The sequence below is a fragment of the Oncorhynchus tshawytscha genome, linkage group LG13 (genome assembly GCF_018296145.1).
Source record: "Oncorhynchus tshawytscha isolate Ot180627B linkage group LG13, Otsh_v2.0, whole genome shotgun sequence".
Classification (NCBI taxonomy): domain Eukaryota; kingdom Metazoa; phylum Chordata; class Actinopteri; order Salmoniformes; family Salmonidae; genus Oncorhynchus; species Oncorhynchus tshawytscha.
In genome coordinates this window covers 33,342,186-33,414,274 of record NC_056441.1, presented here as the reverse complement: position 1 = coordinate 33,414,274, position 72,089 = coordinate 33,342,186, and the positions used below count along the sequence as shown (strand labels likewise).

The following is a 72,089-nucleotide window of genomic DNA, read 5'->3' as shown; positions in this document are numbered from 1 at the left end:
TCACTACAGACCCTGGTTCGATTCCAGGCTGTATCACAACCGACCGTGATTGGGAGTCCCATAGTGCGACACACAATTGGCCCAGCGTCATCCAGGTTAGGGTTTAGCCGTCATTGTAAACAAGAATATGTTATTAACTGACTTGCCTAGTTAAATAAGAAAATGCTGAAACAGGAAAGGGCCTTCCCCAAAATATTGCCACAAAGTTAGAAGCACAGAATCGTCTAGAATGTCATTGTATGCTGTAGCTTCAATATTTTCTTTCACTGGAACTAAGGGGCCTAGCCCGAACCATGAAAAACAGCCCCAGACCATTATTCCTCCTCAACCAAACTTTACAGTTGGCACTATGCATCCACCAAACCCAGATTTGTCCGTCGGACTGCCAGATAGTGAAGCGTGATTCATCACTCCAGAGAACTGGTTTCGACTGCTCCAGAGTCCATTGACAGCGAGCTTTACACCACTGTAGCCGACGCTTGGCATTGAGCATGGTGATCTTAGGCTTGTGTGTGGCTGCTCGGCCATAGAAACCCATTTCATGAAGCTGAAGTTGCTTCGAGAAGCAGATTGGAACTCGGTAGTGAATGTTGCAACCAAGGACAGACGATTGCTACGCGCTTCAGCACTCGGAGGTCCCGTTCTGTGAGCTTGTGTGGCCTACCACTTCGCGGCTCAGCCGTTGTTGCTCCTAGACTTTTCTGCTTCACAATAAGAGCACTTACAGTTGACCAGGGCAGCTGTAGCAGGGCATAAATTTGACAGACTGACTTGATGGAAAGGTGGCATACTATGGCGGTGCCACGTTGAAAGTCACTAAGCTCTTTAGTAAGGCCATTCTACTGCCAATGTTTGTCTATGGAGATTCCATGGCGGTGTGCTCGATTTTATACACCTGTCATCCATGGCTTTGGCTGAAATAGCAGAATCCACTAATTTGAAGGGGTTTCCACATACTTTTGTATATATAGTGTACCATTCCAGAGCACTCACCAAGGGCAGACATAGGTTTGGTTGTGATGCTACTGCCATCGCTGAGGGGTATCACTGAAGTGTCATCGGGAGGTGCTGGTACTGGGAAGGCGATTTAAAAAACCATGAACTGACGATAGAATATGACAATACAGACTCACCATTTACAGTTGTCTGTTGTGAAACTGTTGCATGTGAGAATTGAGTCTCAGAACATACAAAATGACATGACCCAGGGAAGCAGGTTACATTGAGTCTGCAAACCGCACACTCACCTTTACTTGGGCATTTGCTTGTTTCTTCCATTTCCTCTTCTGGTTGCTGTTGCCATGGCGTCAGATCCTCCTCCACACACTCCATGTGGAGCTCGGAGTCAGTCACATTGACCTCAGAGTCTGTCATGTTGACGTCTGAGTCCGCCATGCTCATAACTGTAGATTAGTTGATGTAATAAGGGCGTTATGATGATAATCTATGATCAAGTTGTAGGATATTGGCACATGATGTGGACAAGACATCATGTGTATGTGTTGTCCAGTTTTAAATGGACAGCCATTGTGGTTGTAGTTAGAGAGGAAGGGGAAGAAAAAAAACGTAATTTTTATTGTCTTAACCAAATTGTATGCATGAACAGTGTATAAATGTCATTAATATAATTAAAATATATTAAAGCTACAAATATACTAATAATAACAAATATTGAGGCATTCCAGTGAATGAATATATATATATATATATTTTAAACGTGCCAATTAAATAATGCACGACCTAATAGAATAATGTTAAACAAAATGTACAGTATATTCTTTGTAATGCATCATTTAATATTATCAAAACGTCATCTCATTAGCCACCATGTTCTCTGTAGAGGGCAAACAGCAAAGTTTTGATACTCCATGCTTGAATTATTCATAAGCAACGATCAAGTTTCAGTTATTAGCTACTAGCCGGCTACAGTCGTTGGAAATAAAGCATAGCTACATTCTAAGTTAGCAACGTTAAGCTAGCTACCAGTAACTCAGGGTGCGATGAGAAAATGATGCTCATGCACGCTGGTCCAAGATCAGCTTCCTGTCTTCTAATCTTCACTTTCCTTACAACAAGTAGTACAAACTAACTTGTCCTGGATCAGTAGCTAGTGACGTTCGGATATGTACAGTGCGCGTGTGCATTGAATCCTGCAGCACACTCTGCAACATGGCTCCATGCAAACAGCAAGACGTGAGCTTGAGCTAACACCACTGCTAGCTAACTAGTTAGCAAGCAAGCTAACTGAGTTCAACAACTAGCAACATCTAAATCTATACACGAAGCATGCCATGACTCTGACCTTGTTCACTCTTTTGCCAAAGTTAAATAAAAAGGATGAAGTACAATAAAACGTGGATATACGTTACGTACCTCACCAATGAAGTGAAAAACAGATCTGTAGAAGAATGGTGGCTGCTACCGTTTTTCCCTTTTCGGCTCGCTTAGGACAGCGCAAGCAATTCCCTACGCCACTTCCCGTTTTTGATGTCGACGCTCTGATTCGCTACAATCCTAAAAACGGGCGTGGTGCCCATCTCCATCCTGAAAAGCACACGATTATGTTGACGTCTTCCAAAAATCTAATTTGCAACTCCTAATACACCCGCAGATATAATTTTGGTGTAAATTGTATGACTATTTCCACATTATGCATATTCCAATTCGATGCGTTTCTTAGTACAAGTTGTCAGATACATTGGCTGCAACATTGTAACAAACTAAAAGTCTCACCACTTTCGCTTTCAAAAAATCGTAGAAACTGCAATTACCAGAATCAATAGTAGCATGCTAATCTAACGTTACCTCCTAACTAATGTTAATATAGTTAATCTTCCATTTCAACATGTTTTGAAGAATGATCTGCAAATGAAAAAAGTTACTTGCACGACCATCTTAACCAGCACTGCTCTCAAACGCCAACCCGCGATAAAGTTATGGCCCCACAACCAAACTAACATTTAGCTAGTTTATACTTCTGAATGTCTTTCTTAAAATGTTGGGGGATTTGTGTGTATTGTTAGGTATTGCTGCACCGTTGCAGTAATAAATATAAGCATTTCACTGCACCTGAGATAACATCTGCAAAATATGTTTAAAAATAACATTTGATTTGAGCTTGGCCAAACCAGAGACTGGCGGAACAATTCAAAACGTAGCTAGCACGTGCTTGTGTTCATTGAAATAAATAGACGAGGACGTAGGTGTTGGCTAGCTAACTAATTTAGCCTGCTAACAATCTGTATGTAGCTGTTACGGAGTCTAGTTGATAGGTAATCGACTAGCCGGACTGTTCCCCGGACTCCAGTAGTGGCCATTCGTACAATGCACAAACAAGGCTATTGAACCTGACATTGGTGTCTGTCGTTATTCCTTTATTTAACATATCATACTGAAACATGGTATCAGAAGTGGCTCGGAAAACACACGTTTGTTATTTTTGTAGCTAAGTACAGTATAGGCGCAGTTACGTTCCATATGTGAACACACGCCGTTTCCTACTCACAACACTGATCAACTCGTTGTTAGCTGCCTAGCTAGCATCACTACCTACGTCGATGACTGAAGGCAAAGAAATCTCATATTCCATTGCTATGGCAGCGAACATTCCGCCACCAAATCCCATGGTTCTCACAGGGGACTGGAATACTAATTGGGACAACTTCAGGGATGAATTCGAGGACTATGCGCTGGCGACCGGTCTACATGAGAAACCCAACGAGGTACAAGCGGCAACTCTGAGGAGTTTAATGGGCAGCGAATGCAGGCATATCTACCGGCACAATCTCACCCTCACAGCACGTCAATAGTGTGATGCAAAGGCTATATTGGATGCATTGGAGAATTACTTCAAACCCGCCAGAAACGTAATTTATGAGCGGTTCGTTTTCGGAAGCTGTAAACAGGAAGAGGGTGAGTCAGTACACAACTTTGTAACCCGTTTGAGAGAGAAATCCGCCACTTGTGAATACGGGGGATTGAAAGATGAATTGATTCGTGACAAAATAGTGCTGGGAATTGCAAATGAGGATACACGCCGGCGTCTACTGAGAGAGAGAGACTTAACATTCGTAACTGCCATTGAAATGTGCCGCACTGCTGAAGTCACTGACATGAGAATGAGAGCAATGGAAATCGAAACCCCACGCTCCGACGTTGATACCGTTCACGCTGTTGCTAGGCAGACATTCAGACTAAACCAATCGAGGCAGAGCAATTCACCACGAACGGTGAACACAGAGAGCCCCGTAGCATGTAAATACTGTGGGAATACACAGCACTGCCCTGCCTACGGAAAACCATGCAGAGCTTGTGGAACTAATAATCATTTTGCAAAAGTGTGTCTCGAAAGCAAAAGAAGGGTGAGTGAGGGCAAGATTCACTGTGTTGATGATGTCATTCAATGTTCAGAGCTGAAAAGTGACATTTACATGCATGAATCCATTGGGGCTGTACACTCAAGAGGGAAGAAATGGTTTGTGACACTACGATTACACAACAAGCAACAACAATGTCAACTGGATTCTGGTGCTACATGCAACGTAATGAGCTACAAAGACAAAATCAATCTGGCACCTGACACACATCTATTGCCCAGCGATACTAGACTAAAGCTCTACTCAGGAGAGCTAATGAGCTCTATGGGCACCTTTGAGACCGAATGTGTTATTCGGGGACGCAAACACAAGCTGGAGTTTGAGATCGTAAAAACCAGTCAACATCCTCTCCTCTCAGGCTCTACATGCGAACGCCTGGGACTGATGCGGTTCACTGTACCAAATGACCTGCACATCGTGGATCATGTCCAGCATGGACCCCTGTCCAAAGAACAACTACTTAGCAGATATGACGATGTATTCAACATGCCCGTTGAATCTGTGCCTGGGGAGGTACACTTTGAAGTGGATGAGAGCATCACTCCAGTCCAGTGTGCTCCTCGCAATGTGCCCATTGCAATGAAAGTGGCTGTGAAGGCCCAGCTGGACAAGTATGAGGCTGATGGCCACATGACATCTGTGACTGAACCAACTGACTGGATCAGCAATATGGTCATAGTGAAAAAACCAGAGAAGCTGAGGGTCTGCATCGACCCAAAGCATCTGAACCAAGCACTGAAACGATCCCACTACATCATGCCGACACTAGAGGATGTCCTCTATAAGCTTCCCAAGGCCAGGATTTTCACCTTGGTGGATGCCCGAGATGCATTCCTTCAATGCAAGCTGGATGAAGAAAGCAGCCTCATGACTACCTTCTGGACCCCTGGGGTCGGAAACGCTGGCTCAAGCTCCCGTTTGGTGTCTCGGTGGCGCCTGAGATATACCAACGTAAGCAGCACGAGTTACTGGCTGGGCTCAAGGGCATTGAACCCATCGCAGATGATGTCCTGATCGTAGGCTGTGGTGACACAGACGAAGAAGCAGTACGTGACCACGATGTGAAGCTCCTGGCACTGATGGAGCGCTGCCGATCAGTTAAGCTTCGCCTTGGCCTGAAGAAGCTGCAGTTCAAGGTGAAAGACGTCCACTTCCATGGCCACATTCTCTCGGCAAAAGGCCTGAAGCCGGACCCAGACAAGGTCAGAGCGATCCTCGACATGCCAAACCCGTCTGATGCAAAAGGAGTACAGCGTCTCATCGGCTTTGCAAACTATCTTGCAAAGTTCATGCCACACCTATCAGCAGTCTGTGAGCCTCTGCGCCGGTTGCTGGACAAAGACACACCATGGCACTGGCTACCCAAGCACGAGGCCGCAGTGCAGGAGATGAAATCTCTGGCTTCATCCATGCCAGTGTTGCGCTACTACGACGTCATGAAGCCTGTCACAATCCAGAGCGACTCCAGCCAAAGGGGACTTGGATGCTGCCTTATGCAGGAAGGCCAGCCCGTTGCGTTTGCCTCGAGAGCGCTCACCCCCACCGAACAAAACTATGCACAAATTGAGAAAGAGTGCCTCAGCATCGTCTTCTCCTGCCAGCGATTCCATCACTACTTATATGGGCGAGACCTGGTCATCGCTGAAACTGACCACAAACCACTCATTGCCATATTCAGTAAACCTCTCCTCAACGCGCCCAAGAGGCTTCAAAGCATGCTCCTGACTCTGCAAAACTACAGCCTGAAGGTCATTTACAAGCCAGGACCAGAGATGTACATCAGCGACACACTGAGCAGGGCAACAACACAATGTACAGGCAGAGGCACTGTCTATCAGCGGCAGGCCATCTGTTCGCTACAGCAGGAACAACAAGATGTTCAACAGATCAATCAGGCAGACTACTTAAACGTCACAGATCACCGCCTAGCCCAGATAAGGCAACACACTGACAAGGACGAACGCCTACAGTCACTGAAGTCCATGGCTCTCGCAGGTTGGCCATACCTGAAAGAGGAGACACCTTTCACAGTGAGAGAATACTGGACCTTTCGAGATGAGATCAGCGTGCAAAATGGCGTCTTGTTCAGAGGTCAGAAGGTCATTATTCCCAAATCACTACGTCCAGAGATGCTTACCCGCATACACTCCAGTCACGTTGGAGGTGATGCATGCTACCGCCAGGCTCGTGAAACATTATACTGGCCAAACATGCAAGCAGAAATTAAAGACTTTGTCAGCAACTGTACCACATGCAACGAGTACGCTCATGAACAGCAAAAGGAAACCATGATGTCACACGAACTGCCCACAAGGGCCTGGCAAATCGTCAGCATGGACTTATTCAGCCACAGACAAAAGGACTATCTTCTCATCGTTGATCACTACTCTGACTTTTGGGAAATTGAACTGCTCCCTGACTTGTCTGCAGAGATGGTCATAAAGCGCTGCAAGGCGCAGTTTGCAAGGCAAGGTCAGCCTGACAAGGTAATCACGGACAATGGCCCACAATTCACTGCACAGTTCAAGCGTTTCGCCTCAGAATGGGAGTTTGACCACGTGACCTCCTCTCCAAGACACCCAAAAGCAAATGGCAAGGCAGAATCAGCTGTCAAGATTGCAAAAAACCTGTTAAGCAGGGCCTTGCGCGACAGCAACGACCCATGGAAAGCGATCTTACAGTGGAGGAACACACCCACTGAAAACATGGACAGCAGCCCAGCACAACGCCTTCTGTCCAGACGTCTGAAGACTACCATCCCCGTAGCTAACAAGCTACTTGAGCCCTGCGTCATGGTTGGCGTCACGGACAAACTGCGTCACAGAAAGCAGCTCGCTAAGTGCTTCTACGACCGGACAGCTCGGGACCTACCAGAGCTGGAGGTGGGTGAAACGATAAGGATGAAACCGCTGCCGGGAGACCACACAGGACTTTGGAGGCTGGGCACATGCCTGCAGAGAGTTGCACCACGTTCTTACCTGGTGGATGTTGGTGGCTCCCTCTGTCGTCGCAATCGGGTGGATCTGCGCGTAGCAGAGCAGACAAACCAGAACACGCCATACACTCACCTAGATGAGCTGGATCACAGTCCAGGCCTAAGGGTAAGGGGTGCAGAATTGAGACATGGGCCAACTGAAGGTGAGGCTTCTACCCCACCAAGCTCTCCAGCTCGTGCCCCTAATCCTACCCCTGTCAGAGCCAATACTTACTCACGGGTGGGTCAGCTGTGCAAGCCACCGGACAGGCTTACTCTGTAAGCAAGGGACTGTTAACTTGCCCTCGGTTAATTAAAATCTATATTTGTTCTTAAATAATTAAATTGAAATTTTAAAAAGGAAGATGACAACTGAAGTAAAAAAGAAATGGAATGCTTTTTCTATTGTTATGACCTGACTGTTAAGAATTTAATGTTATGCCTTTATGTTTGCACTTTCTATTGAAAAGGATGATGTTACGGAGTCTAGTTGATAGGTAATCGACTAGCCGGACTGTTCCCCGGACTCCAGTTGTGGCCATTCGTACAATGCACAAACAAGGCTATTGAACCTGACATTGGTGTCTGTCGTTATTCCTTTATATAACATATCATACTGAAACAGTAGCCTCGAACACCAGTCCAGCTGCCCGATATAAAACCAGGGTCGGGTGACAACTGGAGGTATTAGCAGTGGCTGACTAACGAAGCTAGTTCACTAACAAACCGACAAAATTGGTTGCTAGCTGCTAGCTAGCTAACATTATTGCTAGCTAGCTAATAATTCACGTATCGAACTGGCTGGATAACGACGGTATAACTAAAGTTAGCTAGCTGAGTTATCTATCTAATATTGTTCTGTATGTGAACATGAACTATAGCTAGCGAAATGGGCAACCGCCTAAAACAAATATAGCTTTACCTGCCTAGGCAAAGCGAAAGCTAGCTAGTAGCTAGGTACCGGTAAACGTAATTTTACGCGGTGGCGCCGGTATACGTACAGGAGCGCCCCCCTCTGGTAGACGATGGGTTTAGCTCAGCTATCTAGTTATATAACCTACATTACAAAATTCACGCGACCAACCATCAACCCCAGTAATTCAGTCAAACAATGTTTACGCATATTTCCTCAATGTTGCAGTTGATTAGATTATTTCCAAATGCACTACTAACTCAATATCTATATCAGTGTAGCTTGCCAACAGTATGATTACCAGATTTTTACTTATAATAAAATAACTTACATGAATTATGAGTAATTAGCCAATGCAAAATCTAGCTATAGCTTTTTGTCCTATTTGCCTTGACAATTAGCCCTACAATAGGTGGTACACTAGGTCCTACCCATACCTCAGTGGGTCCTACCCATAGACTTGGTCCTTCCATGTGTCATCATAGCAAAAGTTGAAGTATTAGTAGTACACTCAACCACAGGGACTATGCCACTTCTGCTAATGTCGAAATTGAGGGGGAGCACTATTAAATGGAATACTAACTGAAATATGGAAACTGACTGTAGACCTAAACTCTGCAAAAAAAGAAACGTCCCTTTTTCAGGACCCTGTCTTTCAAAGATAATTCATAAAAATCTAAATAACTTCCTATGCTTGTTCAATGAACCATGAACAATTAATGAACATGCACCTGTGGAACGGTCATTAACTTCTTCAGAATTGGTGTCCCTTCCACAGGACAGTTGAACAAACACAGGCTAATTCGATTAGCATGAGGTTTTATTTATTTTACGAGGCAAATCATTTAAGAACAAATTCTTATTTTCAATGACAGCCTAGGAACAGTGGGTTAACTGCCTTGTTCAGGGGCAGAACAACAGATTCTTACCTTGTCAGCTCGGGGATTCGATCTTGCAACCTTTCGGTTATAAGTCTCTAGCCACTGCCGCCCCAGGTAGCCACATTTCCCAGGACATAGACATATCTAACATTATATTATTGTTAATCTAACTGCACTGTCCAATTTACAGTAGCTATTACAGTGAAATAATACCATGCTATTGTTTGAGGAGAGTGCACAATTTGAACATGAAAAGTTATTAATAAACAAATTGGGCACATTTGGGCAGGCTTGATACAAAAGTTTGAACAGAAATGCAATGTTTCATTGGATCAGTCTAACACTTTGCACATACACTGATGTCATCTAGTGGCCTAAATCTAAATTGCACCTGGGCTGGAATAATACATCATGGCCTTTCTCTTGCATTTCAAAGATGATGGTACAAAATAAATGGTTGAACGGTTGGTTTTTTTCTTTGTATTATCTTTTACCAGATCTATTGTGTTATATTCTACTACAGTCCTATCACATTTCAAAAAACGTCAGTGTTTCCTTTCAAATGGTACCAGGAATATGCATATCCTATCTTCAGGGCCTAAGCTACAGACAGTTAGATTTGGGTGTCATTTTAGGCGAAAACTGAAAAAAAGGGGCCAATCCTTATGAGGTTTTAATCGCAGAGACTTTGTGGATGAGCTAGAGGAGGAGTTTGGTCTGGGTGCGTCGGACGGAGGAGATCTGCCCTTCGTAACCATCAGAACACAACAGGGCTTCAAGTACACCATGAGGGAGGAGTTCACGTGAGTTACAGACATATACTCAGCAAAAAAAAGAAATGTCCCTTTTTCGGGACCCTGTCTTTCAAAGATAATTTGTAAAAATCCAAATAACTTCTCAGATCTTCATTGTAAAGGGTTTAAACACTGTTTTCCATGCTTGTTCAATGAACCATAAACAATGAATGAACATGCACCTGTGGAACGATCGTTAAGACACTTACAGCTTACAGACGGTAGGCAATTAAGGTCACAGTTATGAAAACTTAGGACACTAAAGAGGCCTTTCTACTGACTCTGAAAAACACCAAAAGAAAGATGCCCAGGGTCCCTGCTCATCTGCGTGAACGTGCCTTAGGCATGCTGCAAGGAGGCATGAGGACTGCAGATGTGGCCAGGGCAATAAATTGCAATGTCCATACTGTGAGACGCCAAAGACAGCGCTACAGGGAGACAGGACGGACAGCTGATCGTCCTCACAGTGGCAGACCATGTGTAACAACACCTGCACAGGATCGGTACATCCAAACATCACACCTGTGGGACAGGTACAGGATGGCAACAACAACAGCCCGAGTTACACCAGGAACAGACAATGCCTCCATCAGTGCTCAGACTGTCCACAATACGCTGAGAGAGGCTGGACTGAGGGCTTGTAGGCATGTTGTAAGGTAGGTCCTCACCAGACATCACCGGCAACAACCTCACCTATGGAAACAAACCCACCGTTGCTGGACCAGACAGGACTGGCAAAAAGTGCTCTTCACTGACGAGTCACGGTTTTGTCTCACCAGGGGTGATGGTCGGATTTGCGTTCACCGTCGAAGGAATGAGCATTACACCGAGACCTGTATTCTGGCGTGGGATCGATTTGGAATTGGAGGGTCCGTCATGGTCTGGGGCGGTGTGTCACAGCATCAACGGACTGAGCTTGTTGTCAATGCAGCCAATCTCAACGCTGTGCATTACATCCTCCTCCCTCATGTGGTACCCTTCCTGCAGGCTCATCCTGACATGACCCTCCAGCATGACAATGCCACCAGCCATACTGCTCGTTCTGTGCGTGATTTCCTGCAAGACAGGAATGTCAGTGTTCTGCCATGGCCAGCGAAGAGCCCGGATGTCAATCCCATTGAGCACGTCTGGGACCTGTTGGATCAGAGTGTGAGGGCTAGGGCCATTCCCCCCAGAAATGTCCAGGAACTTGCAGGTGCCTTGTTGGAAGGGTGGGGTAACATCTCACAGCAAGAACAGGCAAATGTGGGGCAGTCCTTGAGGAGGAGATGCACCGCAGTACTTAATGCAGCTAGCGGCCACACCAGATACTGACTGTTACTTTTGATTTTGACCCCCCTTTGTTCAGGGACACATTATTCCATTTCTGTTAGTCACATGTCTGTGAAACTTGTTCAGTTTATGTCTCAGTTGTTTAATCTTGTTATGTTCATGCAAATATTTACACATGTTAAGTTTGCTGAAAATAAACGCAGTTGACAGTGAGAGGAGTTTTTTAACCTTTCACATGTAGTAAAATATAATAACTCCTACAGATTTATGCATTTTTTGCAGTTAAATGATACAACAAATATTAATTTTGTCTTTGTAACAGCAGTGAATTAATATTATCTCTTGAGAAAATGCTAAGTGCTTGTAATGTGTGTTTTTCAACCACATAAAATAATAGTGCCCAAGACGAACTGAAGTCTAATCAGAAACGCGTTTCATTGTTTCCTTAAAACCAGTCAAACTCATTTCATTGGGCATTTTGCACATGATCTTTCCACTGTTTTGGAGTTATTGCGTTTTCTCCCGGTCCCTAAAGGAAACAGACAACTTTACCGGTGTTAATTAGATTGTTCCATTCATTCTATCGATGTAAGACATTATTCTGGTGAGCCGCTACTTCTAGGGCAACAAGTAATGAACGAAGAGAAGCTTCATGTATCTATACTGAACAAAAATATAAACATGTAAAGTGTTTTCCCATGTTTCATGACCTGAAATAAAAGATATCAGAAACTTCGATACGCACAAAAAACTTAATTCTCTCAAATCTTCTGCACAAATTTCTTTACATTTCTGTTAGTGAGCATTTCTCCTTTGCCAAGATAATCCATCCACCTGACAGGTCTGGCATATCAAGAAGCTGATTAAATTGCATGTTCATTGCATAGGTGCACCTTGTGCTGGGGACCATAAAAGGCCACTCTAATATGTGCAGTTTTGTCACAACACAATGCCACAGATGTCTCAATTGTTGAGGGACTGTTGTTGGCATGCTGACTGTAGGAATGTCCACCAGAGCTGTTGACAGATAATTTAATGTTAATTTCTCTACCATAAGCAACAACTCCAATGTTGTTTTAAGTAATAGGGCAGTATGTGTTTGAGGAGTATTTCTGCCTTTAATAAAGTCCTTTTGTGGGGAAAAACTCATTCTGATTGGATGGGCCTGGCTCCCAAGTGGGTGGGCATATACCCTCCCAGGCCCACCCATGGCGGTGCCCATGCCCAGTCATGTGAAATCCATTGCTGAGGGTCTAATGAATTTATTTTAATTGACTGATTTCCTTATATGTACTGTAACATAGTAAACTCGTTGAGATTGTTGCATGTTGCGTTTATATTTATGTTCAGTAAAAGGGTAGTTGATAAACAAATGGCCTACCAAATGTCTGAAATTATAAGCAGAAACTTGAAAGTAGCCAGTATGCTATACGGTCCAGTCTGGAGTATCAGCAAAACAAATGATTATGGTGGATCGAACTGCGCAGGTAGCCGACTTTTTGAAGTCATCACACACAACACCCTAATATGCGCGACTGAGCCTGCGCAGACCGCGAAAAACAACAGATGTTTACATGCCACAGTATCCCATCTAAAATCAACATATCCCAGGCATCCTGGTTTCACATAACCGGGATACAAGTTTTTTCGGGTTATTGTAAACGGGATATGATGTTTATATGCATCAACTCAAAAACAGAATACTTAAGTATCCCGAATAATAACGGGATATTGGTGTGCATGTAAACGTGGTCACTGACGGGTCAAGGGAGTAGTCCTGGTTTAATCGGACTATAAGACTTTAAACCTAGTATGTAAGATACTTAGACCTATTCATAGCTACTCGATCTGTATCACTGCTTGTGCTATAACAACATTTAAAGCAACCCAGTTCAAGAAGACGAGACAGACTCGATAAACTCATGATTTACCAGGCTAAAATGTAATTGTCTTGTCTGGGGTGGTCAAATTATTTTGGCAACAGCTGATAAGATGTGGAAAGAATTGAAGAAAAACCAGCTCGTCAAGTACGGCGCTGTGACCACAGTGTCAACCATCAGTAAGTCACAGCTCTACTGCTATGCAAGTTATCTTGATGTATTGTAGGTTTCAGACCTCATTTCAATTACTTTTACAGTTTTTTGTAATGGTAAAATCGTTTCTAACATTTCTACATGGACATATAGTCTCGGGAAATTGTAGCCTAATTTCAACAAAACCAGGAACTTCTTAGTAAACACTAATAAACTACCCACAGCGAGTATTGCACCGCATGACATATGTTGTGACGTACAGGATGTACAATTCTTCAGATTGTATTATACATTTATCTTGATCGACATGGAAATGAACAGAATCACTGAAGGATGATTGACCGTGGTATGTGGTTCATTTGTATTGTAGTGTCTATTTAAGGGTTGTGATTTTAAACGTGTTTATTCCCTGTAGCTCCAAGATCCTGATATATACTATTATGTGTGTAAATACTTTACAATTGTACATACAGTATATGCTACCTTGTCCATTAAGTATGTAAACAATTCCTACTCCCACAACAAAGGGTCTGTTGCATAGGCTTTAAAGGTTCATAGGTCAACATAAGAAGAAGTAAGAGTGATATTTTGTCTCAGTGCCATTTGTCTCCAAACTAGGCTATGTTTTACTGAGAAAGTGGATCGCCGGTGGGATATGCCACAGCCGTGCCAAACTGCATGGAAGGACTGTGGTGATCACTGGTGCCAACACTGGTATCGGCAAGGAGACGGCCTGGGATATGGCCATGAGAGGTACAGTAGGCAAATACCACTTCTCTATTGGACTGTAACTATGTTGTGATTTGCATTACCTTTCATGGGATGTCGCTTTTGAACACAAACAAGTTACAATGCAATCTGAGGAAAATGTGGGTTTAAGGGCAATTGTGGGGGCTATTCAATGGAAGGCATGAGAATAGGGGGCTTAGTGATGGGGTGTGGTAAATTTGTGGATGTTGTTCAGCTGATGATAGGACTGATCCTATATATTCTATTGGAAGGGAATGTGATGAGGGTGTTCTCAGATGGACGGTACTGCGTGTTCTCAGGAGCCCGGGTGATTATGGCTTGCCGAGACCTCACCAGGGGAGAGGCCGCTGCAACAGAGATCCGCAGTTCTACTGGAAATACTAACGTGGTGGTGCAACAACTAAACCTGGCCTCCCTCGGGTCAGTACGACAGTTTGCCAGGGAATTCATTGCCACGGAGACCCGTCTGGACATACTTATCAACAACGCAGGTGAAACTGATGCATTTAACCAACATGCTTTGAGAGCCTGAATTGTGTTGGTGTTACTCTGGGTATGTTTTGAACTATATCATGTTTTTCGTTGTCAAAGTTGTGGGCCTGATTTTTTTTTAACCATCCGTTAAATACTCAATTCTCTATTCCTCACAGGTATAATGCTATGTCCCAAAAGCTTCACAGTGGACGGGTTTGAGAGTCAATTTGCTGTCAATCACCTAGGTCACTTCCTATTGACCAATCTTCTCCTGGACATGCTGAAAGCCTCCACCCCCAGCCGCGTCGTCACTGTGTCTAGCATCGCTCATCAAGGCGGTAAGCCCATTCTGACCAGATATTTTTGTAATAAAACAAATATCATCAATTGAGTTATAGCTTTATCTGGCTCTACCTCATTCTCTTTCAGGGAAAATCCACTATGATGACCTTAACTTTGATAAGAAGGGGTACAACTCAGTAATTGCCTACAAGCAGAGTAAACTGGCCAACCTCCTCTTCTCTAGGGAGCTGGCACGAAGGACTAAAGGTGAGGGGTTGCCTTATTACAGCTCTATTACGTATTACTACTCATGTACATGTAGTTAGAAATTAGACCAATTCAAATGAATTAACCTAGTTATGCATAGAAAATTAGGTAATGTAACTAGGAGATTTTTCCATTTCCACTACATATCCTGTTCAATGGCTAAATGTACTGTATTGGTAATGGACCCCAGTTAACCAATACATGGAAATACAATACCAATGGGCCATAACTTTGTGCGGGTTCAGAAAACACCATAATAAATGCTTCAACACATACACTGTTAGTCTACATTTATTGGTTAACAATCGATGTGGATTTTACCGTAGTTATGGATGGATTTGACTTTACTTTATGGTGGTTTAGCAATGCATGGCTAAAGATAAGGGAACTAATGTTTATTAGTGGATTCAAGCCCGTACCAGTTGGCTGAGAAGGCTTATCTTTTGTTTTTGTAATGTGCATTGGGGTGCGGAGTGATTTGAGGCTGTTGTTGCAGAGTATTCATCAAGTATCTTGAAGTTAACCGTAAAAATAATCGGACCTATGCAATTACTGTATTTAACGATTATTTACCTATTAATGCTGTTTTCCCCCATTCTTCCCCATCAGTAGCAGTCTTAGTATGCACAACAAACATTATACAAACAAATCATGTTGCTTCAACATCAGGTCATAACTGGTGTACAGTGCATTGCTCTCTGCCACATGATGTCTCTGAATGTCAACATTCTAAGGTTAGTGGCCCTATCCCTACACTCACCCCATCAGGTACTGGAGTGACGTCGTATTCCCTGCACCCCGGGGTTATCCGGACAGAGCTGTGGCGCCACTCGCAGTCAAAGTACCCCATGCTGAGTTCCATGCTGTCAGCCCCCGCCTGGCTCCTGATGAAGACCCCCAGGGAGGGGGCCCAGACCACCATCTACTGCGCCGTCACTGAGGGGCTGGAGGAGAAGAGCGGCTACTACTTCAGGTAGTAGCATCCCAGTGTGTAGAGTGAATTAGCCTAAATCGATCTCTCTCTCTTTGTGTGTGTTTGTGTGTTAATTGGAGGGGGATGATTTTAATTTACAGTGGGAGTGTATCTTGTGTGTATGTGATAGTTAAGCATCCCATCAAAAGTATGTGTGTACAATGCGGTATATATTCTGAGTGTAGACAATATACACTGAACAAAAATATAAACACAACATTTAAAGTGTTTGTCCCATATCATGTGCTGAAATAAAAGATCCCAGAAATGTTTGATACGCACAAATAGCTTGTTTCTGTCAAATTCGGCGCAAAAATGTGTTTACATCCTTTTTAGTGAGCATTTCTCTTTTGCCAAGATAATCCATCCACCTGATAAGTGTGGTATATCAAGAAGCTGTTTAAACAGCATGATCATTACACAGGTTCACCTTATGGAGATGTATCGCACTGCATGAAGCAAATGGTGGTCACACCAGATACTGACTGGTTTTCTGATCCACCCACCTAACATTTTTTTAAGGTATCTGTGACCAACAGATGCAAATCTGTATTCCCAGTCAGTTGAAATCCATAGATTATGGCCTAATACATTTATTTCAATTGACTGATTACTTTATATGAACTGTAAATCAGTAAAATCTTTGAAATTGTTGCCTTTATATTTTTGTTCAGTGTAAATAACTACTGTATATGTTTAGGTGAGCTTTAAGTCAGGATGTGTTTGTTTCTCAGTGACTGTCAGGTAAAGGAGCCAGCTCTTGAGGGGAGAGATGATCTTGCAGCACTGAGACTATGGGGCGTTAGCGCCGGGCTAGTGGGACTCAATTAAAACAACTGAACAACTCGCCTTGCAACACGGTGCCACTCCCAACCCCACCTGCCAGAACCCTCACGGATACTGGCATTTTTTTAAATGTTGGCTCTTAACTTTCATATCAGAAGATATCCTGTATTCTATATACATCCTGTATTCTACACATTTTCTATATTTTTTGATGTTGTCTTATAATACAGTATATTTTGATAAAACATTTTTTTCTGTATTTTATTGTATTGAAGCTTATTCTCGTTACAATGGTCTTCATGCTGAAATTCTGTATTTTTCATGTTTTCGTTTAAAAAAAAAAATGTTGCTTCAGAAGTCTTTGCATGAGTAATAGTGTAGTTTTATTAATTGTAATTTTACACCCCAGTTATTTTATCAGTTTAGCTAAACTACCTTTAAAAAGTGTTACTTATTTTAAAGACTTAATAAAAATATATGCTATCTGTACATCTCAATATTTTATTTATATGTTTTCAGAAGTTGCTTGCATGCATGACATATTTCTCAAAATAACAAAATATATCCGTTTCATTTGAATGGTCTGCCCTTACCAAAATGGCGTCCTCGTCGTGCAACCATTAGCGGAGCATTGTGGGATATAACAAACACATGCTGACTTTGGATCAGTGAAATGCATGCTCAGATTACGCTTTTGCCTGTACTTTGCTCTATAAACTGGTCGTAGATCAGTCATTACACTCTTCAGTTGACCAAATGTTCACCCGGAAATGTAACTCGGGTTCATTTCGAAGCTGAGCTGAATATTTGTCAACAATAGACTCATTTAACATAAAAACGAATCGAAGCGTTGCCTGGTGCAAGAGATCTTAAGTTCATACAATTCGGCCTTTGGTTATTTTTCAAGCTATCATTGCTAGAATTTAAGAACGTTGTCAAAATGAATGTGACACTTGCTGTCAAGCAGTATATCTCCAAAATGATAGAAAACAGCGGGCCAGGAATGAAGGTTCTGCTCATGGATAAAGAGACGGTAAGTAATGTAGATAGAATGGTTACAATGTAGTGGTTCAAACGATGGACAGTGGTTACAATGTATCAGGTTATTTTTGTTGGTACACTACATGCCCAAAAGTATGTGGACACCTACTCGTCGGACATCTCATTCCAAAATCATGTGGCACCAGTTTGGCCCTTTCCTGTTTCAACATGACAATGCCCCTGTGCACAAAGCGAAGTCCATACAAAAAGATTAAGATTTCCCTTCACTGGAACTAAGGGGCCTGGCCTGAACCATTAAAAAAAAAAAAAGACCATTATTCCTCCACCAAACTTTACAGTTGGCACTATTAATTGGGGTAGGTAGCATTCTCGTGGCATCCGCCAAAGCCAGATTCGTCCGTTGGAATGCCAGATGGTGAAGCGTGATTCATTACTCCAGAGAAAGCGTTTCCACTGCTCCAGAGTCCAATAGCTGCCAGCTTTACACCACTCCAGCCGACGATTGGCACTGCGCATGGTGATCTTAGGTTTGTGTAAGGCTGCTCGGCAATGGAAACCTATTTCATGAAGCTCCCGACGAACAGTTCATGTGCTGATGTTGCTTCCAGAGGCAGTTTGGAACTCGGTATGTTGTAATCGAGGACAGACGATTTTTACGCGCAACAGCACTCGGCAGTCCCGTTCTGTGAGCTTGCGTGGCCTACCATTTCGCTGCTGAGCCATTGTCGCTCCTAGACATTTGCACTTCACAATAACACCACTTACAATTGACTGGGGCAGCTCTAGCAGGGCAGAAATCTAATGAACAGACTTGATGGGAAGGTGACATCCTATGACGGTGCCTTGTTGAAAGTCATTGTGCTCTACAGTACAGGCCATTCTACTGCCAATGTTTGTCTATTGAGATTTATACACCTGTCAGCAACGGGTGTGGCTGAAATAGCCAAATATTTATTTATATTTATATAAATTAGCCACTTATTTGAAGGGATGTCCACATACTTTTGGCCATGTAGTGTATGTGTTGTCTTTCTGAGACGGACACATTGAAGGAACAGAACCTTGAATTATTCACCAAAAAACGTGAAATCACAAACAAGTCTCTGGACCAGTCTCTAAAATGCCATTCATATCAAATGTAGAGATTTGGTTATAAAAAAGGAAACTTCTCCTTTAATAATGATTAGTATTAAATAATATAGATAGGAGAACCAAGCTTTTGAAAATGTCATACTGTCAGCAGCTCCTTCCATTGGAAGATGCCAAATCTTTGGCTCATGTAGAAACAAATTTACTGCATTACAGTTGCGTTTTGTCATCATGCCTATTTGTTTGTGCTTGTCTCATCAGACCAGCATCGTCAGTGTGGTCTACACTCAATCCGAGATCCTACAGAAGGAGGTCTACTTGTTTGAAAGAATCGACTCACAGAGTCGAGACAACATGAAGCACCTCAAAGCCATCTGCTTCCTCAGGCCAACCAAGGTGCCCCAGTCACTGTATAGACATTGCAGCCAGCCTTTGCTCTGCATTAAAGGTCCAATGCAACCATTTTTATTTATATATCAAATCATCTCTGGGTAACAACTGAGTACCTTACTGTGATTGTTTTCAATTAAAATGGTCAAAAAGAATATTGCTAGGACATGAATGTTGCTAGTACTGTCTTGGAGTGGTCTGAGTGGAGAGGAGAAAACAACTGAAAATGTGCTGTTATTGGCAGAGGGGCTTAGAACTCTTTGTTATTGGTATATTAACTTAAGTTATCTGCTTGGCGATGTCAACATGGAAGGCCGAAACTCCATTCCACCAAAACAGACTGAAATATACAAACAGCTGTTACACTAAAAACGATTATCATAATTTTCACAATTTCACAGTATTATTCCAACCTCATAGTGTGGAAATATAAATAAAACACAGGCAAATCATATTTTTGACTGTACTGGGCCTTTAAGACTTTGTTACTTACCATCCACACACATTGTATCTACTGGATTGTGTCCATCCATAACTGTATGAATGCATATGTCAACTTCATTGTACGTATACTGTATGTATACTGAATATATTGCGTCCATACAATATGCACTATTTGGAGGCAAAGTACTTTAGACATGGATTTGTATGACTCCCCTGACTTTATCTCTGTCCTCTTTACAGGAGAATGTGGAAAATCTGATACAGGAGCTCCGGCGACCCAAGTACAGTGTCTACTTCATCTGTAAGGACTTCTGGGCAGTTGTTTAAATCGTATGGTTCTCTGTTCTGATTCTTGTGCAGGTTTTTAGACAGATCAAATACAGATAAAGTGGACTAAGATGTTATGTCCCTGTCTCATTTATATGGTTTAAACCTAAAGACTCAAAATTGATTGACATTGCGATTGACCAATAGAATGGGCAAAACTATTGACATTTTGAGTGTGGTATGATCTTCGGTGCCAAGTGTGCCGGTTTCTCGATCTAAGAAACGACCGGCCTCCTAGGCTTTTCAGGAATTACAGTGTCTAGGACAGGGTACTCCAACCTTTTCGTGTATCACGAAATTATACATTTCGTGAGCTACACATTTTTTCAAGCTTTCAAATAGGCATATTCTTCTCTTCTCCCCTGCAACCCTTCCCCGGGTACTTAGTGTACAAGTGAAAGTAGTGCACTATGTTTTCTGTCAATATACCTCATAAAAGAATGGTTAATAAACAACTCTAAGGGGGGGCCCTATAAAATTTCCTCCAAATTAGGTCCTCAGTTACGTTTTTCCTGGTTTTAGATTTAATCGTATTAACAATTTTTCCTAGAGAAAAAACTAAATTGGATGTTATGAGTCCACGTCAATGCTTATATCACATCAGAAGATATTTTATTTAGGTCTGTAAGTAAACATTAAGATTTGAGTGTAATTCCTCTTTAATTGTGCATCTAACGAGAGGAATGTGCGTCTAACGCACTGGTCTAGCGATGGTTCTGTACTGCTGCTGCTCATTTCATGGCAAAGTTTGCAAACAATAGATACAAATGATATACTTATATACATAATATACAGTGTCACTAACTAGAAAGCTAGCTAGGAGGCATGTGCGACCGGTAGACAGTGTCCTTTGCTCCCTGCCTGTCGGGCACTTTTTTCCAGCAGTTTTATTAACAACGGTGAGGGCAGGTGGGAGCGAAGGTACCAGAGGTCAATAGAAACTCAACGTTGTCATTGGGGTAGAGAAGGTTGTGAGACGTGAGCGTGTATTTATTTGATATATTTGGTAAATACATTTTCCCAATATATTTAAATATATTACAATATATAATTTTTCCTGTATGGGTGACATCCTCCTCATAATCCTTTCTAGACTTCAGCAACGTCATCAGTAAGAGTGAGATAAAAGCCCTGGCTGAGGCGGATGAACAGGAGGTGGTTGCAGAAGTGCAGGTAAGTTAACGCTAAGGGCAGTACTATAGGACAGTATCCATCAGTTAGGTACACAACTATTATTATTTGTAAACAATTTTTTTTTTTTAATTAACCTTTCTTGTTTTTTCCTACTAGTCCTGAATCCACATTTTTCATCATTTCTATTTCTAGTTAAAACCACTTTACAGTACCCGTCGTCTTGTAATAGCCAGGTTATCCTTTGACGTTTATACTGGAAACTAATCATTCAAATTTCTCTCATATATGACTGCAGGAGTTCTATGGAGACTTCATTGCTGTGAACCCACACCTTTTCTCCCTCAACCTCAGTGGTGTCGCAAGGGTAGGACATGCAAATATGTTATGACGCTTTGCATATGTGACAATCTATAAAGGGGTTTATTATTCATCTGCATTGACTTTAGTTTAACGTTTTTTGTTTGTCTCTACACATGACATATTCCCTCTGTATTTTGGATCTGTTTACAGAGTGCATTCCCATCTTGTGTGTGTTGCAGGGTCGTAGCTGGGAGCCAACTCTCCTACCACGTACCACCCAGGGTCTGACCTCAGTGCTGTTGGCCCTGAAGAAATGTCCCATGATCCGCTACCAGCTGTCCTCAGACATGGCCAAGAGACTGGGAGAGAGCGTGAAGGTGACTAATATCACATGCACAACTATCGCACGTGCACGCATGCACGCAATCTCACTACCCCTCTCCTCCTCCAGCAAATCATCACCAAGGAGTATGAGCTGTTTGACTTCAGGAAGACAGAGGTGCCTCCTCTCCTGCTCATCATGGACCGCAGCGATGACGCCATCACCCCACTACTCAACCAGGTCAGAACTACACTACCGTTCAAGAGTTTGGGGTCACTTAGAAATGTCAGTGCTTTAGAAAGAAAAGCAAATGTTTTGTCCATTAAAATAACAAATTGATCAGGAATACAGTGTAGACATTGTTAATGTTGTAAATGTCTATTGTAGCTGGAAACGGCAGATTTTTTAAAATGGAATATCTACATAGGCGTACAGAGGCCTATTATCAGCAACTCCTGTGTTCCAATGGCACAGTGTGTTAGCTAATCCAAGTTTATCATTTGAGGTCTTATTGATCATTAGAAAACACTTTTGAAATTATGTTAGCACAGCTGAAAACTGTTGTTCTGATTTAAAGAAGCAATCAGAACAACAAAACTGGCCTTCTTTAGACTAGTTGAGTGTCTGGAGCATCAGCATTTTGAGGTTCGATTCCAGGCTCAAAATGGCCAAAATCAAATAACTTTCTTCTGAAACTCGTCAGTCTATTCTTGTTCTGATAAATGAAGGCTATTTCATGCGAGAAATTGCCAAGAAACTGAAGATCTCGTACAACGCTGTGTACTACTCCATTCGCAGAATAGCGCCAACTGGCTCTAACAAGAATAGAAAGAGTAGTGTGAGGCCCTGGTGCACAACTGAGCAAGAGGACAAGTGTATTAGAGTGTCTAGTTCGAGAAACAGACACCTCACAAGTCCTCAACTGGCAGCTTCATTAAATCGTACCCGCAAAACACCAGTCTCAACGTCAACAGTGAAGAGGCGACTCCGGGATGCTGGCCTTCTAGGCAAAGTTGCAAAGAAAAAGAGATATCTCAGACTTGCCAATAAAAAGAAAAGATTAAGATGGGCAAAAGAACACAGACACCAGACAGGGGAACTCTCCCAAGAAGGCCAGCATCCCGGAGTCGCCTCTTCACTGTTGATGTTTGTTTGAACTATTAGCCAGAAGATACATTTTAAAGATAATCAACCTGTTTTTTTAGCCTTACACCAGACTGAGCATTTTATCAGTCTGGAACCCAGGCTACGTATTTACAAAAAGGTAGGCAATGACCAGGTCATCTAGTCAAACGACGTATCCTGTAGAATATTCACATCATTCTGATGTGTACTGCAGCCTCTGGTCACTTGGGGGCAGCAGCGTCTTATACATACATTTACCAGGCCTGCAACCTGCACACTAAACTAGGTAATGTACTCAAGGCCCCTTGTGTCACATGTAAATGCACCAATCTTTAGCGCACATTAGAAAAGCTAATCATTTGGCGAAAACCTCATACACCCCTCATCGTTGAATGGAATTAGTCGAGATTAAATGTACTTTATTTTAATTGTGGGTTTCATTGCTTTGGTTTCATTGTTTGTTGCTCTGCTCCCTCCAGTGGACGTACCAGGCCATGGTGCATGAGCTGCTTGGCCTCAACAACAACCGTATCGACCTGTCCCGAGTCCCAGGGATCAGCAAGGAGCTGAAGGAGGTGGTGCTGTCTGCAGAGAACGATGAGTTCTATGCTAACGTGAGTCCCAGTCTCTAGGCCTGGTTCCAATTCTACATAAATGTTCCCTTCGGCATTGAGACGGTCTCATTTGAGCAGGCTGGCAAGTAGCCTAGAGCACGGTTCCCCCACGGGCCAAATTTGTTTTCTTATTGCTGGACATAAGACTGTAAAAACGGCAGCATTTCAGCACCAAGTGATTTTAATTTTGGATATCTGTTCCAAAGTATTCCCAAGCATAATAAAGAGATACAGGCGGGCAAAAAAGTATTTAGTCAGCCACCAATTGTGCAAGTTACTCCACTTAAAAAGATGAGAGAGGCCTGTAATTTTCATCATAGGTACACTTCAACTATGAGAGACAAAATTAGAAAAAAAAATCCAGAAAATCACATTGTAGGATTTGTGAATTTATTTGAATGAATTTATTTGCAAATTATTGTGGAAAATAAGTATTTGGTCAATAACAAAAGTTTATTTAAATACTTTGTTATATACCCTTTGTTGGCAATGACAAAGGTCAAACGTTTTCTGTAAGTCTTCACAAGGTTTTCACACACTGTTGCTGGTATTTTGGCCCATTCCTCCATGCAGATCTCCTCTAGAGCAGTGATGTTTTGGGGCTGTTGCTGGGCAACACAGACTTTCAACTCCCTCCAAAGATTTTCTATGGGGTTAAGATCTGGAGACTGGCTAGGCCACTCCAGGACCTTGAAATGCTTCTTACGAAGCCACTCCTTTGTTGCCCGGGCGGTGTGTTTGGGATCATTGTCATGCTGAAAGACCCAGCCACGTTTCATCTTCAATGCCCTTGCTGATAGAAGGAGGTTTTCACTCAAAATCTCACGATACATGGCCCCATTCATTCTTTCCTTTACACGGATCAGTCGTCCTGGTCCCTTTGCAGAAAAACAGCCCCAAAGCATGATGTTTCCACCCCCATGCTTCACAGTAGGTATGGTGTTCTTTGGATGCAACTCAGCATTCTTTGTCCTCCAAACACGACGAGTTGAGTTTTTACCAAAAAGTTATATTTTGGTTTCATCTGACTGTATGACATTTTCCCAATCTTCTTCTGGATCATCCAAATGCTCTTTAGCAAACTTCAGACGGGCCTGGACATGTACTGGCTTAAGCAGGGGGACACGTCTGGCACTGCAGGATTTGTGTCCCTAGCTGCGTAGTGTGTTACTGATGTTACTTTGGTCCCAGCTCTCTGCAGGTCATTCACTAGGTCCCCCCGTGTGGTTATGGGATTTTTGCTCACCGTTCTTGTGATCATTTTGACCCCACGGGGTGAGATCTTGCGTGGAGCCCCAGATCGAGGGAGATTATCAGTGGTTTGTAAATCAAATCAAATCAAATTTTATTTGTCACATACACATGGTTAGCAGATGTTAATGCGAGTGTAGCGAAATGCTTGTGCTTCTAGTTCCGACAATGCAGTAATAACGAACAAGTAATCTAACTAACAATTCCAAAAAAACTACTGTCTTATACACAGTGTAAGGGGATAAAGAATATGTACATAAGTATATATGAATGAGTGATGGTACAGAGCAGCATAGGCAAGATACAGTAGATGATATCGAGTACAGTATATACATATGAGATGAGTATGTAAACCAAGTGGCATAGTTAAAGTGGCTAGTGATACATGTATTACATAAGGATGCAGTCGATGATATAGAGTACAGTATATACGTATGCATATGAGATGAATAATGTAGGGTAAGTAACATTATATAAGGTAGCATTGTTTAAAGTGGCTAGTGATATATTTACATAATTTCCCATCAATTCCCATTATTAAAGTGGCTGGAGTTGAGTCAGTGTCATTGACAGTGTGTTGGCAGCAGCCACTCAATGTGAGTGGTGGCTGTTTAACAGTCTGATGGCCTTGAGATAGAAGCTGTTTTTCAGTCTCTCGGTCCCAGCTTTGATGCACCTGTACTGACCTCGCCTTCTGGATGACAGCGGGGTGAACAGGCAGTGGCTCGGGTGGTTGATGTCCTTGATGATCTTTATGGCCTTCCTGTAGCATCGGGTGGTGTAGGTGTCCTAGAGGGCAGGTAGTTTGCCCCGGTGATGCGTTGTGCAGACCTCACTACCCTCTGGAGAGCCTTACGGTTGAGGGCGGTGCAGTTGCCATACCAGGCGGTGATACAGCCCGCCAGGATGCTCTCGATTGTGCATCTGTAGAAGTTTGTGAGTGCTTTTGGTGACAAGCCGAATTTCTTCAGCCTCCTGAGGTTGAAGAGGCGCTGCTGCGCCTTCTTCACGATGCTGTCTGTGTGAGTGGACCAATTCAGTTTGTCTGTGATGTGTATGCCGAGGAACTTAAAACTTGCTACCCTCTCCACTACTGTTCCATCGATGTGGATGGGGGTGTTCCCTCTGCTGTTTCCTGAAGTCCACAATCATCTCCTTAGTTTTGTTGACGTTGAGTGTGAGGTTATTTTCCTGACACCACACTCCGAGGGCCCTCACCTCCTCCCTGTAGGCCGTCTCGTCGTTGTTGGTAATCAAGCCTACCACTGTTGTGTCGTCCGCAAACTTGATGATTGAGTTGGAGGCGTGCGTGGCCACGCAGTCGTGGGTGAACAGGGAGTACAGGAGAGGCCTCAGAACGCACCCTTGTGGGGCCCCAGTATTGAGGATCAGCGGGGAGGAGATGTTGTTGCCTACCCTCACCACCTGGGGGCGGCCCGTCAGGAAGTCCAGTACCCAGTTGCACAGGGCGGGGTCGAGACCCAGGGTCTCGAGCTTGATGACGAGCTTGGAGGGTACTATGGTGTTGAATGCCGAACTGTAGTCGATGAACAGCATTCTCACATAGGTATTCCTCTTGTCCAGATGGGTTAGGGCAGTGTGCAGTGTGGTTGAGATTGCATCGTCTGTGGACCTATTTGGGCGGTAAGCAAATTGGAGTGGGTCTAGGGTGTCAGGTAGGGTGGAGGTGATATGGTCCTTGACTAGTCTCTCAAAGCACTTCATGATGACGGATGTGAGTGCTACGGGGCGGTAGTCGTTTAGCTCAGTTACCTTAGCTTTCTTGGGAACAGGAACAATGGTGGCCCTCTTGAAGCATGTGGGAACAGCAGACTGGTATAGGGATTGATTGAATATGTCCGTAAACACACCGGCCAGCTGGTCTGCGCATGCTCTGAGGGCGCGGCTGGGGATGCCGTCTGGGCCTGCAGCCTTGCGAGGGTTAACACGTTTAAATGTCTTACTCACCTCGGCTGCAGTGAAGGAGAGACCGCATGTTTTCCATTTCCTAATAATTGCTCCCACAGTTGATTTCTTCAAACCAAGCTGCTTACCTATTGCAGATTCAGTCTTCCCAGCCTGGTGCAGGTCTACAATTTTGTTTCTGGTGTCCTTTGACAGCTCTTTGGTCTTGGCCATAGTGGAGTTTGGAGTGTGACTGTTTGAGGTTGTGGACAGGTATCTTTTATACTGATAACAAGTTCAAACAGGTGCCATTAATACAGGTAACGAGTGGAGGACAGAGGAGCCTCTTAAAGAGGAAGTTACAGGTCTGTGAGAGCCAGAAATCTTGCTTGTTTGTAGGTGACCAAATACTTATTTTCCACCATAATTTGCAAATAAATTAATTAAAACTCCTACGATGTGATTTTCTGGATTTTTTTTCTCATTTTGTCTGTCATAGTTGAAGTGTACCTATGATGAAAATTACAGGCCTCTCATCTTTTTAAGTGGGAGAACTTGCACAATTGGTGGCTGACTAAATACTTTTTTGCCCCACTGTATGTGATCGTATACAAATGCAAGCAAGATTTGAAAGGATTCATGTTATAATCAAATGTTATATCTATTTGTTCTTCTTGTGGTAAATTTGCAGTCTACAAATGATTTGTAATTATGTTCCGGGCCCCTGACCATCCGCTCAAGAAAAAAATAATAATAATCGGCCAGCGGCTGAATCTAGATGACGATCCCTGGCCTAGAGGTTAGGAAGGCGTCCAGCAAACCTCTGTAACAAGACTCTGAAGGAATGTCGGGCAAAATGTGTAGCAGTCGGTCAGTGAGAAAAGGTTAAAGAATTCCGACAGGGCCAGACGTTAGCTGACAACTTCCAATTCACTCTCACATTCTCTTATTCAGAATCTGTACCTGAACTTTGGAGAGATCGGCACAAACATCAAGAACCTGATGGAGGACTTCCAGAAGAAGAAGCCCAAGGAGCAACAAAAGCTGGAGTCCATCTCTGATATGAAGGTGAGAGCTGGGCACTGTAGGAACTCGATTTCTCAGTACAGGAACTCAATTTCCCAGCATGTCCTGTTGCAGTTGCTCATTTAGGACCACTAACACATCTCAGCCTCATTAGTTAATAACCACTCACAATTAGATAAATTATCTCTTAATTACAATAATGATACGAGCTATAAATAATTGCTGCAACTTTAAGAAATGTCTTTGTTTTATTTTTTAAAATAATTCCCTCTATTTTTCTCTGCAGGCGTTTGTGGACAACTACCCCCAGTTCAAAAAGATGTCTGGCACAGTGTCGAAGCACGTGACTGTGGTGGGCGAGCTGTCTCGCCTGGTGAGCGAGAGGCACCTGATGGAGGTGTCAGAGGTGGAGCAGGAGCTTGCCTGCCAGAATGACCACTCAAGCGCGTCACAGGTAAGACTCTGGGGTTGAAGGGATACTTCGGGATTTTGGCAACGAGGTCCTTTATCTACTTCCCCAGTGTCAGATGAACTAGTGGATACCATTGTTATGTCTCGATGTCCAGTATGTAGGAAGTTATAATTAAGTCTGTCAACCAATGCTAACTAGCGTTATTTTTTAATTTACTGGTAGGAAACACATTTCTATTATTACCAATATAATTTCCAGAATTGTCTGAAATTAATCAACACTCCAGTCCTGCTCTGCACTGACTTGATGTCAGAGACTGACTAGAAATACACTACTAGATACAGTGCATTCAGAAAGTATTCAGACCCCTTGATTTTTTTTCCCATATTGTTACGTTACAGCCTTATTCTGAAATGGTTAAATTGCTTTTTTTTCCCTCATCAATCTACACACACTACCCCATAATGACAAAGCAAAAACAAATTTGTATACTTTTTGTTGTTGAAATATCACTTACATAAGTATTCAGACCCTTTACTCAGTACTTTGTTGAAGCACCTTCAGCAGAGATTACAGCATTGAGTCTTCTTGGGTATGATGCTACACGCTTGGCACACCTGTATTTGGGGAGTTTCTCCCCATTCCTCTCTGCAGATCCTCTCAAGCTTTGTCAGGTTGGATGGGGAGCTTTGCTGCACAGCTATTTTCAGGTCTCTCCAGAGATGTTCGATCGGGTTAAAGTCCAGTCTCTGGCTGGGCCACACAAGGACATTCAGAGACTTGTCCCGAAGCCACTCCTGCGTTGTCTTGGCTGTATGCTTTGTCCTGTTCTTTGGTCTTTGTCCTGTTGGAAGATGGTATTTTCTCTGACATGCACTGTCAACTGTGGGACCTTTTTATATAGACAGGTGTGTGCCTTTCCAAATCATGTCCAATCAATTGTATTTACCACAGGTGGACTCCAATCAAGTTGTCGAAACATCTCAAGGATGATCGATGGAAACAGGATGCACCTGAGCTCAATTTCGAGTCTCATAGCAAAGGGTCTGAATACTTATGTAAATAAGATATTTCCGTTTTTTTAAATATATTTTTTAAGATAATATTTTTTTATGAGCAAAAATGTATATTGGTGTCCTATCACTGACACCAATGGAAATGTGACATGGGGGAGGGGCCTACAGCTCAATGTTATTTTATACAATAACACCAATAGTTCACATGAAAGCATTCAGAAAGTCACTCAATATTACTTTGTGTTGGTTAAAGAGGAATACAACCCACTCCTGTATTGTATATTGACTTGGCCACTTAATAATAATAATAGTGACTTTCAGAATACAATAAAATACTGCACATAGAAGCCATAGTGAAGTAGCATTAAAGAATTGCAGTCTGTATTAAAGGCTATGTAAAATGTACTCCCTGTTTTTCCAAAGAATGTGCGTCGGCTGCTGCAGAACCCGCGGGTGAGCGAGCTGGACGCGGTGCGCCTGGTGATGCTGTACGCACTGCGCTACGAGAGACACAGCAGCAGCATCCTGCCGGGCCTCATGGAGGAGCTCAACAGGAAGGGCGTGTCAGAGAGGCATCGCAGGGTAAGGGAACATTCTATACTGTACCACTACCTGACCCTTGGGGCAATATGAGGACTGTATACTGTTGTTGTACTCGTCTTATATTATGTAGATGTTATTATTTTGGGATCAACAATGTACATTCAGTATGTTGGTATGTTTGATGCGTCTGTTTTATCAATCTAGACTGGGTTAGAATAATCAAATTAAGCCTTTTTATCTTGTTTAACTGGCATCTTTTACCTCAGATGGTAACGTCCATGGTGGAGTATGGAGGGAAGAGGGTGAGAGGAAGTGACCTCATCAACCCCCAAGACGCAGTTGCCATCACCAAACAGTTCTTCAAGGGGCTGAAGGTACACCATTCTCCTCACAAATTATACAAATACTAGCGGTAGTTTTGTGTCCATCTAGCCACTCTCAACCAGATTCTAATAAAACACCTTTGGTTTTGGCTGCGTGCGTGTCTCCAGGGAGTTGAGAATGTGTACACGCAGCATGCACCGTTACTGCAGGAGACCTTGGACCAGCTGATCAAGGGGCGGCTGAAAGACAGTCAGTTCCCTTACCTAGGACCCAGCTCCCTTCGAGACAGGTAGGGTGATATATATATATATATATATACACACACACACACGCACATACACACACACATCCACACACACACATGCACGCACACACACACAGTTAAAGACACGACCTCAGACCCTACACCTGAATAGCCAAACACACACACTTCTACACACTATCAATGATACGTAAAAAAAATAAAAAATAATTAAACACATATTCTGTGTGTATGAGCACATAAGCCCACAGTTCATCACCGTTATTGGATGACCCCAACCGGATGCTAGCCTATCAATGATTACCATGTAGTTCCTCTTCAGGCCACAGGATATCATAGTGTTCGTCATCGGAGGGGCCACCTATGAGGAGGCGCTGGCAGTCTACAACCTGAACCGCACCATGCCAGGGGTTCGGATCGTACTGGGCGGCACCACCATCCACAATACCAAGAGGTCAGAATCATCAACCGCTCCTCGTGACCTACTGTAGTCGCCTCAGTCAATTTTCCAGACATAGCCAGTAGACATCCATTGTCTGTTACCAGGTCAACACATATGATCAAAATGGCTTAACCCTCTAGAGTCGACGGCCACGTGGAAATCTAATTGGCATAATACAAAAATCCCCATAAAAAGTCTCTGTTTAACCTAGAGATATCTGTTGGGCTGCGTCTCAATCCACTACATATGCCAGTGGCGACCTTCCGCATCGGAGGGGGGCTGAGCTGAGCTACGGTGGTGTTTGTTATATCACGAGTCATCCCTAAAAAATCGGTCTTCTCACGAATATGTCTGTAGCGTCCCGACCGGTTTGGCCTAACTAATATGATCACTCCAATGGAATGATGAGACTCTCCCGAGCACGGTGGTGTTCTCCGTTTTGCTCTACAACCCCCACAAGCGTCACAGGACGGAAGTCGGCACCACCGATATGTCAACTTCTGTCTGTAGCATTCGAACAGTTTTGGCTACACACTGATATGACCCCTCTATGAAAAGGTGAGACTCTCACGAACGCGTACATGTCAGTGCTATAGGGCGTCCACAAGCCTCACTTGACCTGTCTGAAGGTAGCCCGCTACCAGTTTAAAAAAATGAATGGAACTGAGTGTATAAAACATTAGGAACACCTTTCTAATATTGAGTTGCACCCCCTTTTGCCCTCAGAACAGCCTCAATTTGTCGGGGCATGGACTCTACAATGTGTCAAGCGTTCCACAGGGATGTTGACTCCAGTGCTTCCCACAGTTGTGTGAAGATGGCTGGGTGTCCTTTGGGTGGTGGACAATTCTTGATACACATGGGAAACTGTTGAGCGTGAAAACCCCAGAAGCGTTGCAGTTCTTGACACACTCAAACCGGTGTGCCTGGCACCTTCTGCCATACACCGTTCAAAGGCACATAAATCTTTTGTCTTGCCCATTCACCCTCTGAATTATCACCTCATCATTGGGTGAGTCAGTGTCACTGTAAGGTTTATTTTCTAGCCTACTGTAGCCTATATTATATACAGTGCCTTCGGAAAATATTCAGACCCCTTTCCATTTTCCACATTTTGTTACGTTACAGCCTTATTCTAAAATTGATTAAATTAAATAAAATCCTCAGCAATCTACACAAAATACCAAATAGTGACGAAGCAAAAACAGGTTTTTATGTATAAAAAATTGGCACGTAAACGGGCTGTCATGTGCCTTTTACTGAGGTGTGTCTTCCGTCTGGCCACTCGACCATAATGGTCTAATTGGCTGAGTGCTGCAGAGATGGTTGTCCTTGTGGAAGGTTCTCCCATCTCCACAGAGGACCTGGAGCTCTGTCAGAGTGACCATCGTGTTCTTGGTCACCTCCCTCCCCCAATTGCTCCGTTTGGCCAGGCGGCCAGCTCTAAGAAGAGTTTTGGTGCTTTCAAACTTCTTCCATTTAAGACTGATGGAGGCCACTGTGTTCTTGGGGACCTTCAATGCTGCAGACATTTTTTTGGTACCCTTCCCCAGATCTGTGCCTCAACACAAGCCTGTCTCGGAGCGCTACGGACAATTCCTTCGACCTCATGCCTGTGGGACCTTACATAAACAGTTGTGTGCCTTTCCAAATCATGTCTAATCAATTGAATTTACCAAAGTTGGACTCCAATCAAGTTGTAGAAACATCTCAAGGAAGATGAATGGAATCAGGATGCACCTGAGCTCAATTTCAAGTCTCATAGCAAAGGGTCTGAGTACATACAGTACCAGTAAAAAGTACCCAATTAAGGTGGTTTTGGATGAGTTGGACCGCAGAGTGAAGGAAAAGCAGCCAACAAGTGCTCAGCATATGTGGGAACTCCTTAAAGACTGTTGGAAAAGCATTCCAGTTAAAGCTGGTTGAGAGAATGCCAAGAGTGTGCAAAATTGTCATCAAGGCAAAGGGTGGCTACTTTGAAGAATCTCAAATATAAAATATATCTAGATTTGTTTAACACTTTTTTGGTTACTACATGATTCCATATGTGTTATTTCATAGTTTTGATGTCTTCACTATTATTCTACAATGTAGAAAATAGGTGTGTCCAAGCTTTTGACTGGTATTGTATGTAAATAAAGTATTTGTTTTTTATTTTTCATACATTTGCTTTGTTATTATGGGGTATTGTGTGTAGACTGCGGAGTATTTTTATAAGGCTGTAACGTAACAAAATTTGGAAAAAGTCAAGGGGTCTGATCTTTCCGAAGGCACTGTGTATATATAGGCTAAAGTAGGCTAGAAAATAAAGCTTCCAGTGACACTGACTCACCCAATGATGAAGATGAAGCATAGGCTACTCACCGGTAATGGGCGATGGGTTTGTGCCAATATGTCAAGATAAGCTACTTTGAAAAACAGTGCTGTTCACTCAAAAGTTGTTCAGAATAATCTTTTTAGCTTCTTCAGACAGATTACTCTTCTCTTTTTCAGCAGCAGGCATTTGCTTTTCAAACGGTAGGCCTAAATGTTTCTCGCGATTGTATTTAGAAATTTGGGAAAGGCAAACTGACAGCCGCAACCAACCATAGAAATATAATCCATAGAGGGCAGTTCCCATTCATGTCAGGACTGTCTGCCAATGCTAGTGTACCCATGAGTTTAAAAGTAAAAATAGGGGCGGCAGGTAGCCTCGTGGAGCATTGGGCCAGTAACCGAAAGGTTGCTAGATTGAATCCCAGAGCTGACAAGGTGAAAATCTGTCATTCTGTCCCTGAACAAGGCAGTTAACCCACTGTTCCTAGGCTGTCATTGTAAATAAGAATTTGTTCTAAACTCACTTGCCTAGTTAAATAAATGTTTAAAAAGTGCCAGGGTTAGAGGTTCCAAAATCCTTCTATGGCCACAACGCAACGAGCTGTTCTATATTTGGAGTGCTTTCTGCCCTAACTGCGGCTTTCCCGGCTGTAAATGCTTGTGATTAAACTTAATCCACAGATATTTTTTAGAAGCTATTAATCCTCTATCAAAATGATGCTTTCTGGTGTAGTATTTTGAATACTTTTATCTATGTCTGTTCAGACAGGAGTATTATTATGTTGGGGGGGAAATGTATAGCATAAATTATTTAGATTTATCGGGGTGCGGCAGCACCCCTACCTCCCGCGGCTTTGGTCCCAGTCAGTATAAGATGCAATGTCATGGCCCCGCACGCCTGTGGGGAAGACAACCTGTGGGTAGCCTATTGGCTCACGGCAAACACTTAACCTTTTTCAAATGCAGTTTTCTTGTCTCTTGTTTTAGTCAATTACAAAAGTGCATTTAAGAGAAGTTCAACATGTCTAAAGATGACTTTTCAACATTGGCTGCTCCCGAGCGTTCTCAATACTTAATGTTATAAAGTCATATTGTAGGGCTTCCCTCATGGCCCTATTCATGATGGTGCTAGCAGCCACGTGAGTGAAGCTACAGTACCTTCAGAAAGGATTCACACCCCTTGACTTTTCCCCACATTTTGTTGTGTTACAGCCTGAATTTAAAATGGGATTCAATTTAGATTTTGTGTCACTGGCCAACACACAATACCCCGTAATGTCTAAGTGGAATTATGTTTTTAGATTTTTTAAAAATATATTACTTAAAAATGAAAAGCTGAAATGTGTTGAGTCAATAAGTATTCAACCCCTTTTGTTATAGCAAGCCTAAATAAGTTCAGGAGTAAAAATGTGTTTTACAAGTCACATAATAATTTGCATGGACTCACTCTGTGTGCAATAATAGTGTTTCCTAAACAAATGTTATGACTACCTCATCTCTGTACCTCACGCATACAATTATCTGTAAGATCCCTCGGTCAAGCAGTGAATTTCAAACACATTCAACCACAAAGACCAGGGATGTTTTCCAATGACTTAAATCGGCGTGAAAATCTACGGAAGACCTGAAAATAGTTGTCTTGCAATGATCAAGAACCAACTTGAGAGCTTGAAGAATTTTGAAAATAATACATTTTGCACAATCCAGGTTTGGAATGCTCTTGGAGACTAAACCAGAAAGACTCACAGCTGTAATCGCTGCCAAAGGGACTTCTACAATGTATTGACTCGTTTGTGAATACTTACGTAAATGAGATATTTCTGTATTTAATTTTCATTAAATTAGCAAAAATGTCAAAAACATGTTTTCACGTTGTCATTATGGGGTAGTGTGTTTAGATTGGTGCGTAAAAATCTCTATTTAATCCATTTTGAATTCAGGCTGTAACACAACAACATGTGGAATAAGTCAAGGGGTATGAATACTTTCTGAAGGCACCGTAGTTACCGATGGGAACATTAAGCTAGCTAAGACCAGCAAACACAAATGGACTATACAGCTACAAATAGTACTCCTGGAGTTACAAATGGCCTATATTAAACAAGTTAAATGTCTTACCTGTGAAATATATGTTTTCCACACGTATAACTAAGTGTAGCCTACTTGGACACTTCCAACTCTCCCACGCCGAATAGCCTGAAGCCACAGGACTCTTCTCACAGGCTCTATTTCCCTGCGTGGGAGCATTGCAAACTGTAGGTTGGACAACACAGTAGCTTTCTGATATGTTTTGTTATTTCTTTATTACAAAAAATTGACAATGAAGTTGGGAAAGAATGGTTTTGTTTCCCCCAATTTGTTGGAATGGTCGAGGGGAACTCCTTCTTATGACGGAATATCAACTCCGAGTCAGCCTACACTTTACGTGCAGAACACTAAGTTTCTATTCAATTTACTGAAATGACTTCGCTAATGTTAACGGGGCATTTCAGTTTTTACACAATTTACTGAGATTAACTTCAATAATGTTAAAGGGGAATTTTACTTGATGAACATTAATTTCACTCGTTACATATTTTTTTTGTCAAATGTCCCTTTAATATCTAACTTTTCTGCTCATGGGGGTTCACTGTTCTGACGTTGACTACGGATATTAGTTATGATAGGTATGGTTTACTATGTCCATGTTATCCCTAGCTTGAATGGCGTCACCTAAAGAGTAATTCAACTTGTATACCTTCCTCTTTTGAACCTTATTAGTTACTTGTGTTGCTTTGTGAGGCCCTTCTTCGGAAAAGCAGTTTTTGCTTAATTAACCTGGTATTTACCGAATCGCTACTCTTCTCTCTCTCGTTCTCTCCCCCTTTTTCTCTCTGACGGTGTTGGCTGAATGAAGAGTTTGTCTACGCACAGCCTTTCTTTCCCGCTCCCTCTCCCTCCATCTGTCTCTCTGTCTGACTGACAGTGTTGGTTGAATAAATCATTGTTTAGCTATCTATACATATTTCTCTCTCTCAGGCTGAGCTGAATAGAACTTTGTGTGGTCACGTGACACCGGGGTGGTCAGGAGATGCTTCAGTGCTCTTTTTGCAGTGCCCCTTTCTGACACTCCTGTGTGGGATCACCCCTGTTCTCTTTCATCACTGGGTCTGGACACACACAAACACACCCACACACACACACACGTCAAACCCTGACGTCAAACCATGCATTTCTCTCCCGGTTATATGACAACTTAGTGCTCCTCATCAGCCTTTTATGAGTTTCCAACCTGAGCAGGCCTGAGATTGACCAGGTCTTACTCAGGTGAAGTGTCTCTTGCTCTCGGTTATGCAACACCATCTAACAATGTCCACCTCTGGGAATTGAACGTGCAACTTTCTTGCTCTGATCCTGAGGCGTTTCGTGTTGTACTGCAGCACTCACTTTTGTGCTGCCGAAGATGATAGGTGCACCTGTGTGTGTTGTGAGGTTTATTTTTAGCGTGCTGTTGCTGTCCCATGCTCGGGAAATGCTGGTACTCGCTATATATGGGTTGTTTACATTTTAGTGTCTTGATGTTGTCTCTGTTTTGTCTGTCACAGGCAGGCTTGTTTATATAAGCTGACCTTGACATACTGTCACATGATCATATTTCAATTAACTGGTGCTAGCTGTATTTTAATTGTTATGTTGTCCAAGATTCAAAATTCTGCAGGGGGGCAGGGCAAGGTGTTGCCCTCCTGACTGGTTGATCCTGGCTTCCAGCTCTTCTGGGCATTGGTGTGTGTTGCTTGGGAGGTTGGGTTTAAAAGCAACACACAAAAAAACTAAATTCTATGATCTGAAAATGTTAATGCACATTGAAGTACTCTTCGAAACATCTACTTGCCCGTTATTTTGCCTTTTAATGTTGGCTGTGACGGCACGTCCCATGCTTCTTTTTTTTTTTTTTTTTTTTTAGCTCATAGCGCTGCGTGTGGCGCATTTGAACCATGTTCTACCCCCTCACCCAGAGGCACTATAAGCCAATAGGAATGGGGCTCTTTAATGCATCTTTAAGCTTCTCCTCTGTGTCTTTCCCCCTTTGTTCACTGCATGAGTTGCTCGCTTCCCATTGGTACTCACTCACAAGTTGTTTCATGATAATGTTCCCTGCAATCAGCAACACAAAGACACAGTTAACCCCTTAGGGGGATTTGTCCTAGGCCACCCTCTACTGCTGTGTACCGTCTCAGTGGGCCAAAAGCTGGAAATACAGTGCAGAAAGTATTCCCCTTGACTTATTCCATATTTTGTTGTGTTACAGTGCAATTCAAAATGGATTAAATATATATTTTTTATAAATCTCACCCATTTACACACAATTCTTCATAATGGCAAAGTGAAAACATGTTTTTAGAATTTTTAGCTAATTTATTTACAATATTTGAACATTATTATTTTTTAAAGTTCTTCAGGCTCTGTCAAGTTGGTTGTTGATCATTGCTGGACAGACATTTTCAAGTCTTGCCATAGATTTTCAAGCTGATTTATGTCAAAACTGTAACTCAGCCATTCAGGAACATTCACTGTCTTCTTGGTAAGCAACTCCAGTGTATATTTCTCCTTGTGTTTTAGGTTATTGTCCTGTTGAAAGGTGAATTTGTTTCCCAGTGTCTGTTGGAAAGCAGACTGAACCAGGTTTCCTGCAGAATTTTTCCTGTGCCCATCTCTGTTTCGTTTCTTTTTATCCCCCCAAAAACTTGCTAGTCCTTGCCGATAACATGATGCAGCCACCACCATGTGTTACGGTTTTCTTCTATCTCCTCCTCTGACAAGGAGGTGTAGCAAGGATCGGACCAAAATGCAGCGTGGTTACTTAGATTCATGTTTAATGAAATAAGAACAGGAACAGTACAAAAACAATAAACGTAACACAAAAACCTAAACAGCCTAATCTGGTGCAAACTAACACAGAGACAGGAACTATCACCCACGAAACACTCAAAGAATATGGCTGCCTAAATATGGTTCCCATTCAGAGACAACTATAAACACCTGCCTCTGATTGAGAACCACTTCAGGCAACCATAGACTTTTCTAGAAAACCCCACTATACAACATTCCCAATACCTACAAAAAAAACAAGACTAAACACACCACATAATAAACCCATGTCACACCCTGGCCTGAACAAAATAATAAAGAAAACACAAAATACTAAGACCAGGGTGTGACACCATGCTTGAAAATACACTTGTCAAAAAAATAAAGGGAACACTTAAACAACACAATGTAACTCCAAGTCAATCACACTTCTGTGAAATCAAACTGTCCACTTAGGAAGCAACACTGATTGACAATAAATGTCACATGCTGTTGTGCAAATGGAATAGACAACAGGTGGAAATTATAAGCAATTAGCAAGGCACCCTCAATAAAGGAGTGGTTCGGCAGGTGGTGACCACAGACCACTTCTCAGTTCCTATGCTTCCTGGCTGATGTTTTGATCACTTTTGAATGCTGGCGGTGCTTTCACTCTAGTGGTAGCATGAGACGGAGTCTACAACCCACACAAGTGGCTCAGGTAGTGCAGCTCATCCAGGATGGCACATCAATGCGAGCTGTGGCAAGAAGGTTTGCTGTGTCTGTCAGCGTAGTGTCCAGAGCATGGAGGCGACAGGCCAGTACATCAGGAGACGTGGAGGAGGCCAACAACCCAGCAGCAGGACCGCTACCTCCGCCTTTGTGCAAGGAGGAGCAGGAGGAGCACTGCCAGAGCCCTGCAAAATGACCTCCAGCAGGCCACAAATGTGCATGTGTCTGCTCAAACGGTCAGAAACAGACTCCATGAGGGTGGTATGAGGGCCCGACGTCCACAGGTAGGGGTTGTGCTTACAGCCCAACACCGTGCAGGACATTTGGCATTTGCCAGAGAACACCAAGATTGGCAAATTTGCCACTGGCGCCCTGTGCTCTTCACAGATGAAAGCAGGTTCACACTGAGCACATGTGACAGACGTGACAGAGTCTGGAGACACCGTGGAGAACGTTCTGCTGCCTGCAACATCCTCCAGCATGATCGGTTTGGCGGTGGGTCAGTCATGGTGTGGGGTGGCATTTCTTTGGGGGGCCGCACAGCCCTCCATGTGCTCGCCAGAGGTAGCCTGACTGCCATTAGGTACCGAGATGAGATCCTCAGACCCCTTGTGAGACCATATGCTGGTGCGGTTGGCCCTGGGTTCCTCCTAATGCAAGACAATGCTAGACCTCATGTGGCTGGAGTGTGTCAGCAGTTCCTGCAAGAGGAAGGCATTGATGCTATGGACTAGCCCGCCCGTTCCCCAGACCTGAATCCAATTGAGCACATCTGGGACATCATGTCTCGCTCCATCCACCAATGCCACATTGCACCACAGACTGTCCAGGAGTTGGCGGATGCTTTAGTCCAGGTCTGGGAGGAGATCCCTCAGGAGACCATCCGCCACCTCATCAGGAGCATGCCCAGGCGTTGTAGGGAGGTCATACAGGCACGTGGAGGCCACACACACTACTGAGCCTCATTCTGACTTGTTTTAAGGACATTACATCAAAGTTGGATCAGCCTGTAGTGTGGTTTTCCACTTTAATTTTGATTGTGACTCCAAATCCAGACCTCCATGGGTTGATCAATTTGATTTCCATTGATAATTTTTGTGTGATTTTGTTGTCAGCACATTCAACTATGTAAAGAAAAAATTATTTAATAAGAATATTTCATTAATTCAGATCTACGATGTGTTATTTTAGTGTTCCCTTTATTTTTTTGAGCAGTGTATGAAGAGTGGTACTCCGTGATGTGATGGATTTGTCCAGATAATAATGCTTTGTATTCAGGACAGAAAGTTAATTTCTTTGCTACATTTTTTGCAGTTTTACTTTAGTGCCTTATATACAAACTGGGTGCATGTTTTGGAGTAAAAAAATTAATTATATACCGGCATCCTTTTTTAAACTGTCATTTAGGTTAGTATTGTGGAGTAACTGCAATATTCTTGATCTATCCTCAGTTTTCTCTTATCACAGTAGTTTTTCCAACAATTGTTTACAGACAGATAATTTCACTTATAATTCACTGTATCACAATTCCAGTGGGTCAGAAGTTTACATACACTAAGTTGACTGTGCTGTTAAACAGCTTGGAAAATGCCAGAAAATGATGTCATGGCTTTAGAAGCTTCTGATAGGCTAATTGACATAATTTGAGCCAATTGTAGGTGTACCTGTGGATGTATTTCAAGGCCTACCTTCAAACTCCTGGCCTACCTTCAAAGAAATTAGCCAAGACCTCAGAAAGAAATTGTAGACCTCCACAAGTCTGGTTCATCCTGGGGAGCAATTTCCAAATGCCTGACGGTACCACGTTCATCTGTACAAACAATAGTACGCAAGTATAAATACAATGGGACCATGCAGCCATCATACCACTCAGGAAGGAGACGCGTTCTGTCTCCTAGAGATGAATGTACTTTGGTGCGAAAAGTGCCAATCACTCCCAGAACAACAGCAAAAGACCTTGTGAAGATGCTGGAGAAAACAGGTACGAAAGTATATATATCCACAGTAAAACTAGTCCTATATCAACATAACCTGAAAGGCCACTGCTCCAAAACCGCCATAAAAAAGCCAGACAGGTTTGCAACTGCACATGGGGACAAAGATCGTACTTTTTGGAGAAATGTCCTCTGGTCTGATGAAACAAAAATAGAACTGTTTGGCCATAATGACCATTTATGTTTGGAGGAAAAAGGGGGAGGCTTGCAAGCCAAGGAACATCATCCCAACTGTGAAGCACAGGGGTGGCAGCATCATGTTGTGGGGGTGCTTTGCTGCAGGAGGGACTGGTTCACTTCACAAAATAGATGGCCTCATGAGGTAGGAAAATTATGTGGATATATTGAAGCAACATCTCAAGACTTCAGTCAGGAAGTTAAAGCTTGGTCGTAAATGGGTCTTCCAAATGGACTATGACCCTAAGCATACTTCCAAGGTTGTGGCAAAATGGCTTAAGTACAACAAAGTCAAGGTATTGGAGTGGCCATCACAAAGCCCTGACCTCAATCCTATAGAAAATTTGTGGGCAGAACTGAAAAAGTGTGTGTGAGCAAGGAGGCGTACAAACCTGACTCAGTTACACCAGCTCTGTCAGGAGGAATGGGCCACAATTCACCCAACTTATCGTGGAAGCTTGTGGAAGGCTACCCAAAACATTTGACCCAAGTTAAACAATTTAAAAGTAATGCTACCAAATACCAATTGAGTGTATGTAAACTTCTGACCCACTGGGAATGTGATGAAATAAATAAAAGCTGAAATAAATCATTCTCTCTACTATTATTCTGACATTTCACATTCTTAAAATCAAGTGGTGATCCTAACTCACCGAAGACAGGGAATTTTTACTAATATTAAATGTCAGGAATTGTGAAAAACTGAGTTAAAATGTATTTGGCCACGGTGTATGTAAACTTCCAACTTTAACTGTGTTATATATATATATATATATATATATATATATATGAACCTTTAACTAGGCAAGTCAGTTAAGATCAAATTCTTATTTTCCAATGACTTCGTACCCCGGCCAAACCCTCCCTTAACCCGGACGACGCTGGGCCAATTGGCAGTCCCATAGGGCAGCGCACAATCACGGCCGGTTGTGATACAGCCGGGGATCGAACCGGGGTACTAGTTATTTGGAATTGATTTAAGACCGTTGTACCAAGGATCATTTTGCTATTTGATTTAGAATTTTAAGACCCCTTGAAGTACTGTGTGTGTGTGTGTGTGTGTGTGTGTGTGTGTGTGTGTGTGTGTGTGTGTGTGTGTGTGTGTGTGTGTGTGTGTGTGTGTGTGTGTGTGTGTGTGTGTGTGTGTGAGAGAAAAGAAGGGGCCTTACTGCTATATACAATGCAATGCAGATCGTGTCTCACAAAATGTTTTAAAGTAAGTTTGTTCTGAATTTTTGTATTTAACACCTTATTTTTGGCACCAAACAGTCTCCATATATACTGTACTTCCATTCATTTGTCTCATGGTCTGACAAACACCGCTCTAGCTCTGTCACCTTTGTTTACGTAGGCGGATGCGATGGATTGAGATGTATCCAATGCAAAAAAAACAGATACAGTATCTCTAGCTTAAATGGACAGATTTTGATAGGGATTTTTTTATTATGCTAATTTGATTTCCGCTAGGGTGCGGACATCGACCTTAGGTGGGTTTAAAGTCACCATTGGCCTCATGGTGAAATCCCTGAGCGGTTTCCTTCCTGTCCGGCAACTGAGTTAGGAAGGACGCCTGTATCTTTGTAGTGACTGGGTGTATTGATACATCATCCAAAGTGTAATTAATAACTTCACCATGCTCAAAGGGATATTCAGTGTCTGCTTTTTTATTTTTTACACATCTACAAATAGGTTCCCTTCTTTGCGAGACATAGGAAAACCTCCCTGGTCTTTGGTTGAATCTGTGTTTGAAATTCACTGCTTGGCTGAGGGACCTTTACAGATAATTGTATTTGTGGGGTACAGAGATGAGGTAGTCATTTAAAAAATCACGATTAACACTATTATTGCACACAGAATGAGTCCTAGCAACTTATGTGACTTGTTAAGCAAAGTTTAACTCCTGAACTTATTTAGGCTTGCCTTAACAAAGGGGTCAAAAACTTACTGAGCTTTTCATTTTTTATTAATTTGTAAAAATTTCCACTTTGACATTATGGGGTATTGTGTGTAGGCCAGTGACACAAAATCTCTAAATTTGATCAAATTTCAATTCCAGCTGTAACAAAACAGAATGTGGAGAAAGTAGAGGGGTTTGAATACTTTCTGAAGGCACCCATACAATATATGCCTACCACTACCATCGTACCACAAGGGTCGTAATCTGTCTTTTGATAACCAGGACTGTTTTTGAACTCTAATATGGCTGGTTGAATGAGACCCAATCTAGGCAGCTTTGTTCCAAAAACTGCATATTTATGACCTGGAGGTTGTAGGTTCAATACCATGTTCTTCTTTTGAACATAAACATCAGGATTTTTTTTTAAAGTTTTTCTTTCGTAGTTGGGTGGATGGTAGGCTATCTGACCTAGGTCCTAGACATGTGTGTAGTCACTCATTGATATAGGCTAGTCACCCAGAGGAGGCTGCATGAATGGAAACCGACTGCAAACAGATCAAATCAAATCAAATCAAATTTTTATTTGTCACATACACATGGTTAGCAGATGTTGATGCGAGTGTAGCGAAATGCTTGTGCTTCTAGTTCCGACAATGCAGTAATAACGAACAAGTAATCTAACTAACAATTCCAAAAAACTACTGTCTTATACACAGTGTAAGGGGATAAAGAATATGTACATAAGGATATATGAATGAGTGATGGTACAGAGCAGCATAGGCAAGATACAGTAGATGATATCGAGTACAGTATATACATATGAGATGAGTATGTAAACCAAGTGGCATAGTTAAAGTGGCTAGTGATACATGTATTACATAAGGATGCAGTCGATGATATAGAGTACAGTATCTACGTATGCATATGAGATGAATAATGTAGGGTAAGTAACATTATATAAGGTAGCATTGTTTAAAGTGGCTAGTGATATATTTACATCATTTCCCATCAATTCCCATTATTAAAGTGGCTGGAGTAGAGTCAGTGTCATTGACAGTGTGTTGGCAGTAGCCACTCAATGTTAGTGGTGGCTGTTTAACAGTCCGATGGCCTTGAGATAGAAGCTGTTTTTCAGTCTCTCGGTCCCAGCTTTGATGCACCTGTACTGACCTCGCCTTCTGGATGACAGCGGGGTGAACAGGCAGTGGCTCGGGTGGTTGATGTCCTTGATGATCTTTATGGCCTTCCTGTAGCATCGGGTGGTGTAGGTGTCCTGGAGGGCAGGTAGTTTGCCCCCGGTGATGCGTTGTGCAGACCTCACTACCCTCTGGAGAGCCTTACGGTTGAGGGCGGTGCAGTTGCCATACCAGGCGGTGATACAGCCCGCCAGGATGCTCTCGATTGTGCATCTGTAGAAGTTTGTGAGTGCTTTTGGTGACAAGCCGAATTTCTTCAGCCTCCTGAGGTTGAAGAGGCGCTGCTGCGCCTTCCTCACGATGCTGTCTGTGTGAGTGGACCAATTCAGTTTGTCTGTGATGTGTATGCCGAGGAACTTAAAACTTGCTACCCTCTCCACTACTGTTCCATCGATGTGGATGGGGGTGTTCCCTCTGCTGTTTCCTAAAGTCCACAATCATCTCCTTAGTTTTGTTGACGTTGAGTGTGAGGTTATTTTCCTGACACCACACTCCGAGGGCCCTCACCTCCTCCCTGTAGGCCGTCTCGTCGTTGTTGGTAATCAAGCCTACCACTGTTGTGTCGTCCGCAAACTTGATGATTGAGTTGGAGGCGTGCGTGGCCACGCAGTCGTGGGTGAACAGGGAGTACAGGAGAGGGCTCAGAACGCACCCTTGTGGGGCCCCAGTGTTGAGGATCAGCGGGGAGGAGATGTTGTTGCCTACCCTCACCACCTGGGGGCGGCCCGTCAGGAAGTCCAGTACCCAGTTGCACAGGGCGGGGTCGAGACCCAGGGTCTCGAGCTTGATGACGAGCTTGGAGGGTACTATGGTGTTGAATGCCGAGCTGTAGTCGATGAACAGCATTCTCACATAGGTATTCCTCTTGTCCAGATGGGTTAGGGCAGTGTGCAGTGTGGTTGAGATTGCATCGTCTGTGGACCTATTTGGGCGGTAAGCAAATTGGAGTGGGTCTAGGGTGTCAGGTAGGGTGGAGGTGATATGGTCCTTGACTAGTCTCTCAAAGCACTTCATGATGACGGATGTGAGTGCTACGGGGCGGTAGTCGTTTAGCTCAGTTACCTTAGCTTTCTTGGGAACAGGAACAATGGTGGCCCTCTTGAAGCATGTGGGAACAGCAGACTGGTATAGGGATTGATTGAATATGTCCGTAAACACACCGGCCAGCTGGTCTGAGCATTAACATCAGCAATTGTCACACTGGTATCTCTGATATATCACTATATTACTCTGTAATTACTGCTCTATCAAAAGTCAACATTTAAAAATAAAACAAATACAATTTATGAGGGTCTTTCATTGGCAGAGGTCTGTAAGAGAGACAAGATGGCTGCTCTTTAGAACCTTACCTTTCGGTGACAGTTAGCCAAAATCTCTCTTGTGTCATTTGCAATGACATCTTTTAAATGTTTTGGGTTGATCAGCTAACAGAAATAGGTATTTTGACATTTCTCTAGAGGGTTTCTTATTTTTAATTTTTTTGCCATGTCTCCGCCCTATCCTTGCTTTACAGACCGGAAACCTAGTGACACACACACTGACACAATAATTGTGTGTCTGTGTAACACAGAGCTAGAACCTGAGGTTATTGTGTCTGCATGTATACCTCTGTCACATGGGCTTCTGTTTTTAGATGAAAACGTATTTTGTGAGTCACAGAGATGATGCTGATGTACTGGCAGTGCTGCTCATGCTTCTCTCAGCCTCGTGAGGAATGATATCTTCATGTCCCTTTTCTGCCCTCTCACAGCTTCCTGGAGGAAGTGACATTGACGGCAGGTGCGGGCCAGGCCGAGAGGGTGCAGAGGGCGGGTGGTCATCCCAACAGACGCTGAATGTTTGTTGACACGCTCCCACTCTCACTATATATTGTGTCTGTTCCTTATTGTTGTTACTAGCCCATGCTTTAATTAATGGATATGTCCCACTAAAAACATTCCAGTGCTCTCAGCTTTCATCACCACACAGCTGGACTCTTTATCGACCCCTTAAAAACTTGTTGTAACTAGGCCAATTAACTCCAACCAAATGAACATGTGACCCAATTAGGAAGCCAGGTTACCTTACCCTGGGTACCAAAGCAAACTGACTTGTGACTGAACAGAACACAACACTCTCAATGTTAGTGTCCAACATTTGAACATATTGCAGTGTAACATTTCCCCTTAAATTGGAATTAAGTGGAAAACTCCAGTCTGCTCTTATATTAGACCTTTATTTAATTTCTGGAAACAGAAGTGACACATACTTTTGAGTCTTGTTTATCTTAAAAGTTCCTATTTGGGCCCAGAATATTAAGAAAAATATATATCTCTAAGATAACATGATGTACAGTGTATGTTTTCCTTCCTTGCCTATGTACATTTCCCCATGCTATGAATATTTTGTGGAAAATACCAATAAATGTAAAGAGTGATGTGTTGTGTTTCTCGTTTATCTTGTACACATTTCCTGTTATGTTGTAATTATTTCCTTATAACCCATTTCTTGTTGCAGTTGATGGAAATAGCCCTCACTGTTTTGATTTCATTCATGTGTATTGTTATTGTGCACAAATGTCCCTCTTAGATCAATAATGATAACATCATCTTCCTCCGTCCAAGTCCATTATGCCAAGCCACACTCTCTCTGAATATCTTCGAGAAGTTACCCTCTGTTGTACTTTCATTTGAACAGTATTTCTGTTCTGTTTCTGCTTTGACTTGAAAGTACAGTTTGTTTGGTCTTTTTTTGTGGGCTAGTGTGACTGCTCTGGTTCCACTCAGAGATGTCATGTTTGGGTAAAAAATTGAATGCACAGTATCTAAACCCAAGGTGGAGTCTTTGGGTTTTCCCCCCCACACGGCAAACAACCAAAATGTTTGGCAGCCCATGTTTGGCAGTTGAATGATTCTTTGCCAACTGCCTACCCCCACTACCAGCCACATGGGCCACAGATATTCAGCCTGCCTCTCTATAAAACCTCTCCAAACCCCCCACCTCCCCCAAATCAGATCCTCTAATCCTCCGCAACAACAACAACATTGCCTGGGTTATGTTCATAAGGAATACAACCGAAAGTGTTTTCAATACGAAATGGAAATGAGCGTTTCTTATTGCAGTCTCGCTCCGTTTTAAGTAATTGTTTTTCCGTTTGCTGCCTAAGGAACAAGACGCTGTTCACCATAACACAGCAGCAACTCCACAGTCAGAGTGCATTCCCTGGAGATTGTGGGTGTGTGTTCTGAAAGATCTGGGGGTCAGGAAAAGGCTCAGAGTTTGTGCTCTGAGCAGCTTAATGCCGATTACTTACACAACACTGCTTTTTCTTATCGGAGGTCCAAAAATGCGGTGTTCAGTTGTTTCGGTTTATTTAGAGGATAAGTAGATGGGAATATGACTACTAGGAAAGTTGCCCCAGGATGTCTCTAATTTGCCAACAACCTCCATCTGAACCCAAGAGACATGAGTCTTAGGACAGGAGAATTTGCCCAATTTGTGTTTGTTTTCGAATGACCAAGGTAATTCTGTGCAGTCATATGTACAGCATTTGTCTCTTCTTCATTGTGGATCCTGTATATTGAGGAGAGGGAATCGGCACAGCTGAAAATAGAGTTAAACCAATAGATGACAGAAAACCACAAACCTAATGTCTAGGGTGCATGCAACAGTCATTTAAAGGTCTCCATCACGAGACAAAATGTTGTGGTCTCCTAGAAATATAACGGAAAGAATAGATTATATTTCTATGGGGGTCTCCAAATACTCACTTCCCCCCCTGTAATATGATTTAAATTGAAATGTTGTATGGATAAGTCTAGTTGGCCAATGCAAGAATGTATACAGGTTCTATTGAAAAGTCAGTGGTCATTATCATAATGATATCAATTGTGGATTTTAGTTTATTGTTCCCATATGGGCAGGTTATGGATTTGGGTTTGATTTACTCTCAACTGACCCTTGCTCTTCTATTTCCCAAACGTACTGTAAGAGCGCTTTAGCTTCCTCGGTCTTGGTGACATCACGCCGACAGCGCAATAGATGGAGCTGTCGAGCACTTTAATAACCGGAATGCCCATTCATCCCGCTTGTTTAAGATCAGTGTAGCCTACCTACCGAGGTGGAGGGACGATGCCACCGTCTCGTAATAACGGACAGGGCACGAACAGACCGCGTCATCGAAATTAAGAATATAAACCGTTATTGAAACAGATTGGGGAGAAAATAAAGGGAAAGACAGTTTATGCAATTCAAAAATATATCTTATCCGAAAGAAAGGAAAATACTTAAAACTGTAGGAACTCCCTGGCTCACATCCACAAAAGTGATTCTGTCATAATGAAGAAGAGCAATCTAGCCAAACGGGTGAGATATAGCTTCTTCTTTTTTTCAAGTATTGGGTGCAAGTTTTTGGCCATGCATCTTTGCATTAGCCCATACATTTTCTAGGATATAACTGGCAATATGCCCATAATCGGTCATTATGCGCGCTTTGACACGACAGCACACATTAGCCGCTATATCATACACATTGTCTATATCACACATTTGATAGGATACAATTCCTAAATAAACGTCGTTTGGCACGTCCTTATGCGTTCCACATTCAATCTGTATGTAGCCTATCAATTTCCTTGTGTGCCATTACACGGATTCCCTCAACATACGGATTCAATCTTCCAGTGAAGAGTACAATGTGTTGTCAGATGTCCGTTGCGCTGTATCGGTTGGTAGCTTTCAGATATTTTATTTGCCACACCCTGGATGTTATAAGACATGCACTTAAATTTTACGCACAGAAGAGCGCACCGTTATGATTTTTGGGAAAAGACGCGAGGAGACTCATAGTTGCCCGAGTGGATTTACTGAGGCTCAGATTGAAAAGTCATTTGCCTTTGAAAGGGCTCGTCTTTTCTCTGTATTCTCGCGAACATCTTGTTAAGCTAAACTAGGTTTTAACGGGTTTATTCCACTTCTAACATGCAGGGTCCTCAGGATGTCAACCAGCTGTCATCGCAGCCAGACAAAGTAGGCTGGATCCGCAAGTTCTGTGGCAAAGGGATTTTCAGGGAAATATGGAAAAACCGTTTCGTGATACTGAGAGGAGACCATCTGTACATCTCTGAGAAAGAGGTATGCACTTCTCTTTTACCTCCACAGTGGAGGCTGCTGAGGGGAGGACGGCTCATAACAATGGCTGGGACGGAGCAAATGGAATGGCATCAAACCATGTGTGGCTCCAGCCATTACCACGAGCCCGTCCTCCCAGTTAAGGTGCCACCAACCTCCTGTGCTCCAATATTATGTGTATGCCAGTGGAGGCTGCTGAGGAGAGGATGGCTCATAATAATGACTGGAATAGAGACAATGGAATGGCATCAAACACATCATATGTGGTTTCCATGTGTTTGATGTCATTCCATTGACTCCATTCCAGCCATTATTATGAGCCATCCTCTCTCAGCAGCCTCCACTGGTGAAGGCTATAATTGTGTCTACAGTGGGCGCACCTGTACTTGAAATTGTTAAACGGACAACCTGGCTACCTGTGTGTGTGTGTGTGTGTGTGTGTGTGTGTGTGTGTGTGAGAGAGAGAGTTTGTGTGTGTGTGTGTGTGTGTGTGTGGGGGGGTGTGTGTGTGTGCTCAGTAGAGATGCTCTGTGTGTGTGTCTGTCTGTGCACCACACAGTTGAAAACCAATGAACCACAAAGAGGAAATACCACACAGCCCGTTTAAGGTGCATCATTTAGATGACAGCTTTGACAGGAAAACATGGATTTTGACTTTTTGGCCTGTGGAAGGACATCTTGGGTTTCTCAAGTTTCAGAGATCTGAGGGACTTGTTTTGTGGAAATGTGAAATGCCTTTTAATGTAAGCTACACCTGAGCTCTCTGCTCTTGCTCTGTTGTTTCCAGCAACACATTTCACCAGGAGTCCCCCTAGGTTTAGAATAGACAGATGTTGTTAGAAGTCTGGAAATCAAGGCCATGGGAAGGGGACAATGGAATTGATTGAAGTTCCTTAGCTGTTGAAAATAAATAGGATACATTGTCAAATCTAAGCACAAGTCCCCATGCAAGCACAAAAAAAAAAAGATGTGCTGAATTCAGATTACTTTCACTGACGCAAACGTTCTCACCTTCTGAGGTCAACAAAATGCCCACTGGGCACAGGCGTCAATTCAACATCTATTCCACGTTGGTTCAACATAATTTCATTGAAATAACCTGGAAACAACGTGGATTCTACCAGTGTGTGCCTAGTGGGTACTACTATGGGCATTGGTGGCGGATGGTGACTCAGTATAATTGTTGGGCAGATTTAGAACACTGTCCATTACAATACAACAGGTTTTTGGCCATGGAATAGAAAAATAACTATTTTGCTTGACCAAAAGTAATGGCTTATGTCCAAGTGCTTTTATCACATGAAAGGTTCCAGTGAACAGCCTCATTTATCAGTACAAGTTTCGAGATCAAATGGCCTCGGTGTTAAACCTTGAGATGTAGTGAATTCACACCCTTTCGTTCTGTGGAAAGGCACTGAACCATCATATCTGACCACACTATAGGGCATGGACAGAATCAGCCATCCATCTCTGTATTCTCTATTCTTTTCTGTCTTCTTTGTTTTTCAGGTCAGATTCTGTTTGATATCACTGTTTCAATACTCCCCCCAAGCAGTAATCATGGAGATAAACGCTACTGACAGCTGAGAGGGCACAGGTCTTTCTGAAAGTGGAATAATGCCCTTTAAATGATTCCTCTATGGGATTCTCAGAAAGTCTCATGAAAGACAAACATTTAAAGATAATAACTCGCAGACATGCACTTGGTTCAGTTCAGGTTCAGTTAAGGCTAACCTTGTTCATAAAATGTGTATCTGGTTCAGTTGTGGATGTAGGTGTCACGCTTGCTAATGAAACAAACAGACCAATGACACCGTTGCAGGTTCACTTGACGATCGCCTTATCTTCAAGCCCCAGAGGCCTGACTGAGTTTTGAGTGCTCCTGCTGTCTATTCCAGAACCCCGAATAAGACCGGGGACAAGGCTCCAGCAGGGTACTCACAGGCTTCCCTTGAATGGAGAGAGCGGGGACTGAGGGCTCCAGCTGCATGCAATGCCAGTTTCCCTGATCATTTTAGAACCAACGTTTTTTTCTTCTTCTGTGACCCTACTCCCTTACAGCCGCTGGATGAGCAACAAACACGTGTCAGAATCTCATAGGACCACGGCTGACGCAGCTGCGCCTCTCGCTGTGCCTGAGGATCCCCAAGCACCCCAAATGCCCCCACCCCTCAACCCTACCCTATACACACAGACAGGCTGAAGCTGAGGTTCAGTCGCTGTGTAATGCCATCACCATCCTCACCTGTGGTACGGGACGCATCAATTCAGTGTTGTTCACGTTCTCTCCCTTTTTTGGTCTCTTTATCGTGTCTCACACGTGCTCTCTAATTTCTTGGATGTTTTAGCTCTGTTATGTAATGCATCGATGGCTCCTTTTACACTTAATTCAATTCTATTTTTGATAAGGAGATATTTTTATATTAGGGTAATTGGTAAGTGGCATCCTAGCTATTTATCAGGTGAAGGTAACTGCTCCCTCAGTGCTGTTTGACCTGCGTGTCATGTGCTCCGCTGCAACTTCTTAATAACCACGATAAATGGTGGTGCATTATTCAAATGTGAACTTTGAAAAGACAAGCACGCTGTTCATGAAGTGGGCCAGAAGGCTAAGATGAACACTAAGGCTTTTGTATCTCTGACACTCAGCGTAACTACAGCTGTACGGCCTCTTGGGGCCCGGAATAATCTTTTCATTTTCCTATAGAGTGCCCTCTTTGAGTTTGATTTAATGGCTTATCGACTTTGAGTGCTATCACTTTGTTAGCGAAGTTACAGCACAAATTACACTTTTGAACCATAATCACCGAATTAATTGCCCCAATAATTTCTATTAATCACAGATGAAGGACACTCATACTGTGAGTTCAGTCCAACACGTTATACTGTATTTCAAAGCAGGTGTGGTTTTGAATCAACATAGTCAAGCGTACAACTTGCGGGAGTATTTGCTTAAATGCGTTAAACACTTGCGTTAAAACGTGACCAGCATTATAGTTTATCTGCAATTGATTGAATTGTGGCATGAGTGTGCAAGCTGGCCAATTGTCTGCTGCCTCATAAGATTAGCTACATAAGCTCGGGGGAAGCACAGTAAGCAGGTATACTGTTCTATTACCTTGAAGCATCTTCACACGGGGCACCGGTTCGATGTGTCAGAGGTTCTCATAAGAGGATTTGCAGCCATGCAACTGGGACTCTGAGACGTTAACTGCTGGTGACATTACTCTGTACTTCCCCAGATTCAAACTTACTTAATCATTTGACCACTAATACAAACATGTATTTGTTCTCTTGTCAATTTTTTAAATGTTTGATTGTGGGGGTGATACTGTATTTAGAGGGAAGTTTACAAAGAGAACTAAGGCGTAAACTGGGATGAACTCCTGCCGCAAGAGGGGATATAGTCTGGAGGTCAGCAACCAACTCTACCACGAGACCGACCCCGGCACAGAACACAAATATACACTACCGATTAAAAGTTTTAGAACACCTACTCATTCAAGGATTTTTCTTTATTTTTTACATTTTTTTAGACGGTAGAATAATAGTGAAGACATCAAAACTATGAAATAACACATATGGAATCATGTGGTAACCCAAAAAGTGTTAAACAAATCAAAATATATGTTATATTTTAGATTCTTCAAATAGCCACCTGTTGCCTTGATGACAGCTTTGCACACTCTTGGCATTCTCTCAACCAGCTTCATTAGGTAGTCACCTGGAATGAGTGTCAATTAACAGGTGTGCGTTCTTAAAAGTTAATTTGTGGAATTTCTTTCCTTCTTAATGCATTTTAGCCAATAAGTTGTGTTGTGACAAGGTAGGAGGGGTATACAGAAGATAGCCCTATTTGGTGAAAGACCAAGTCCATATTATGGCAAGAACAGTTCAAATAACCAAAGAGAAACGACAGTCCATCATTACTTTAAGACATGAGGGTCAATCAATACGGAACATTTTTAAAAACTCTGAAAGTTTCTTCAAGTGCAGTCGCAAAAACCATCAAGCGTTATGGTGAAACTGGCTCTCATGAGGACTACCACAGGAATGGAAGACCCAGAGTTACCTCTGCTGCAAAGGATAAGTTCATTAGAGTTACCAACCTCAGAAATTGCAGCCCAAATAAATGCTTCACAGAGATCAAGTAACAGTCACATCTCAACATCTCAACATCAACTGTTCAGAGGAGACTGTGAATCAGGCCGTCATTGTCGAATTGCTGCAAAGAAACCACTACTGAAGGACACCAATAAGAAGCAGAGACTTAATCGGGCCAAGAAACACGAGCACGAGCAAATTGGACATTTTTGGTTCCAGCCGCCGTGTCTTTGTGAGATGCGGTGTGGGTGAATGGATGATCTCTGCATGTGTATTTCCCATCGTAAAGCATGGAGGAGGAGGTGTAATGGTGTGGGGGTGCTTTGCTGGTGACACTGTCTGTGATTTATTTAGAATTCTTACCAGCATGGCTACCACAGTATTCTGCAGCAATACGCCATCCCATCTGGTTTGGGCTTAGTGGGACTATAATTTGTTTTTCAGCAGGACAATGACCCAGCACACCTCCAGGCTGTGTAAGGGCTATTTTACCAAGAAGGAGAGTGATTGAGTGCTGCATCAGATGACCTGGCCTCCACAAATCCCCGACCTCAACCAAATTGAGATGGTTTGTAATGCTCCGGGTGTCGTGGGTGTGGAGTCAAACGCAGGAGACAGAGAGTGCAATGCTGTGCTCTTTAATTGCACCACAGGGTGCTCACAATAATAACAGCCCCAAACACGGGGAATGAAAAATGTACAACTGAAAAAATGCACGACCAGGAACTAACACGTTCCTCTACTACAGAGCCGAAGTTTACAATGAATAATCCCGCACAACAAACAGGCGGGCCAGCTGTCTAAAGAAGCCCAACTAATCATCACAAACAGGTGCTACCAATAAACATACAAGGGGGTGGAGGAAAGACAATCAGTGGCAGCTAATAGACCGGTGACGACGACCGCCGAGCGCCACCGGACCGGGAAGGGAAGCCACCCTCGGTCGTACTCGTGACATGGTTTGGGATGAGTCGGACCGCAAAGTGAAGGAAAAGCAGCCAACAATTGCTCAGCACATGTGGGAACTCCTTCAAGACTGTTGGAAAAGCATTCCAGGTGAAGCTGGTTGAAAGAATGCCAAGAGTTTGCAAAGCTGTCATCAAGACAAAGGGTGGCTATTTGAAGAATCTCAAGTATAAAATATATCTAGATTTGTTTAACACTTTTTTGGTTACTACATGATTCCATATGTGTTATTTCATAGTTCTGATGTCTTCACTATTATTCTACAATGAAGAAAATAGTACAAATAAATAAAAACCCTTGGATCAGTCTGTATTATAAAACTTTTGACCTGTAGTGTATACTGAGTGTACAAACATTAGGAACACGACATGACATAGACTGACCAGGTGAATCCAGGTGAAAGCATTATCCCTTATTGATGTCACTTGTTAAATCCACTTCAATCAGTGTAGATGAAGGGGAGGAGACAGGATAAAGAAGTATTTTTAAGCCTTGAGACATGGATTGTGTGTGTGTGCCATTCAGAGGGTGAACGGGAGAGACAAAATATTTATGTGCTTTTGAATGGGGTATGGTAGTAGGTGCCAGGCACACCGGTTTGTGTATGTCAATAACTGGGTTTTTCACACTCAGCGGTTTTCCGTGTGTATCAACAATGGTCTACCACCCAAAGGACATCCAGCCAACTTGACACAACTGTGGGAAGCATTGGAGTCAACATGGGCCAGCATCCCTGTGGAATGCTTTCGACACCTTGTAGAGTCCATGCCCCAATGAATTGAGGCTGTTCTGAGGGCAAAAGGGGGTGCAACTCAATATTAGGAAGGTGTTTCTAATGTTTTGTACACTCAGTGTATTTGAAAGACTATTGAATTTCATCACCTCCCTGTTACTTTGCAGTGTCAGGGGAAACTACTCAGCTCCAGTATTTTTGTGTTGAACATTTCAAGATATCATTAAAGGTTTCATCATCTCAAAGAGCCTGTTAACTGCAGTGTATTTTCACATTATGCCCACTCAGCTACTGCACAACGCATGATTTTGAATAATTTTGTATCATCTTCCCATAATAGGCTGCAGAACCATAGCTCAGAGAGACTCAATTGGCCACACAGACCTGCTGCCATAAGAACGTGTATTACACAGCACAAGAACTGCGTAGAAGCGTGGGTTACAGAGAGGTCTGTTCGTCCATAGAAGGCTGCTGTTGGTGTGTGAAGTGTACAGCAGCGTATGTTGTCGTAGTTGAGCATGAGATGTGTGTCTGTGTGCTAAGAGAGCAGGTTAAGGAGGTGCGTGTTCTCTGCTCCGATGACATCAACCCTGCGTATCGCTCTGTTCTTATCTTAAAGCTGTGCTATTGGCTGCAGGTTACGCACATCATACACCTTTCATAAGAGCGCTCTCTGTTCTCTTCTGTAGTCTCGGCACGTGCAGACAGAGAGATGCTCCTGTAGAATGCTCAAAGTGCTTCAACACGAGCACTCAATCTATGATCTATGTGAATAATTGACGGGATTTCCGTCTATGTTCATGTACTGTATATATAGAGTTTTCATGGTTTTCAGTGGTGACTTGCACGGCATATGAAAGAGGACACACAAACAAAACAGGATTTAGTGAGAGAGAGAGTGAGGGAAGCTTGTATTATTCGGATACCGTATTACCTAGGCCAAGGAGTACTTGGGGTTAGATTTTAGGCCCTACTTTGAAGAAATGTGGTGACACAGTTGGACAAGGTGTTTTGTAGTTGGTCAAGATCTTTGCGATTGATGTAGCTTACAGATACTGCAATGTGATTGGCTCTACATCTGTGACAGAAGGCGAATGTGTAACCAAGTTTAGTAGTGGTTGATAGAGAAACCCTTCGACTGGGGGAGCTGAGCATGAAATTGGACTAACACACCTCTGACATTGGTCAAGGACAAGACAAGACAAGTGTTGTTGCTGGTCCGACGGATCAATGTGATCAGTGGAGAACTGGGTTATTGGTGGAAACCCGTATGTAATTGGATATGATATGGATATGACTGGTCATCAAGCATATCATGTGGTCAATGTAACAAAGCTATATGATTGGTGCAGGGAGGCCATGGTGGTTTAGCTTTTCACGCTTGTTATGCTAGTTATTTGGGGCGGCAGAGTAGCCTAGTAAGTTAGAGCGTTGGACTAGTAACCGGAAGGTTGCAAGTTCAAATCCCCGAGCTGACAAGGTACAAATCTGTCGTTCTGCCCCTGAACAGACAGTTAACACACTGTTCCTACGCCATCATTGAAAGTAAGAATTTGTTCTTAACTGACTTGCCTAGTTAAATAAATAATAATTTCAGGAAAACCTACTGGCCAGTTCTGAAAATATTATATATATATGTAGTATTATATTATAAATAAACCCACCTCTTTCAACTCCCCAGCTCTAAACTGCATTACATTTTCCAGAGTGATTGAAAAGATGCTTTTAATCCATTTCTCCTTTTAATTCCAACCTGGTTTATATAAAATCCTTTCGGGCTTGATTACAGGGTATTACAGGCATGTCCACCAGATTTTGGAGTGTGACCAAAGGGACATCGCCTTTCCATTCGCTCTAGGGTTTCCCCCTGCATTCTACTGTTGGATGGGCTGCTGCCGGCTATTATAGACTTTCGGTATCTTTGCGTTTCAGGGCTGTATGTTACTGGGCTATTCTCAGTGATTCAGTGCAGCATTTAACCCCCACTGACACCCCCAACTCTGCTTTTCCATATAGGGAGCAGGAGCGGAGGGAAATATCGATGGGAGGGTGGGGTTCCAGAATGGATCCTCAGGGTTTCTTTTGCCCCATATTAGAGTCTCTCTCTGTCTCTCTCTCTCTCGCACGCACACACACACACACACACACGCGCACGCACACACACGCACGCGCACACACACGCATGCACGCACGCACACACGCACACATGCGCGCACACACACACAGTTCATGCTTAACTTTTACATTTTAAATGCAGTTTGGGTGGCTAACGAAAAGGTAGCAGCATGCGGGTGGGACACAGTTTGGATCTATGTTTTGTCATGAAGAAATTGGACACTATGTATTGTGCTCATCCAGTATACTGTATATCGCTAGGCATAATAGAGTTCCTCAATGAAATTAAAAAAACACAAATGGCCAAATGTAGCCCTAACAAGTGCATTTCAGGCTGCGAGTGGATTAATAGTGGTTGATACTAGGCTGCGACACATTATATAATGATACCGTATGTGGTGGTTTCTTTGATCACAGAAGCTCTCAGTTGCTCCGTGTCTCGTTCGAACGTTGGCAGATTCCTCTGATGCAGGGCTCTGTTGCTGTGTAAAATCTCTATGCATCAAGATGAAAGTGGAACACCCCTGCCCCTTCCAAAAACACACTCACATCCACCCACACACACCATTGCTATGTATTCCAATGACGTTCAACCTTATTTTTCTGCGTCTTCCTTTAGTTGTCACAAGAGGCCTACACACAGGCTTGTACCCATGTCAAGAACCAACCCCCAACACCACCAAACACACACACACCTGCCTTGACCCCCATTGACCCCGTTGGTATGTAGAATCTAATGGGGCTCTCTGGGAGGTCCCACCACCCGTGAGGTTGTATGTAATCACCTGTCAGTCAGGCTCAGTGGAGGGGTCGATGTCTCTGCCCCAGCGCTGTTGATTACAATTGATCTGTGTTTAAACAGACACTTTGCTGCGGGGCCACGAGACCAATAATGGGAGGCAGGGGAGTAACACAGGAACACCCGCTCCAAGACTACATTTTTCTACCAATTTGTCTGGCTATTGCTTTTTGACGGTATTGGGAAGCAGGTTTTGAAAATGAACACATCTTTCAATGCTCTGTGCAAAAGCATGATCATGACATAATAACATTAAGATGTCAGGCATGTAATGGATTTTTTTTGTATAGACATTTGGACTTAAAAAGACCTTTGTTACACCTACAGAAGAGCTTCTGTATACGCATTTAAGGCCTGGTATTTCAGAACATTTCATTTGAAACCTCAATAACATAATGGATGATACGAATGTGAGAAGTGGCTGATTTTCACCCAGGCATCGTGGTGTGTCCCTGTGCTGTTGATGACTGATGGGTAACAAAGAGTGGTAATTAAGCAATAAGGCATGGGGGGGTGTGGTATATGGCCAATATACCACAGCTAAGGGCTGTTCTTAGGCACGACGCATCGCGGAAGTGCTTTATTGTTATTATAAACTGGTTACCAACGTAGTTAGAGCAGTAAAAATACATGTTTTGTCATACTCATGGTATACGATCATACCACGGCTGTCAGTCAATCAGCATTCAGGGCCGGAACCACCCAGTTTATAATTAGTCTTTTAACCCTTGGGTTAAACTCAAGATGACCTGCTGTAATGCATAGTAGGTTGTTCTGTGTGTGTGTGTGTGTGTGTGTGTGTGTGTGTGTGTGTGTGTATGTGTGTGAGAGAGAGAGAGTTTGAGCGTGTGTGTGTGTGTGTGTGTGTGTGCATATGTGTGTTTTTGTCGTAGACAGATGTTTTAGGGTTCAAAACAAATTGGCAAAGCTAATTTGCCAGTGCCATCTTGCACATCTCTATAGACCTGAGTTGTAACTACTTCCTGTTTTGTCTGCGTGTTTCCAGGTGAAGGATGAGAGGAAGGTCCAGGAGTTGTTTGACCTGGCTGACTATGAACGCTCTGAGGAGCTGCGCAAGGCCAAGAGTCGCAGTAAGAAGAACCACAGCAGGTTCACCCTGCTTCGCTGCAAGCAGCCTGGGAATATGGTGAGTCCTTCTGCCCAGGGAAAGTGAAGGGGTCAGGCAGGGAGGCTGCACACGGCCTGGGGTGCGTAGGCCTCAGTAAGAAGCCCTTACTGCAGGTGTCGATTTTAGCTGAAAATGCACTTAGAAGTTTAATTTGGCTGAAAACTGAAACTTGAGGCAAGTTTATCCTCAGACATAGTTTGTGGTTTTCTGTAAAGAGAGAGTATGATATGTTGAGTACACGTTCAAAATCAAATCAATCAAATTGTATTTGTCACATGCTGCCTATACAACAGGTGTAGACTAACAGTGAAATGCTTACTTACGGGTCCTTTTCCAACAATGCAGAGTTAAAGATAACGGAGTGGCTACGGACACCGATATTTTGTATCTCAATAGAGAGAAATAGTAATGGCATCTTTTTGTAGGAACTATCTCTGCCATGGTTCATTGGACAAAGCCTATGGGGAAATTAATAGCGTTTTGGGATAAACGCCAAAAATAAGGACGTAAAGGCTTCATAATTCATAAAGGTCATGTTAACATGACATATTATCTCATAGAAACAGAACGCATAACGTATCTCCCAAGCCTGTGTTAACCTCAGACCTTGTTTCCTGCTGTGTCCACTCCGCTACCTACGTAGCTGCTGTGTCCACTCCGCTACCTACGTAGCTGCTGTGTCCACTCCGCTACCTACGTAGCTGCTGTGTCCACTCCGCTACCTACGTAGCTGCTGTGTCCACTCCGCTACCTACGTAGCTGCTGTGTCCACTCCGCTACCTACGTAGCTGCTGTGTCCACTCCGCTACCTACGTAGCTGCTGTGTCCACTCCGCTACCTACGTAGCTGCTGTGTCCACTCCGCTACCTACGTAGCTGCTGTGTCCACTCCACTACCTACGTAGCTGCTGTGTCCACTCCGCTATCTACGTAGCTGCTGTGTCCACTCCGCTACCTACGTAGCTGCTGTGTCCACTCCGCTACCTACGTAGCTGCTGTGCTGACTGCTTCGCTGCTGGTCCCCCTTCCTTGATCGCCTTTGTCCGGTAGCTGGTGTAGCCTACAAACGTCATGTTGTACACAAAACTGTTCGCACTATTGTATTCCCTTAGTCGGCTATTAAGCATAAGCGCAATTACCTACACATGTCCTGTTGTCAACCAAACTTTTCAAACTGCTGCATTTCATGCCTCAGTAAGCATCATTTCATGTTCTTTTTTTGAGGGGAGTTGGTTACGTGTAGCTATTTACATGTTTTACACAAAATACATGATCCACATGCACAAGTTTTGTTGTTGGTGTCGACGGTGCAGGCTGGTGGCAGTGGTGTAATGGTGTGGTGAATGTTTACCTGGCACACGTTGGGTCCCTTGATACCAATTGAGCAACGTTTCAATGCCCTGAAGAATTCCGGCTGTTCTGGAGGCAAAGGGATGTCCGACCCGGTACGGATAGTTGTACCTAATAAACTGGCCACTGAGTGTATGTGGTGAATGTGTGTGTGTGTGTGTGTGTGTGTGTGTTGGGGTGTCAGTGTGTGGGTAGAGTCCACTGTGTGTGCATAGTCCATTCAAGAGAGGTGCAAAAAAAATGTGTCTTGCTGATGGCATTTCTTCAATTTTCTCGCTGGGAGATGATATGGTTGTGTTGCCACATTGGATTGAACATTAACACACCCCCACCGCAGACCGGGATTGGTGGATTTCTCCAGAAAGACATAATCCACAGAATCCCATTACCACTGAAGAGGCATTCTCTATAACGGCCAAATCCTATAGAGATTCCACCCACAGAAGTTATCACTTCTGACCCACTGCAGTTCCTCTCGATCTCGGCACCAGCTGCTGGTTCATTTTACTTCATTGTTCACTGTCGTAGTGTGATATTCTGTAACTACGTGTCGGGAATGGAAGGGGGAAGTGTGTGTTTGAGAGAAGATTTTAATTATACACAAGAAGATGTAACTGGATTAAGGGCAGATGCTCAATTTACCTATTTGTGTCAAGCTTTGCAGAGATTCTTCCTCCAGTTTACAGCTTAGACCCTGCTTTAGATAAGAGCCATCTTTAACATTTAGTGAGGCGCAATCTCCTTTTCTTGGCGATTTAGGCAAAGCCGCCCCATTAAGCTTCCTGTCCCCCATTCCATCTCTCACACACTGGCTACGTTCCAAATCTCCCTCCAAGCCAATGCTTCCACTCATTTATTGCTTTTAAATCCATGATGAGAGTGTGCAAGTGCACACTTACTGTAGGCAGAAGGGTGAATATTGGGAGGATCCCTTTCTCTTCTTTCAACCACTCAATCGATTCTGTCCTTTCCTCAGGTGCCCAATCTTGTGTTTTTGGCCGTTAGCCCCGAGGAGAAGGAGTCGTGGGTCAATGCCCTCAATACAGCCATCATCAAAGCCAAGAACCGCATTTTTGACGAGGTAGGTCAGTCACTCTTCTCCTCCCCTTCTCTGTCGCTATGTCGCCGGCTCTCACTTCTCCCCAGCTTTCTACAGCTTCCCTTATTTTTCTCTCTCATTATCATGTCTCTCATGCAACATTTATGATTTCAAATGAAACCACCGACACTCAAAACGCCCCCACGGCCAGCCTTAAAAAGTTTCCAGACAAATTTAGCCGTTGCAGTTGCTAGGCCCACTATGTAAAATTGGTGAATTTAGACAAAAGCGAAAGTAAGTGGTATCTCCCCAGGCGTGGATGAGAGATCAAAGTGTTTCCTCGCTGACTCATCCATCTCCGTCGGGAACAGTCCTCGTTAACGCTCCGTCCCTGCCGACACCCACCGGTTTTCCTCGTGCCTCTCGATCAAACAGTCCCTCCCCATCACACACTATAGGGTGAAAAATCCATCTTCCGTATTTAGAGATCGTCGAGAAGTGAGAATGAACTCTGCAGCCACCATAGTGTGAAGTGCCTGCTTTTGCACAGCAGGTTGAATTCCAACACCCAACAATGTACTCTGCTCTAATGCACTCTACTGTTCTCTACATTACATCTTCAGCTCATGCTAAGGAGAAGTTACTTGTTGCTCCTATAACCTTATACTCTTTCATCCATTCCCAACTTTCTCTCCACAAATATACATTTATGTTATTCTGAATGTTAAAAAAAAATCTATTTCTGATTGTCTCCATAGGTCACAATTGAAGAGGACAGTGTCCTGGTGCACCCTACACGTGATCGTGTCAAGATTCCCCATGCACGGCGCTTGCCCACCCGGGGACACCTCATGGCTGTGGTGGGTGTTGCTACCTTGGCTAACACTGACATTTTAGTTCCAAGTCAATATTTTATTTGTGAAAGGCAAATACGAATTTGTACTGTTTGTAATGTAAGGATTTATCCTGGTCTGTTTCATTGAATGCTAAACTCTCTTGTGCTCTCCCTAGGCATCCACCTCTTCAGACGGAATGTTGACCCTTGACCTTGTCCACGAGGAAGATGGCTCCACCCCAGATGATGAGGAAGAAGGCTTCTGGGAAAATAACTTCCGGGTTGACCTAGACAAACGGACCACAGGTCGTCAGCGTTCTGGCACAGATGTCTCCAAACTCTGTGTCACCACAAGGGACCCAAGGGTACCCAAGACGGGCAGCCTGCCCCGCGGGAGCGAGCTCTCCTGGGGCCGGGCGCACCATCTTGAGGCTCAATCCCACACCCCTCAACCAGGGAAGAGGTTCAGTGCCCAGGGTAGGAGCCGCTGTGCCTCCATGGACGAGGTCCTTTCTTCACGGCCAGTCAGAGGTGTCCTTCGCCCTCGCCCCACAGATGAACCTGTCCAGCCTGTTGGACAACTGCAGAGTCTTATCGCCCAGAAAATGCAGAGGGCTCAGGAACTGCTGGAAGAAATGCGATTGGAGGAACTGCAACATGCAAAGGGAATTGACTCGCCCTATCTGAAGGGCATTGACTCGCCTCGCTTGCACCATCTGAGAGGGTCTGAGTCTCCTCACTCCAGGGCCTCAGGCTCACCTCGCAGTAAGAATAGTGACTCCCCACGTTTGAGGGTAAAAGACTCACCTCGTTTGAAGGGGAAAGACTCGCCTCGTATGAAGGGCAAGAAGTCCCGCTCAAAAGGTACAGACTCACCCCATTCAAAGAGTGATGACTCTCCTAATTTGAGGGGTAAGGACTCTCCCCGTCTCAGGGTTACTGACTCTCCCCGTCTCAGGGCTGCTGATTCTTCCCGTTTCATGGAAACACACTCACCAAGTCTGAAGGGTTCTGAATCCCCACGTCTCAAGAACATTGGTTCACCGTTTTCAAAAAGTTTTGACTCATCTAGTCTGAAGGATTCTGTCTCGCCTCGCATCAAGGATACTGATTCTCCTGTTCTGAGGGGTAAGGACTCGCTAAATATAATTGGCAAGAATTCTCAGAGTCTGAAGAGTATCGGCTCAACTTGTCCGAAGGGTGCTGACTCGCCCCGTCTGAAGGGTGCTGACTCTCCCCGTCTGAAGGGTGCTGACCCGCTCCGTCTGAAAGGTAATGACTCGCCCCATAGTAAGAGTGCACACTCACTTATCAGTGACTGTGATTTGGAGAGTAGACGGGCGGAGGCGGAGCGTCTTCTGCAGGAAGCCGTCTCCTCCTGGCGTCAGGCTAAGGAGGTGCTGGAGGAGGTGAAGGAGCTGCAGACGCAGTCACTAAACCGCAGCTCCGAAAAGAAAACAATGGAGAGGCCCCCAACACCGCCACAGGACTATAGGCTGGGGGACCAGTGACTCTGTCGCCAACACAGCTGAAAAGCATGCTGGCTTCTCTCCAAACAAAGACAATAAGAAAGAGCACTAGGGGCATGGAGTACCTTCAGTAAATGTTCTGTCACGTTTTTGTTGTCATTGCTTGCCAGTGTTGAAGCACAAAGCTTTTAGGCTTTACTGCTCATTTTACACTGTTCTATCTTGATCCTTGTTTCCATACCGTATACTAGTCAAATTAAGCTGAGCAAGTCATGACAGAATTATTTTATTAGCACGGCTGTTTCCTTGCTGGTGTGAATAGGTTAGATGGACCTTGACCTCATAATATGATTCTGGGCATTTATTTTTGTTCCCTTTGTCAAAGGCTCTGTGGTCCACTCGGTGGATGGAGGGATGGGCGTCTGGGCTGTGGAAGCAGAGCAGAGCTTAATCCTGGTTTGTGGATGGGGGGTGACTCAGACTGAGAGGCATAAACAAGGCTAGAGTGGGGGTGCCCTGCCTCGGTGACACTGACACCCCCAAGGAAAGTCATGCTGTTCATGTATTTACATTTATTATCTGCCAGAGGTCGATTAGGTTTCATTGCAAAATGCTTTGCACTGTAAATAGAAGTATGAAATGCTTTTTTATAATGGACAAATGGAATGAGAATGTTTGCGTGGAAACATTGTCTGAGGAGCATTATTTCAGTCTGAAATGCATACATGGAGAAGATGCCTGGGATTTCTCTCTTTCGGTTAGCTTCAGTTATTGACAAGGTGCAGTCCAGTCCAATGACCTTGAAGCTACAAGATTTCCCCCAGTCAGAAACCTAGTATTGTAGTTGTTGGTCTTCTCAGAGACCGAATGCAAAAGGCGATCTTTCTCTTACTCTGAGCGCGTTATGTCCTCTTTCCCTCTGTGTCCTGAGCTGAGCAATACTATTCCAGGGATGACAATACTATTCAAGATGTTAACATTCTGCAATCAAACTGATTCATTTGCCAAGCTGGATTCCTGACATGTATAGCTAAAACTCACAGACCACTTTGATTGCAAGGATATCAAGTGACTAACTGCTTCGCTTTATTAAATACACTTCTATTTTCGGGTCATGTAGCATGGTCTCTTGCTTGTGCTCAGAATTCCTCGGTTGTTTCGGTTAATTGGGGTTCTGTGGTCTACCAAAGCCTGTGTGTGAGTGACTCAGCGGAAGCCAGCAAGAGAACATGCTCGTTAACTCTGATCAGCTTCCGAGGAGAAATGCTATAATGGGATTATAATCGCAGGCGTCATGTTGGGTCTCTGTAGTGTTTGTTGCACTTCTAATCAGGTGGGAAGATGATTTTAACAGTTCTTCTGTCTCTCTTCCAAAAGGTGCACAGGTTAATCTCACAACAAGAGGATCAATGATTTAATGAGAGAGAGATGATGAAAGCTTCTGAAAGGTTTTCAGAGCACAAAGATGTTACATTTGGAGATTTGAAGATGGATTAGTTGCACTGCACTATTTCATACCAAAATAGGGTGGAAATCAATGTTTTTAGTGTCATGTCCTGGTTTAGTCACATGGTCAGTATTTCCTGCCATGTCATTGGCTGACTGCCAAAATGTGATTCATAGGTCACTGAGTTGATATTAACATGCACAGTGCATCTAGGACAGGACAAACATCGCTCCATTACACCAGGCTCACCTCACATACGGTTACAATCACTCATGTGTGATTGCGGTTTATCAGTTTATTTGATTATGTGTGTCCCTTAAGCAGCAATTATATGGCTTTGGTGCACATGACAACAAGCAATACAGTAGGCCTAATGTTGATAACGAAAGAGATCTCTACCACTGCTTTGTAATCTGAACTAAGCCAAAGACCAGCATATAGCAACTCTGCCAGAAAGAGGTGAAAAGTGGCTAAAATGTCTCAAGCAATCTACATAAATAGATTTTATTTACAGCAATTGATAAATTACTAATGTATGCATAAGTTAAATAAATAATTTACACCGAATTCCCTTTGTCTTTCATCACTTTCCTTTTAACTACTGATTTGCGTCCCTAGGGGCAGAATTGCATTTTTATCATATTACCCATTAGGACTGAATTAAGTATTCAAATTGAATTATACATGATTACGAACGTGAAGCATGGCTCCATCTTTACTGCTGTGCATTCGCAACGAGGATTCAATTCATTTAGCACCCCATCCATTTTGTATTAGAGGAGTGTTCTTGCCAGTAGCCCTGTTTAAGCAGAGGGATTAACAGTTTAAAGGTTATATGGTTGAGCAGATGTGACTGTGTAGAAGATCCCTATCACCTGATTCCTCTGTTAGAAGGGAGGTAGAGAGAGAGAGAGAGAGTAGAGGAGTATGGGTTGTGGGGGGAGGGGCTGCTCCGTACTCCATTGTGACTCAATAGCCTTGCAGCATCTGGCTATAGCGTGGCCCCACTGAATCAAATGGATTAATAAGGACGCTCCAGTGATGGCATTAGTAATACTGGAGCCTGGAGCAAAAAATGCTACTGCCTGGCCCCCGTTTTCAGCCGTTTCTTTTATAGGAGAGGACTTCATAATGATAATCGCTAAATATGACCCAAATACATGTGAATGGATGTAAGATGACAACTACAGACAGGTAGTTACTGCACACTACTGTAAACAACAAGAGCGGGAATACTGAAGCACAACATCAGGTCATAGCATGTATAAAAGAACCCAATGACAACATTGGGATGCAGGAGAGAGAAAAAAATAATTTCCTCACTTCACTCACTGCTCCACGTTGCCATGCTTGCCTCGGAGGAGGAGAACTTGTTCAATTGGAGGGTGGTTGCAACTTGCTCCTTGTCATGGCCCAGCGAGGGACGTTAGCAACAGCACAAAAAAATACATCTTACTTATTACAACTACGGCGCAACAAAGCAACGGCACGTTCAGAAGCTGTAGAGGAGGAACCATGTCTCTGAAGCGAATGTGCCGTTCCTATGCAGATGAACGCACAGCGCACATGGTTACTTAGAAAAATAACATGACAACGAAAGGCTTTTAGGGACACAAGGGACGGAATATTTCAGAGGCAGTAGCGTGGGACTGCGGCGATATGATAGCATGCTATTTCTGCTGTTATAAAACCCTTGATGTGGCTATGGGAATGCTCAGCTGGCCGGTCTACTCACTTCAGAAGGGCTGGGCATGTTCTGTTGTGCATTGGCTGACACTAGGCCAAAGGCATATTTCAATTTGATTATGTGTTTAACTCTATTTTGGGGTTTATATTTTCCTATCCTCATTTTGTGTTAAAAGGACTCTGGTCATGGTTTTTATATTTTTGAAGTTATAACGACACTAAATGGATTAAATATCCAACTCTCAGTGGGTTTCTTAAATGTAACTCAAATTGCCATTTCACTCTTTTCAGTGTAATTTTTAACCGAATCCCTTGTCATTTGACACATTACTGTGATGTTTAAACTCCAGCAGAGTACATTTCTCTTCCAGTTTCCTTCCTTTGAGTTACGAAGGTGTACAGCCTCATTCTATTTCTTAACGCGTCACATTATGGGGGTTTGCAATGTGATATTCAATCTCTGTTGGAAGCCAATTTAGGGTCAGTTTGGAGGGGCTAGGGTCAGTTTGTTATATCTGGAGTACTTCTCCTGTCCTATCCGGTGTCCTGTGTGAATTTAAGTATGCTCTCTCTAATTCTCTCTTTCTTTCTCTCTCTCTGAGGACCTGAGCCCTAGGACCATGCCTCAGGCCTACCTGACTTGATGACTCCTTGCTGTCCCCAGTCCACCTGGCCGTGCTCCTGCTCCAGTTTCAACTGTTCTGCCTGTGATTATTATTATTTGACCATGCTGGTCATTTATGAACATTTGAACATCTTGGCCATGTTCTGTTATAATCTCCACCCGGCACAGCCAGAAGAGGACTGGCCACCCCACATAGCCTGGTTCCTCTCTAGGTTTCTTCCTAGGTTTTGGCCTTTCTAGGGAGTTTTTCCTAGCCACCGTGCTTCTACACCTGCATTGCTTGCTGTTTGGGGTTTTAGGCTGGGTTTCTGTACAGCACTTTGAGATATCAGCTGATATACGAAGGGCTATATAAATAAATGTGATTTGATTTGATTTTACAGCAAGACATCTAGCCCTCACAACTTGCATTTAGAGTGGGGACTAATGCCAGTCAGAGTAGGGAAGAAAATACAGTACATGAAGACTACCTACATCATGTAAACTGGGACAACTATAAATCCAACCACTTACAGTTCCTTCAGGAAGTATTCACATCCCTAGACTTTTTCCACATTTTGCTGTGTTACAAAGTGGGATTAAAAATTATGAAATCTAATTTTTGTGGGGTTAATGATCTACACAAAAATTATAGATAGTTTTTTAATCGAAAATTAAACGCTAATTTATCTTCATTAGATAAGTATTCAACCCCCTGAGTCAATACATGTTGGAATCACCTTTCTGGGTATGTCTCGAAAAGCTTTGCAAACCTGGATTGTACAATATTTGCCCATTATTCTATGAAAAATGTGTCAAGCACTGTCAAGTTGGTTGTTAATCATTGCTAGACAGCCATTCTCAAGTCTTGTCATAGATGTTCATGCCGATTTAAGTCAAAACTGTAACTAGGCCACTCAGGAACATTCAATGTCATCTTGGTAAGCAATTCCTGTGTATATTTGGCCTTCTGTTTTAGGTTATTGTCCTGCTGAAAGGTGTATTTGTCTCTCAGTGTTTGTTGGAAAGCAGACAACCAGGATTTCCTCCAGAATTTTGCTCTATTACGTTTATTTTTATCCCCCAAAAAGACCAAGTCCTTGCCGATGACAAGCATACCCATAACATGATGCAACCACCACTATTCTTGAAAATATGAAGAGTGGTGCTCACTTATCTCCTCTCACAGCTGTTAAACTCTGTAACTGTTCTAATGGTGAAATCCCTGAGGGGTTTTCTTTCTCTCCATCAACTGATTTAGGAAGGACTCCTGTATCTATGAAGTGACTGGCTGTATTGATACACCATCCAAAGTGTAAAATGAATAACCTCACCACGCTCAAAGGGATATTCAATGTCTTCTTTTTTTTATACCATCTATCTAACAATAGGTGCCCTTCTTTGCGAACCATAGGAACACCTCCCTGGTCTTTGTGGTTGAATCAGTGCTTGAAATTCACTGCTGGACTTAGAAATCTTACAAGTGCGGGACACGGGGATGGCGTAGTCATTTAATAATCATGTTAAACACTATTGTTGCACACAGATTGAGTCCATGCAACTTACTATGTAACTAGTTGAGCACATGTTTTACTCCTGAAGTTATTTAGGCTTGCCTTTAACAAAATAATTAAATACTTATTGACTCGAGACATTACAGCTTACATTTTTTTAAATGAATTTGTAAGGATTTCTAAAAACAGAATTCCACTTTGATGTTATGGGGTATTGTGTGTAGATTAGTGACACACAATCTCAATTGAATTCATTTGAAATTCTTTCAGGCTGTAACGCAACAAAATGTGGAAAAAGTGAAAGGGGTTGTGAATACTTTCTGAAGGCACCGTACAGATTGGATTAGTATAGAACACAGAAACAATCAATGTACATGTGAAAACACAGATATTGGAACAAACAATACAAAAAAAATCCACTTTCAACAGAGCATGCTGGGAAATATGACAAATGTGACAAGCTGTATTGTTCAGATTGATTGACGTACATGAATGGGCATTTAGTCACAGGTGCATTTCTGGTGTACCTTTTAGAGCATGAATGAATATCAAGTCCCTGTTTGCGTCAACAGGCACCTTCTAATTTGTACTTCACATATTATGCTACATTGCCCTCACATGCAACGCACCACACTATTTATTTCAAGTTTCACGTTTTTAATATCACTTGCAACAAGTACAGTGAAATTACTTTCTTGCATTCTCAAAACCAAACAATACAATAATCAAATAACAATGTAATACTAGAAAAATACACAAGAAAGAAGAAGAAATATGAAGAACACAATAAGGAAGTAAGCATACTATATACAGGGTCAGATCAAAATCACATCACATCTTATTGGTCACATACACATATTTAGCAGATATTATTGCGGGTGTAGCGAAATGCTTATTTACGATGCGCAGGGATACTGGAGTGATGGGAGTAGATACTGTATGTATAGAGGTAAGGTGACTAGGAAACAGGATATAAGATCAACAGAGTAGCAGCAGCTTGCATGTGAGTGGGTGTGTAGAGTCAGTATAAATGTATGTGCATATTATGTGTGAATGAGCAAATGATGGAGTGAGTGTGTATGGCCCTGTGAGTTTGTAGGGTCCTGTGAGTGTGTAGGGCCCAGTGAGTGTGTAGGGACCTGTGAGTGTGTAGGGCCTGTGAGTGTGTAAGGCCTTGTGAGTGTGTAGGATCATGTGAGTGTGTAGGGTCCTGTGAGTGTGTAGGATCCTGTGAGTGTTTAGGATCCTGTGAGTGTGTAGGGTCCTGTGAGTGTGTAGGATCCTGTGAGTGTGTAGGGTCCTGTGAGTGTGTAGGGTCCTGTGAGTGTGTAGGGTCCTGTGAGTGTGTAGGGTCCTGTGAGTGTGTAGGGTCCTGTGAGTGTGTAGGGTCCTGTGAGTGTGTAGGGTCCTGTGAGTGTGTAGGGTCCTGTGAGTGTGTAGGGTCCTGAGTGTGTAGGATCCTGTGAGTGTGTAGGGTCCTGTGAGTGTGTAGGATCCTGTGAGTGTGTAGGGTCCTGTGAGTGTGTAGGGTCCTGTGAGTGTCTATGTCGACAATGCAAAAATAAAAAATTAAAGGCCAAGAACGATACAAGGTTAACTCAGATAGTCCATGTAGCTATTTTGTTAGCTATTTATCAGTCTTATGAAGCTGTTGGTGCCAGACTTGATGCACCGGTAACACTTGCCGTGTGGAAGCAGAGAGAATAGTCTATGGCTTGGGTGCTTGGATTCTAACAATTTTCCAGGCCTTCCTTCCACACCACCTGACATAGATGTCCTGTATGGCAGGGAACTCGGCCCCAGTGATGTACTGGGCTGTCCGCACCAACCTCTGTAGCGCCATGCAATCGAAGGCGGTGCTATTGCCATACCAGGCAGTGATGTAGCCAGTCAAGATGCTTTCAATGGTACAACTGTAGAACTTTTGGAGGATTTGAGGGCCCATGCCAAACTTTTCAACTTCCTGAGGGGGTCCCATCAGGTGCAGACGTCTCCCCCCCCCGTTTCCTGTAGTCCACGATCAGCTCCTCGGTCTTACTGACGTTAAAGGAGAGGTTGCTGCTCTGGCACCACACTGCCAGGACACTGACCTCCTCCCTGTAGGCTGAATCATCGTTGCGTCGTCAGCAAACCTGATGATAGTGTTGGAGTCGCGCATTGCCGCGCAGACCCGGGTGAACAGGGAGTATAGGAGGGGACTAAGCACACACCCCTGTGGGCCCCTGTGTTGATGGTCAGCGTGGCAGAGGTGATGTTGCCTACTCTCACCACCTGGGGTCGGCCCGTCAGGAAGTCAAGGATCCAGTTGCAGTGGGAGGTGCTCAGACCCAGAGTCCTAAGCTTCACACCATCCCTGCTCTTCTCCTCACATGGTGTCTCATCATTCACACAACAAAACATCTATTTTATAGCACACAAGGAGGCACCCTCCTGCAATGTCTCCAGTGGCAAAAACCCTTGAGTTTTGAATTTCACATTACACCTTTGGTACATAGGTTGAACTACGAGAGGACTTCTGGTGCTAGCCTTGATCTTGGAAGCACAGCGTTTGTCACTGAAACTTGTGGGCTTTAAGCTGAATCCTCTCCAGTCAGTTGAGGCCCTGTCTCCTCATGTAGTATTCATGAGCTACAGATGGCATTGTCTGTAATTATAGGTTTTTACCATTGAGACAGAATTTAGCATCCCTCAATATTGGTAGTTGTTGACTGCCGGGACAGTTGCTATCAGGAGTCATCACCTCACCCAATTGACCTACGTCAGTACGCTAATCTCTGATTGATGTTTTGGTAATGCCATTCAAAGAGGCTGATAGTCGAGCTGGGGAGATACCAGGTGGGGTCCAGTGCAGTGATTGGGTGTGGGAGGGAGAAGGGCGTAATGGGTTCCCAGGGGGATGGTGGCAGGGGACTCTTGAGGGTAGTAATGGAGGGGGATGGGTCACAGCTGTTTGGCTTTTGTCCCTCAGTGCCTCGTTGGATCATTTATCTGGGGGCAATTGTCGTCCATTTTGAAATCTGGGCTGTGATTAACGTACCCTTAAGTGGTATCTCTAATAGCATGCTGCTTTTTTTTGCATTGCTATAAGCATTGTGTTAGAAGTCTTTTGATTTAATTAGCCATTATCTGCTTGAGTGCAGTGTGCATTAAGGGTACACTTATATGTTCGTGTGTCCATATGAACAGTAGTCTTCAGGATTAGTGAAAAAGGTTTCCTCCACACTGTTTAACAGGAAACCAGTGTTGTCTTAGTCTTGCTATGCTGTGCACATCACAATCCAAAATCATCTCTAATTTTAAACTGTAGGTCTATGGTGTGTGTGTGTGTGTGTGTGTGTGTGTGTGTGTG

At 43.3% G+C, this 72,089-nt stretch overlaps 3 protein-coding genes across 5 annotated transcripts; all 3 read left to right on the top strand.

The window, feature by feature from the left end:
* The first annotated feature begins 12,645 nt into the window (after positions 1-12,645).
* LOC112264737 (retinol dehydrogenase 12-like) lies at positions 12,646-17,242 on the top strand. 3 transcript variants are annotated; one of them, XM_024441520.2, is made up of 7 exons: positions 12,646-13,269; positions 13,862-13,996; positions 14,245-14,484; positions 14,644-14,805; positions 14,897-15,016; positions 15,785-15,989; positions 16,724-17,242. In XM_024441520.2, the coding sequence occupies exons 1-7, from the start codon at positions 13,203-13,205 to the stop codon at positions 16,818-16,820; spliced, it is 1,026 nt and encodes a 341-aa protein (XP_024297288.1). In that variant the 5' UTR covers positions 12,646-13,202; the 3' UTR covers positions 16,821-17,242. The 3 variants fall into 3 exon arrangements, with proteins under 3 accessions (XP_024297288.1, XP_024297289.1, XP_024297290.1); XM_024441521.2 differs by having other exon boundaries at positions 12,661-13,269; positions 14,293-14,484; positions 16,724-17,240; XM_024441522.2 differs by lacking the exon at positions 12,646-13,269 and adding an exon at positions 13,276-13,589.
* Positions 17,243-17,542: 300 nt separating this feature from the next.
* LOC112264736 (vacuolar protein sorting-associated protein 45) lies at positions 17,543-46,258 on the top strand. The gene is made up of 15 exons (XM_024441518.2): positions 17,543-17,808; positions 19,128-19,262; positions 19,941-20,001; positions 21,121-21,200; positions 21,457-21,525; positions 21,701-21,838; positions 21,913-22,023; positions 23,388-23,522; positions 27,633-27,746; positions 27,991-28,158; positions 29,556-29,714; positions 29,942-30,049; positions 30,167-30,288; positions 30,584-30,715; positions 45,593-46,258. Exons 1-15 carry the CDS (start codon positions 17,716-17,718, stop codon positions 45,675-45,677), a joined length of 1,710 nt encoding a protein of 569 aa, XP_024297286.1. The 5' UTR covers positions 17,543-17,715; the 3' UTR covers positions 45,678-46,258.
* Positions 46,259-47,934: 1,676 nt separating this feature from the next.
* On the top strand, positions 47,935-65,520 carry LOC112264735 (pleckstrin homology domain-containing family O member 1-A-like). Its single transcript, XM_024441517.2, has 6 exons — positions 47,935-48,186; positions 48,808-48,954; positions 58,675-58,815; positions 61,123-61,227; positions 61,944-62,045; positions 62,197-65,520. Exons 1-6 carry the CDS (start codon positions 48,160-48,162, stop codon positions 63,529-63,531), a joined length of 1,857 nt encoding a protein of 618 aa, XP_024297285.1. The 5' UTR covers positions 47,935-48,159; the 3' UTR covers positions 63,532-65,520.
* Positions 65,521-72,089: the final 6,569 nt, after the last annotated feature.

Bases quoted from the DNA above. Each gene is read 5' to 3' on its own strand.
- LOC112264737 (XM_024441520.2), top strand. From the start codon at position 13,203: ATGTGGAAAGAATTGAAGAAAAACCAGCTCGTCAAGTACGGCGCTGTG. The intron at 13,270-13,861 runs GTAAGTCACAGC...TCTCCAAACTAG, and splicing joins GACCACAGTGTCAACCATCA to GCTATGTTTTACTGAGAAAG. The intron at 13,997-14,244 runs GTACAGTAGGCA...TTCTATTGGAAG, and splicing joins CTGGGATATGGCCATGAGAG to GGAATGTGATGAGGGTGTTC.
- LOC112264736 (XM_024441518.2), top strand. From the start codon at position 17,716: ATGAATGTGACACTTGCTGTCAAGCAGTATATCTCCAAAATGATAGAA. The intron at 22,024-23,387 runs GTCAGAACTACA...TGCTCCCTCCAG, and splicing joins TCACCCCACTACTCAACCAG to TGGACGTACCAGGCCATGGT. The intron at 30,716-45,592 runs GTCAGAATCATC...GCCCTCTCACAG, and splicing joins ACCATCCACAATACCAAGAG to CTTCCTGGAGGAAGTGACAT.
- LOC112264735 (XM_024441517.2), top strand. From the start codon at position 48,160: ATGAAGAAGAGCAATCTAGCCAAACGG. The intron at 58,816-61,122 runs GTGAGTCCTTCT...TCCTTTCCTCAG, and splicing joins GCAAGCAGCCTGGGAATATG to GTGCCCAATCTTGTGTTTTT. The intron at 62,046-62,196 runs GTGGGTGTTGCT...TGCTCTCCCTAG, and splicing joins GGGGACACCTCATGGCTGTG to GCATCCACCTCTTCAGACGG.